This window comes from Coregonus lavaretus (genome assembly GCF_964263955.1).
Source record: "Coregonus lavaretus genome assembly, chromosome: 22".
Classification (NCBI taxonomy): domain Eukaryota; kingdom Metazoa; phylum Chordata; class Actinopteri; order Salmoniformes; family Salmonidae; genus Coregonus; species Coregonus lavaretus.
In genome coordinates this window covers 45,126,467-45,177,780 of record NC_140009.1, presented here as the reverse complement: position 1 = coordinate 45,177,780, position 51,314 = coordinate 45,126,467, and the positions used below count along the sequence as shown (strand labels likewise).

The 51,314-nt window shown below is 43.2% G+C and overlaps 1 protein-coding gene across 2 annotated transcripts; it reads left to right on the top strand.

Annotated features, from left to right (window-relative positions):
* Nucleotides 1–30,724: 30,724 nt before the first annotated feature.
* Nucleotides 30,725–44,516, top strand: LOC311149997 (TAR DNA-binding protein 43-like). 2 transcript variants are annotated; one of them, XM_084187231.1, is made up of 6 exons: nt 30,748–31,489; nt 41,796–41,959; nt 42,234–42,374; nt 42,494–42,664; nt 42,788–42,872; nt 43,730–43,915. In XM_084187231.1, the coding sequence occupies exons 1-6, from the start codon at nt 31,249–31,251 to the stop codon at nt 43,822–43,824; spliced, it is 897 nt and encodes a 298-aa protein (XP_084043357.1). In that variant the 5' UTR covers nt 30,748–31,248; the 3' UTR covers nt 43,825–43,915. The 2 variants fall into 2 exon arrangements, with proteins under 2 accessions (XP_084043356.1, XP_084043357.1); XM_084187230.1 differs by having other exon boundaries at nt 30,725–31,489; nt 42,788–44,516.
* The last annotated feature ends 6,798 nt before the right edge of the window (nt 44,517–51,314 follow it).

Sequence of the window (51,314 nt, the reverse complement as noted above, 5' to 3'; positions counted from 1 at the left end):
TTTGTTGCCTTACAACCTGGAATTAAAATTGATTTTTAGGGTGTTTGTATCATTTGATTTACACAACATGCCTACCACTCTGAAGATGCAAAATATTTGTGACAGAAATGTGACAGTCCCTGGCTCCTCTGTCTCCACCTAATGTCTTGGCCAGTCTCCACACTACAGCTCTCACGACGATGTCATGAAAACATTACAGTAAAGAACATTCCCATTGCATGAAATAAAATTCAATTGTATATAACCCCAAACATGCTATCTCGCTGTGAAGGATGAGTGGTGTTTATGACTTATCCCTGAAACCCAGCAATAGTTAGGATATGGCTAAATAGGGTTTAAAGCATTTAAACCCTATTTATGGGTTATGAGTCTGGGTCTGGGTTTGGTCCTGATGCTTGATCTGGTGAACCCTGCCTGTGTGTGTGTGACACTGCACAATGTCAGGGAAGTCCCCACTTGGACATTGGCTAGGCATGCAGCCCAGATGAGAAATTGAGGAAGGGGCTACATTTCTGTGATATCCTTATGCTCACCATCTGATTAACGACACACAGGTTAACAAGATGCTCGAAAGGCCTTGAAACTCAAACTCAGGACTGTTTTGATAATGTGATAAACAAATGATTTGGCAGCCTCCGTTTGTGCCTCCGTTGCTTCTTTTCAACTGGAATACTCTCTGCCCTAACTCCCGCTCCCTAAGAACCCCCTCCACTCCGCACACACACAACCCTTTCTGTATGAAGCCTTCTGCCAACAGAGCGTGCCACTTCTTAATCTCTCTCTCTCTCTCTCTCTCTCTCTCTCTCTCTCTCTCTCTCTCTTCTCTCTCTCTCTCTCTCTCTCTCTCTCTCTCTCTCTCTCTTCTCTCTCTTCTCTCTCTCTCTCTCCTCTCTCTCTCTCTCTCTCTCTCTCTCGCTCTCTCTCTCTCTCTCTCTCTCTCTCTCTCTCATCTCTCTCTCTCTCTCTCTCTCTCTCTCTCTCTCTCTCTCTCTCTCTCTCTCTCTCTCTCTCTCTCTCTTCTCTCTCTCTCTCTCTCTCTCTACTATCAGATCCTCCAGATGACAAGCAATTAAACCAGATAATAAACATTCTCCATCAGTTCTTGTTTGTTGTTGATGTTGCTCATGTTGTTGTTGTCGAGCTGGGGGCTCCTCTCCTGCCACCTTAGCGTTAAATAGTACTTCAGTAAGGCACAGGGTAGTTATAGCGAGTCTCTCGTATCACTTCTTTACCAACACTAAAAAGGCCCCTTACTGTTCTGTGTATGGCAACAACAGGCAGGGGCACAGTGAATGTTAACAAGTAAATCAGACGCAGCTCGCTGAGGCTGCTCTTTTATCCCCAGGCTTCACAGAAAGGCAAACAAAGCACCGCAAACTGCCAAGATAAAATACTACTTGGAGCTTCATGGTGTCTCTTGCGTGAGTTCTAACGGGCATCTCCCTCAATGATGAGGAGATGACTCCGTGCTAGAGTGATGGAATGAGGGATGAGTGCGGGATGATTTTCTTTTTGTCCAGGTTTGCCCTGCTGTGTCCATGCATGCCTGGTTTTTACAGTGAAATCTGTGTAAAATCCAATTGGTCAATTGAAATGAACAGCACATGGCGATCTAGTTATTTGGGACTTGATATTGTAGCGAATTTGGGGGGTAGTCCGACTGGGAACCTGGGAACCTTTACTCTGTAAAGACACAAGAAACCATTTTCAATAGGGGAGAGTGGGGTATGTTGAGCCATTTTTTACATTCAGCATCACTACATTAAGTGAAATATAGTATTCATTCTAACAAAGATATCTACATATATTTCAGGATGTTATGTATCCCTGGAAATAATCAGAATTAATGTAAACATAACTTGTCCAAAGAATGTTGTCTCTTAGCACAACTTACCCCGGGTATGGGGTAAATTGAGCTTAGGGACAGGGTAAATTGAGGTCAGGGTAAGTTGTCTGTCATAGTTGACGTGTACCTATGATGAAAATTACAGGCCTCTCTCATCTTTTTAAGTGGGAGAACTTGCACAATTGGTGGCTGACTAAATACTTTTTTTCCCCACTGTATACTTGAATCACATTATAAATACACCTTCTTTGTAAAGAAAATACAGAAATTCTAATTCAAATACCATTTTAGTATATTTCTAATTCATGAGAAAAATACATACAATTTACTTAAGGTGTACTCAAAGTATTTTTGTTTTGCTCTTTATCTAATATTCTAAGAATATTCTTAAGTACAAAAAAGTGTCCCAATCTTGATGATTTTAAATGTATTTAATGTACTTACATGCTAATAAAATACAAATAAATTTGACATTAAATGAATTAAATGTATTTAATTTTTTCCCAATTTAGATTATTTTAAATATACTTAAGTATATTTATGGCAGATATACTTAAATATATTAAATTATATTAATGAAGTATGATTCAAGTATATTTAAATAAAAAAAAATTCTGCTTGGGTGCTTATTCTTCTTCATCTACTGTAAATTGTCAGTTTTTTCCATTATTGGCAGTTTATGGTCATAGAGCAAAGTACTGCATATACGGAGGCAACATTCATGAGAACATAATTGGGTGTCTAGCTCCTGCTTAGAAAGGGACAGCACTAGACAGCTAAAGTATACTACAGTACATGCCCAAGTCACAGGGATTTGCGAGGCATACACAGATGCCTTTACAGGGCATATTTTAGTCTGGAAAATAACTAACAAATTTAGGCTAGTGGAAAAATATAATTTATGTACAACAATATTTCATTCCATTCAAAGTTGAGCCACTATTTCTCCAGTGGTTGCTGGCGCAGTACATACGGATTTATTCAACACGCAATTTGAAATCCTCTATTCCCCATTGTGTCATTGTCGCAGGCTGTAGTACCCAATGCAAGTTAAGTTCAGACAAAATTCGTTTTTTTTACATATCCTGGTATGCTACAAAGTCACAGCAGTAAAATAATAACTTGATAAAAATACCTAAATTTGATTTCTTTGGTCAGTGATGTAAGTAGCTACTTAATAGTGAGCAGGGTTAGCCCCAGATCCCTTTAGGATGCAATACAATTGTGCACCACTTGGTTTCCATATTCCTGGGAAATGGGAGAAAAGTCACAGCCCTGGACTTGTGATGGAACCAGGGCTGTGTTTGTAAGGCACCAAATAGACTAAAACAGACTGAAACAGGGAGGGACTCCCTGGACTTGTCCAATAAGAAGCACACATTTTCGCATTATGTTGAACAAAAGTTTTAAATGTTTGATGTTGCGTGCTCAAATGAATAACCATCTCCTCTTAGATCACCAGGTGCAACAGTGGAGTAGTACACCGCTATCTACAGAGAAGAGAAATGTGACAGTCCCTGGCTCCTCTGTCTCCACCTAATGTCTTGGCCAGTCTCCACACTACAGCTCTCACAACGATGTCATGAAAACATTACAGTAAAGAACATTCCCATTGCATGAAACAAAATTCAATTGTATATAACCCCAAACATGCTATCTCGCTGTGAAGGATGAGTGGTGTTTTTGACTTATCCCTGAAACCCAGCAATAGTTAGGATATGGCTAAATAGGGTTTAAAGCATTTAAACCCTATTTATGGGTTATGAGTCTGGGTCTGGGTTTGGTCCTGATGCTTGATCTGGTGAACCCTGCCTGTGTGTGTGTGACACTGCACAATGTCAGGGAAGTCCCCACTTGGACATTGGCCAGGCATGCAGCCCAGATGAGAAATTGAGGAAGGGGCTACATTTCTGTGATATCCTTATGCTAACCATCTGATTAACGACATACAGGTTAACAAGATGCTCGAAAGGCCCTTGAAACTCAAACTCAGGACTGTTTTGATAATGTGATAAACAAATGATTTGGCAGCCTCTGTTTGTGCCTCCGTTGCTTCTGTTGAACTGGAATACTCTCTGCCCTCCCTCCCGCTCCCTAAGAACCCCCTCCACTCCGCACACACACAACCCTTTCTGTATGAAGCCTTCTGCCAACAGAGCGTGCCACTTCTTTATCTATCTATCTATTTCTCTCTCTATCTATCTATCTATCTCTCTCTCTCTCTCTCTCTCTCTCTACTATCAGATCCTCCAGATTACGAGCAATTAAACCAGATAATAAACATTCTCCATCAGTTCTTGTTTGTTGTTGATGTTGCTCTTGTTGTTGTTGTCGAGCTGGGGGCTCCTCTCCTGCCACCTTAGCGTTAAATAGTACTTCAGTAACGCACAGGGTAGTTATAGCGAGTCTCTCGTATCACTTCTTTACCAACGCTAAAAAGGCCCCTTACTGTTCTGTGTATGGCAACAACATTACAGTGAATGTTAACAAGTAAATCAGACGCAGCTCGCCGAGGCTGCTCTTTTATCCCCAGGCTTCACAGAAAGGCAAACAAAGCGCCGCAAACTGCCAAGATAAAATACTACTTGGAGCTTCATGGTGTCTCTTGCGTGAGTTCTAACGGGCATCTCCCTCAATGATGAGGAGATGACTCCGTGCTAGATTGATGGAATGAGGGATGAGTGCGGGATGATTTTCTTTTTGTCCAGGTTTGCCCTGCTGTGTCCATGCATGACTGGTTTTTACAGTGAAAGCTGTGTAAAATCCAATTGGTCAATTGAAATGAACAGCACATGGCGATCTAGTTATTTGGGACTTGATATTGTAGCGAATTTGGGGGGTAGTCCGACTGGGAACCTGGGAACCTTTACTCTGTAAAGACACAAGAAACCATTTTCAATAGGGGAGAGTGGGGTATGTTGAGCCATTTTTTACATTCAGCATCACTACATTAAGTGAAATATAGTATTAATTCTAACAAAGATATCTACATATATTTCAGGATGGTATGTATCCCTAGAAATAATCAGAATTCATGTAAACTTAACTTGTCCAAAGAAAGTTGTCTCTTAGCACAACTTACCCCGGGTATGGGGTAAATTGAGCTTAGGGACAGGGTAAGTTGAGTCACCTACAAATTTCTACTTTTTTTAAACCATGTCAGTCTTAATTTGGCAAACATAATTCAACACAATCACAATCACTTTTTTGTCTTTTAATCATTTTAAGCATCTTTTAACACAGGCTTAACACCTAACAAAAACTTACAGTGAGGGAAATAAGTATTTGATCCCCTGCTGATTTTGTACGTTTGCCCACTGACAAAGACAGGATCAGTCTATAATTTTAATGGTAGGTTTATTTGAACAGCGAGAGAAAGAATAACTACAAAAAAATCCAGAAAAACGCATGTCAAAAATGTTATAAATTGATTTGCATTTTAATTAGGGAAATAAGTATTTGACCCCTCTGCAAAACATGACCTTATACTTGGTGGCAAAACCCTTGTTGGCAATCACAGAGGTCAGACGTTTCTTGTAGTTGGCCACCAGGTTTGCACACATCTCAGGAGGGATTTTGTTCCACTCCTCTTTGCAGATCTTCTCCAAGTCATTAAGGTTTCGAGGCTGACGTTTGGCAACTCGAACCTTCAGCTCCCTCCACAGATTTTCTATGGGATTAAGGTCTGGAGACTGGCTAGGCCACTCCAGGACCTTAATGTGCTTCTTCTTGAGCTACTCCTTAGTTGCCTTGGCTGTGTGTTTTGGGTCATTGTCATGCTGGAATACCCATCCACGACCCATTTTCAATGCCCTGGCTGAAGGACACCCAAGATTTGACGGTACATGGCCCCGTCCATTGTCCCTTTGATGCGGTGAAGTTGTCCTGTCCCCTTAGCAGAAAAACACCCCCAAAGCATAATGTTTCCACCTCCATGTTTGACGTGTGGGATGGTGTTCTTGGGGTCATAGGCAGCATTCCTCCTCCTCCAAACACGGCGAGTTGAGTTGATGCCAAAGAGCTTGATTTTGGTCTCATCTGACCACAACACCCAGTTCTCCTCTGAAACATTCAGATGTTCATTGGCAAACTTCAGACAGCCCTGTATATGTGCTTTCTTGAGCAGGGGGACCTTGCGGGCGCTGCAGGATTTCAGTCCTTCACGGCGTAGTGTGGGCTGATTCCTCACCGTTCTCATGATCATTGCAACTCCACGAGGTGAGATCTTGCATGGAGCCCCAGGCAGAGGGAGATTGACAGTTCTTTTGTGTTCCTTCCATTTGCGAATAATCGCACCAACTGTTGTCACCTTCTCACCAAGCTGCTTGGCGATGGTCTTGTAGCCCATTCCAGCCTTGTGTAGGTCTACAATCTTGTCCCTGACATCCTTGGAGAGCTCTTTGGTCTTGGCCATGGTGGAGAGTTTGGTATCTGATTAATTGATTGCTTCTGTGGACAGGTGTCTTTTATACAGGTAACAAGCTGAGATTAGGAGCACTCCCTTTAAGAGTGTGCTACTAATCTCAGCTCGTTACCTGTATAAAAGACACCTGGGAGCCAGACATCTTTCTGATTGAGAGGGGGTCAAATACTTATTTCCCTCATTAAAATGCAAATCAATTTATAACATTTTTGACATGCGTTTTTCTGGATTCTCACTGTTCAAATAAACCTACCATTAAAATTATAGACTGATAATTTCTTTGTCAGTGGGCAAACGTACAAAATCAGCAGGGGATCAAATACTTTTTTCCCTCACTGTACCTCATATCCCAGCGATAATGCCTTGTATTACGCCTGAGAAGAAGACACTTCAATTTGCTCAATTTGCCATTGGCTCAACCATTGGCTCAACTTGCCCCTGGGCAAATGGCTCAATTTACCCCACATAAACCATTATGAATATATTAGGATGCACTTTCATGCTAGGTTCAGGACCTCATATTGAAGCTTATAGAAACCCCAACTGATGTATAGAAACAGTTTTAAAACGATCTACTTTGGTTTAGATACAAGCATCATGAAACTTATAACACAATACATTAATTTGACTTTGGCTTGACTTACCCCACTATCCCCTACTGCCCTTTCTGAAACCTGGCTTAACTTGGTTTCATGTGCAGCTTTACAATTAATCTTAAAAATACTGTACAAGCAAGCCTGGGTCCCTGCAATTGTCAGTCCAACACCTTAGCCATTACACAAAAAGGCTTGAATCTCTTGACGAGGTCCATAGCTTTTGCAGGCCAACTAAGGTTGCTATAATATCCTCTCAGACCAAAATCTAACCTCAACTCATCGGTCATTTAAGTGAACCCACAACCAAACATTGCCCTCAAATACAACTTGCAGTTTCAACAATCCTTTACTTTCAGGTGTTGAAGTGTAGAACAAAGCTTTTATATTAGAAACACATACAGTGGCTTGCGAAAGTATTCACCCCCCCTTGGCATTTTTCCTATTTTGTTGCCTTACAACCTGGAATTAAAATTGATTTTTAGGGTGTTTGTATCATTTGATTTACACAACATGCCTACCACTCTGAAGATGCAAAATATTTTTTCTGTGAAACCAAAAAACTGAAAACTTGAGCGTGCATAACTATTCATTCCCCCAAAGTTAATACTTTGTAGAGCCACCTTTTGCAGCAATTACAGCTGCAAGTCTTTTGGGGTATGTCTCTATAAGCTTGGCACATCTAGCCACTGGGATTTTTGCCCATTCTTCAAGGCAAAACTTTACCAGCTCCTTCAAGTTGGATGGGTTCCGCTGGTGTACAGCAATCTTTAAGTCATACCACAGATTCTCAATTGGATTGAGGTCTGGGCTTTGACTAGGCCATTCCAAGACATTTAAATGTTTCCCCTTAAACCACTCAAGTGTTGCTTTAGCAGTGTGCTTAGGGTCATTGTCCTGCTGGAAGGTGAACCTCCGTCCCAGTCTCAAATCTCTGGAAGACTGAAACAGGTTTCCCTCAAGAATTTCCCTGTATTTAGCGCCATCCATCATTCCTTCAATTCTGACCAGTTTCCAAGTCCCTACCGATGAAAAACATCCCCACAGCACGATGCTGCCACCACCATGCTTCACTATGGGGATGGTGTTCTCAGGGTGATGAGAGCTGTTGTGTTTGCGCCAGACATAGCGTTTTCCTTGATGGCCAAAAAGCTCAATTTTAGTCTCATCTGACCAGAGTACCTTCTTCCATATGTTTGGGGAGTCTCCCACATGCCTTTTGGCGAACACCAAACGTGTTTGCTTATTTTTGTCTTCAAGCAATGGCTTTTTTCTGGCCTCTCTTCCGTAAAGCCCAGCTCTGTGGAGTGTACGGCTTAAAGTGGTCCTATGGACAGATACTCCAATCTCCGCTGTGGAGCTTTGCAGCTCCTTCAGGGTTATCTTTGGTCTCTTTGTTGCCTCTCTGATTAATGCCCTCCTTGCCTGGTCCGTGAGTTTTGGTGGGCAGCCCTCTCTTGGCAGGTTTGTTGTGGTGCCATATTCTTTCAATTTTTTTATAATGGATTTAATGGTGCTCCGTGGGATGTTCAAAGTTTCTGATATTTTTTTATAACCCATCCCTGATCTGTAGTTCTCCACAACTTTGTCCCTGACCTGTTTGGAGAGCTCCTTGGTCTTCATGGTGCCACTTGCTTGGTGGTGCCCCTTGCTGAGTGGTGTTGCAGACTCTGGGGCCTTTCAGAACAGGTGTATATATACTGAGATCATGTGACACTTAGATTGCACACGGGTGGACTTTATTTAACTAATTATGTGACTTCTGAAGGTAATTGGTTGCACCAGATCTTATTTAGGGGCTTCATAGCAAAGGGGGTAATACATATGCATGCACCACTTTTCCATTATTAATTTTTTAGAATTTTTTTAACAAGTTATATTTTTCATTTCACTTCACCAATTTGGACTATTTTGTGTATTACATGAAATCCAAATAAAAGTCAATTTCAATTACAGGTTGTAATGCAACAAAATTGGAAAAACGCCAAGGGGGATGAATACTTTTGCAAGGCACTGTAGGCCAAATAGATTATGACCCTATGCTCACCCATAATGCATTGTTTATTACCCATGGTGCATTGTTATAAAAGGCATGGCTGGAAAGATCTTTGGTTGGTGTGCTTGATTTTGAAGGTTGGACAAGCTTCAATAAAGTGTCTGCTCTTTGGTACTTTGAGGCAATGCCCTTTCTTTCAACAGCTATAAAAATAATTATACAATTGTAGAAGGAGTTTCCTGACCCAATGGTAAAAAAATAAGGTATCAGATATTCCCATTACTAATCAGGGCAGAGTGGCCTGGAAAATATACAAGATGAAACTGGCCTGTTTAAAAAAAGGTGGAAAAGTGGACATGGACTCTTGTTTTGAAACCATATTTCCCTCGAAAACACTCTGAAAACTAAACAAAATTGACAGTGGTTGGATTTATTGTCTTCTAGTGTTTTGTTTTCAGCGCTCAATGTTTGTGATTTTGCCATGGAAACTGGAGGATTATTTATCCTTACGGTACTTTTACAATAACGTCCCTTTCCTGACCAAACAGTCACACCCAATTATCAATGGAATCCTCAAATGTATGACTTACTAAAAGGGTGTGATTAGCTAATTATTTTCTTTAATTACAATATATAGACCCCTCCCCGGTAACAGTTTGCCTCTGAAGAGAATGCTCAAGGTCCTTGTATATCTTGGTAATGAGTGATTTTCAAAGTGGTAACACCAATAACATTACACTTAGGGGCACATTTATTAAAAAATATATATCTTGCAATACCCTTCTTTGTTTTTATTGATCTACACAATATACAATAAGTACTTTGTTTTTACTTTCTAGTTATCAAAATAATAGATCACTTTAAATCCCCAAAACATTTCACTACAACTCTGCTCATCACTATTGGGACAAGGCAATTTGCTTGCCATAAGTAACGGTAGCTAACTCTGTTCCGTACATATGTGGGCAACCGCGGCATTCAAACAAGGTTGCAAGGAAAACTAATGGGACTGTAGCGACTGTGTTGGCATCAAAATCCAGGGTGTGAACTAAGTTTCGATTCAGCGTTGATTGACATGGTAATGGCCAATAGTATTGGAGAAAAGTTAAAAAATCTGACCCCGCTGACGCTTTATGTTAAAGTGTGACATGTCACGACGTAACATACGGCACACATAATTCAACTCATTCTGTGCCGTACAGCCTCTTCCCACCAGGTGTAGCGCTTCTCTCGCAGATAAAAAACAAGAAATGATCAATGGTGAGTGTAATGGTGAGTGTAAAGTTAATTACTCGTGAGTTCATCAATAGTTAATTCAATCAATTGTTAATTTTTCGCGTAATCACTGCGAGCCATCATGACTCTCAAAAACCGTGACACCCACAGTTTAATTGTGAAGATAAATTTAGCGGCGCCCTAAAAACCCTATTCAAATTCGACACAAACCTTCAAATAGGTACAGTATGTAATGACACATTATATAAACTCTTTATAGCGTTTTATTTACATTTTAGAGGTGATAAGTTGGACAAATCGGGCTAAAAAAGCCGGTTCCCCACACGACATATCTCCCCATTTCAATATGACACAGTAGCTTTCATTTCCCCACCCGCCATTTTTAAAAAGACCCGGCAGAGCTCCATTGCTTTCTTCAATCATGCCAAGACAGGCAGCATGAAGGTCTCGTCATTGATTTTGCTGGAAAGGGCGAGAAATTGTGCTTTACAATGTTATTCATATTACAGTTGACCTGGAAGTATTACGTTTTTGGGGCGCTAAAATAAGGTCAAATGTACGGAACAGCGCGATGCACAAAAGTGCGTAAGCTACCGTTACTTGCCACTGCAATTCAAGAATGGCCCATGTCCCATTCACAAAATGTTCCCATTGTGCTCCAGCTCTGCAGTCCCCACATGTGAACACTTAGGCTATGTAAGTTTGGCGAGGGTTCGTAGCAACCAGCTGCATCTGTTTTTGTTTACCTTTTCACTCACACACGATAATGGCACAAGCACATCTGCTACTGTGCAACGTAACCGTGGTTACATGCTTGGTTGACCCGTGATTTCGTAATTACCCTCCAAGCAAGATGAAGAGGCCCCGTGAAACCACTGAAAACCCCCACATCTCCTTCCTCCCCTCTCCCTCCTTCTCCCCCATGGCACGGCTCCCCATCCACCCCTCCAAAATATGTGAGGCAGTGGCACTACAAACTGCTCCACTGAGCTGAGAGCTGCTGAACACGTTCTCCGATCAACCTTGACTCAACATTGTGATACCCCACTGACTTTAGGCCTGGCATGAGAAGATGCAAATGGGCAGTAAGTTACACAGCAATCTCGAGACATTCCACTTCAGTTCTTTAAATTACAAGCACATCTCCAGTTTGAAAAAAGTAAGACACAGAAGTGCAATAGGTTATGTAAGCGCACCCAGATTAGTCACAGGTGCCTGGCAAATGTAATTGCACACTAATCTAAAGAAAGACGCCTCTGCATTGTTTCAACGCTCTCAAATCCAAAGGCTAAAGTTTAGAAGTCTATGTTGCAGTGCACCAACAACAACAGTACAACAGTAAAAGCTTTGGCCCTTCTTTGAGGCTGGAGTTTTGACGTTTAACTTTTTCAGGTCATTACTGTAACTCTTCATACACCTAATGCATTAAGAACCCTCTGTGAACATAGCCCATCAAAGAAGGGATTGTTTATGATGATAATAGAATAATGGCCAAGAGACGCCACATGAAAGAATTGGGATGTTGGTGTACTTTGCGGCACTATTATGTTTCCTGCTCACAAGTTCATACACCAGATCAGGACCAAAGGCACAAGTAAGTTTAGATTTTCTGCTTCACAGCCCATTGTAGATGATGCATTGTACTGTGCAACAGTGCTTTGTTATAATGGACGAAGCCTCCAGTGTTTATGAAGAGGGAAAAATAACAAAGGTGTACAAAATGGATGGGGATGTTTTACTTAAATGCATCATGACAAAGACCTGTTTGATTATTATCAGGATTTGGTTCACTATGAATGGTCAGGAAATGTTACGACCTATTATTTATTTAAGTAATTATTTATTCATTTGGATACTTTCATGAAAAATCTGGATAATAGGCCTACTGGGGGGTTTGAAGAAAAAAAGAAAAAAATGTTAGGTCAAAATTACACTAAAATGTTAAATACCTTGTACACGTTTCAGTTTTAGCTGAACCTCTGGACATGCAACCCATTCATCTTGAAAATCAAGAGAAAACATGAACAACAGCGCCCTCTTTTGTCAAATAGACTGCAACTACTACAAAATCATGAATACGCTTCACACTACTGTCCTGCACTGTACAGTACTTCAAATGTTAAATGTAGACCAGATGGTTTTGTGGTGGCAGAATTTGGGGTGAGCTGTTGTAACTTCTCAAGGGATATGTTCTGTGTTGGACTGTGATGTTATACGTTTCATAAACTCCTGGTATGTCTACACCCTAAAACAAGGCCATTGTGTTCTGGAACGGTTGCTTGTATAAATAACTGTTGTGTAAACAATATGATTGTATTATCACCTTCCACTATATAAGGGACATGTAACCGTTCACTCTTCGAGTTCTTCCCTGTGAAATCAGAGATAGATCTCCCCTTCACCTGCTTGTTTTCAAGATTGTTCTATTATACAATTAAATAGTCTCTGCCTTAATCTTTGGATCTAATTTTCCACAACATTTGGTGCCTTGACCCGGATGAGAGCGACCTGACTTCTTGATCCGTTTCGTTTGGCTTGGACCCAGACACATCCCTCTGGCTACAATTTTTTTTTAAAGGTAAGAGACCTTATTCAAACATCTCTGGGAGGGCCTTAATGGTGAGAGATCTCTTGTCCTCCAAATCCACCACATTTTGGGGTTCAATTTGGCAGATCTATTTCCCTATAATAGTGAATTCGGTAGGTTAACATTGATCAATGTGAGCACAGGGGTGTCTCTAATAGTAGGGATTGTTTTTCCTACAATCACGTGAAAATACCATTGGATCAGTCTAAAATACTTTTTCGGGTTATTACTGTAACTGTATATGTAAATAATTGTGTATATTTCTTCATTCACCTAACGCATTAAAAACCCTCTGTGAACATAGCCAATCAAGAAAGGGATCGTTTATGATGATAATGATGAGTAATTATGAGCAATAGCAGTGAAGACCAAGTATGGATCACTTCACAGCAGCAATGTCGGGGCTGGGTGCCATGTAAAACTGTTGGGTCAGTGTAAAATACTGTTGGATCAGTGTAAAATACTGTTGGGTCAGTATAAATACTGTTGGGTCAGTATAATACTGCTGGGTCAGCGTGTACGTAGGGATTGGATTCTGTACAATTAAATACAAATATATGGTTAAAGTAAGTGAAAAGTTTGAAAGTAATTACATAAGTTTGACTGTAATTGTTTGGTTGGTAATAGGACGGGTAGAGTATAGCGAGGAAGTGATAGACCAGTGGTCAGATAGAATTGAGTCGGTTGAGAGACATACTGACCACGAACACAAAACCTATGACCACAACCACACAACCACTGACCACAGCCACATAACTTTTGACCACAACCACACTGCTGCTATCCACATCCAGACTACTGACCAGAACCACACAATTTCTGACAACAACCACACAACTTCTGACCGCAACCACACAACTGCTAACATCATCTAGTGACCACAACCACACAACTTCTGACCACAACCACACAATTTCAAAGCGCAACCACACAACTGGTTACCACATCTTGTGACCACAACCACACAACTTCTGACCACAACCACACAACTTTTGACCAGAACCACACAACCACGACCACATCTAGTGACCACAACCACACAACTTCTGACCACAACCACACAACTACTGACCACAAACACACATCTTTCGACCACAACAACTGACCAACTGCAGAACTTCTATCAACAACCACACAACTACTGACTAACACCATACAACTTGTGAACACATCTAGTGACCACAACCACACAGCTACTGACCCCAACCACACAACTTCTGACCACAACCACACAACTACTGACCACAACCACATAACTTCTGACCACAACCACACTGCTGCAACCACATCTAGTGACCAAAAAATCACAACTACTGACCACACCCACACAATTTCTGACAACAACCACAAAATCTGACTGTAACCACACAACTGCTTACCACATCTAGTGACCACAACCACACAACGTCTGAGCGCAACCACACAACTGGTTACCACATCTTGTGACTATAACCACCCAACTTCTGACCACAACCACACAACTTTTGACCACGACTACACAACTTCTGAGCGCAACGGCACAACTGGTTACCACATCTTGTGACCACAACCACACAACTTCTGACCAGAACCACACAACTTTTGACCACAACCACACAACTATTGACTACATCTAGTGACCACAACCACACAACTACTGACAAAAACCATACAACTTCTGAACACAACCACATAACTGCTTACCACATCTAGTGACCATAACCACACAACCTCTGACCACAACCACACAAGTTAGCATCTAGTTATTATTATTATTATTATGAAGCACGTTACTCCTCCTACACCGTTTAAGCTAGAAACACCGTTAAAACTGTAAAACGTGCGGAATGGTGTCACTCGAGTTGCTTGTATACAACTTTCATATATTTTATACTTTTGACGTTATTCCACACAACTACTGACCACAACCACACAAATTATTGACCACCACGACAAAACATCTGACTACAACCTCAAAACTACTGACAACAACCACACAACTACTGACCACAACCACACAACTTATGACCACAACTACACAACTGCTGACCACAATCACACAACTACTGACTGCAGCCACACAACTTCTGACCACACAAGTACTGACCACTCAGCTGCTGACCACAATTACTGACCACAACCACACAACTTCTGACCACAACAACACAACTTCTGACCACAACCACACAACTGCTTACCACATATATTGACAACAACCACACAACTTCTGACCACAATCACAAAACTGCTGACCATAACCACATAACTACTGACCACAATCACACAACTTTTGACCAGACAAGTACTGACGACTCAACTGCTGACCACAATTACTGACCACAACGACACAACTTCTGACCACAACCACACAACCTCTGACCACAACCATATAACTTCTGACCACATCTAGTGACCACAACCACACAACTGCTGACCACAACACCACAATGTCTGACCACAACCACACACTTCTGACCACACAAGTACTGACCACTCATCTTCTAACAAAATCCACTGACCACAACCACACAGCTACTGACAACAACCACACAACTAATGACCACAGCCACACAACTTCTGACAACAACCACACAACTGGATGCCACATCTATTGACCACAACAACACTTCTACTGTCTACAACCACAAAACCTCTGACCATATTTAGTGACCACAACCACACAACTACTGACAGCAACCATACAACTTCTGACCACAACCACACAACTGCTTACCACAACTACTGACCACACCACACAACTTCTGACCACACAACTCCTAACCTCTCATCTACTGACCACAACTACTGACCACGACCACACAACTACTGACCAACAACCACACGGCCAATGACCACAACCACACAACTGCTGACCACAACCACACAACTTACTTCTGTCCACAACCAAACAACTACTGATCAAAACCACACAACTTCTGACCACATCTAGTGACCACAACCACACAACTACTGACAACAACCTCACAACTTCTGACCACAACCACACAACTGCTTACCACATCTATTGACCACAACCACACAACTTCTGACCACAACCACACAAGTTACCATCTAGTTATTATTATTAATAATATTATTATGAAGCACGTTACTCCTCCTACACCGTTTAAGCTAGAACCACACAACTTCTGACCACAACCTCAAAACTGCTGACCACAAACATGCAACTACTGACCAAAACCACACAATTTCTGACCACAACCACACAACTACTGACTACAACAATACCACTTCTGAACAGAACCACACAACTATTGACCACTCAACTGCTTACCACAATTAGTGACCACAGCCACACATCTTCAGACCACAACCACACAACTTCTGACACACAATTACATAACTTCTGACCACATCTAGTTACCACAACCACACAACTACTGACTACAACCATACAACTTCTGAACAGAACCACATAACTATTGACCACAACCACACAACTTCTGACCTCATCAAGGGACCACAACCACACAACTACTGACCACAACCACATCACTTCTGACCACACAACTACTGACCACAACTACTGACCCAATCTACTGACTATCGATGGGAATTTAAAATGATTTCACTATTTGAATAATATAATGAAAGTACACTTTTTTTACTTCTTTCACTACCATTTTTTTAAAGAGCTTTAGCAAGCCCCACAACTTTACTTGTAAAGTTACCATCTAGTTATTATTTTGATTATTATTATTTAGCACGCTACTCCTCCTACACCTTTTAAGCTAGAAACACCATTCAAACTTTAAAATGTGTGGAATGGTGTCACTTGAGTTGCTTCTATAGAACTTTTTAATATCTTTTATACTTAAAAAACAAAAATCTCCATATTTTTGTCCTCCATCCACTTGTATGGTATTTCCTCAAGATTCTAAAATGCCCCATTGTGACATCATCACTTCCAGCTGCCATTTTCTGTAAATGCCATAATTCAACTTTTGACACAAATCAGCTACTTTTACCACTTTGCAACAACTTACACAAAAGGTTAGAGCGTTTACATCTTCGTCTACTTCTCTGGTAGACAAATCTGGCATTTGAACAAAAAAAATATTCTGATAAAAAGTTACAGCTGTTTTACTAACCGCATCAACAACATTTTATTTAACTTTTTTACAAACAACTGCTGTTTTGACCACTAACCCAACCAGTTAGACAAAAACATATGAAGGTATTAAATCCTTGCCTATGTCACGCCCTGGCTCTGGGACTCTGTTATGTTGAGCCAGGGTGTGTAGTTTCTATGTATTTGTGTTCTAGGTTCTTTATCTAGCTCATGTGTTTCTGTGTTGGCCGGGGTGGTTCTCAATCAGAGGCAACGAGTGTCAGCTGTTGCTTGTTGTCTCTGATTGGGAACCATACTTAGGCAGCCTGTTTTCCACAGTGTTTTGTGGGATCTTGTTCCGTGTTGGTTTTGTGTTGTAAACCAAGGACTTCACATATCATTTTGTTGTTTTGTCCGTGTGTGGTACATCAAATAAAAGTATGTTCGCATATCACGCTGCGCCTTGGTCCACTGTGTTTGACGATCGTGACAGCCTACTTCTCTGCCTGTCAAATCAGAAAACGGATTGGGAATAGCGTCTAACAATCTGTAGATAGAGCTGTTTTAGTAACCCATCAACTGCTCTCTTTCTAGCTGCAGTAAATCATGTCAGAAGCTAGCAGATTCATTATTTACCAACAACAGCTGCAAATTCCAATAAAACTGCATCACATTTTGAAGTTCACTTTCCTTGATTTGTCTAAAAACACTATCATGAATCTAGCAAATATATTTTGTGGGTCAGAGTGCAGTATTTAGTTAATATTAAAGCACAAACTTACTGTATGTTAACATTTATTTCACACTTGCTTTAGCCAAAAGGCTACTATTGCCAAGGCTACTGTTGCCTAGCAATGCTAGTTTGGATGTCTCTAAAGAGAAGGGTGGGCTGTACCCCTCTGATTGGAAAAAGCAGATTAGGAATAGCTTCAACCAATAAAACGTTCAGCTGTTAGTCGGAGTTTAGAGTGGCAAAAAGTGGCATGCTAACGTGTACTAACAGCTCTCTGTGTCATCATTGAGCAGCCCAAACGGAGCTGTTGCTATGGATACTCATAGACATAGAGGGGAAAAAATATGATGAGGGTGAAGAGAGGGACCACAATTATGGTCAATGCTATCTGGGATCTTTGGAACGTCCCTACCTTAAACCATAACCCTAACCTTAACCCTTACCCTTACACATAATGAAATCCCTTACCTAACCTTAACCATTTTAAATGTCAACATCAATGTCAACTGACCGATAAACATTAATGTGGGCGTGGTCTGGCACATAAATGCATATTAATGCCAGTTCTGGTGCCATCTACGGGAGGACGTCCGACTGGAGCTAGCCTGCCGTGACACCAGTTTGTCTTTTACCGAATTGGTGGACATGGCCATTTGTCTGGATAACCTGCTGGCAACCAGAGGACGTCCTGGAGGAGGTCTGCCCATGATCACACAGGAGACGCATTGTGAGCAGGTCACTTTTTCCATCATTGAGTCTCCTGCTTTTCCTATGGTGTAGGTATTCCATGGCTAGTACTCCACAACCCCACTTTCTCATGGCCGCAGAGGGTTCTCACGGGGTGGTCGCGAGAGTGTCAGGGTAGGTGTCTGGGTGTTTCCGTTGGTGCAACCATGGTGGAAAGTCCAGACGGTGCCTCCACCGTGCGCATTCCCCCCGAATACCATGATCTGGCACAAGTTTTCTCCAAGAATAAAGCCATTAAATTGCCACCTCATTGGGCGGGGGATTGCACAATAAACCTTCGGGTAGACGCTGTACCTCCCAGGAGTCATGTGTATCCCCTGTCGCAGGCGGAGACGGAGGCTATGGAAACATACGTTACTGAGTCCCTGTGCCAGGGGTACATACAGTGGGGAAAAAAGTATTTAGTCAGCCACCAATTGTGCAGGTTCTCCCACTTAAAAAGATGAGAGAGGCCTGTAATTTGCATCATAGGTACACGTCAACTATAACAGACAAATTGAGAGAGAAAAAATCCAGAAAATCATATTGTAGGATTTTTAATGAATTTATTTGCAAATTATGGTGGGAAATAAGTATTTGGTCACCTACAAACAAGCAAGATTTCTGGCTCTCACAGACCTGTAACTTCTTCTTTAAGAGGCTCCTCTGTCCTCCACTCGTTACCTGTATTAATGGCACCTGTTTGAACTTGTTATCAGTATAAAAGACACCTGTCCACAACCTCAAACAGTCACACTCCAAACTCCACTATGGCCAAGACCAAAGAGCTGTCAAAGGACACCAGAAACAAAATTGTAGACCTGCACCAGGCTGGGAAGATTGAATCTGCAATAGGTAAGCAGCTTGGTTTGAAGAAATCAACTGTGGGAGCAATTATTAGGAAATGGAAGACATACAAGACCACTGATAATCTCCCTCGATCTGGGGCTCCACGCAAGATCTCACCCCGTGGGGTCAAAATGATCACAAGAACGGTGAGCAAAAATCCCAGAACCACACGGGGGGACCTAGTGAATGATCTGCAGAGAGCTGGGACCAAAGTAACAAAGCCTACCATCAGTAACACACTACGCTGCCAGGGACTCAAATCCTGCAGTGCCAGATGTGTCCCCCTGCTTAAGCCAGTACATGTCCAGGCCCGTCTGAAGTTTGCTAGAGTGCATTTGGATGATCCAGAAGAGGATTGGGAGAATGTCAGTTGAAACCAAAATAGAACTTTTTGGTAAAAACTCAACTCGTCGTGTTTGAAGGACAAAGAATGCTGAGTTGCATCCAAAGAACACCATACCTACTGTGAAGCATGGGGGTGGAAACATCATGCTTTGGGGCTGTTTTTCTGCAAAGGGACCAGGACGACTGATCCGTGTAAAGGAAAGAATGAATGGGGCCATGTATCGTGAGATTTTGAGTGAGAACCTCCTTCCATCAGCAAGGGCATTGAAGATGAAACGTGGCTGGGTCTTTCAGCATGACAATGATCCCAAACACACCGCCCAGGCAACGAAGGAGTGGCTTCGTAAGAAGCATTTCAAGGTCCTGGAGTGGCCTAGCCAGTCTCCAGATCTCAACCCCATAGAACATCTTTGGAGGGAGTTGAATGTCCGTGTTGCCCAGCGACAGCCCCAAAACATCACTGCTCTAGAGGAGATCTGCATGGAGGAATGGACCAAAATACCAGCAACAGTGTGTGAAAACCTTGTGAAGACTTACATAAAACGTTTGACCTGTGTCATTGCCAACCAAGTGTATATAACAAAGTATTGAGAAACTTTTGTTATTGACCAAATACTTATTTTCCACCATAATTTGCTAATAAATTCATTAAAAATCCTACAATGTGATTTTCTGGATTTCTTTTTCTCATTTTGTCTGTCATAGTTGACATGTACCTATGATGAAAATTACAGGCCTCTCTCATCTTTTTAAGTGGGAGAACTTGCACAATTGGTGGCTGACTAAATACTTTTTTTCCCCACTGTACGTCCCTCCACTTCACCCGCCTCCTCAAGTTTATTTTTTGTGAAGAAGAAAGACGGTGGTCTGCGCCCATGCATTGATTATCGACCACTGAACAAGGAGATTATTAGATTTAGTTATCCTCTCCCCCACATTCCGTCAGTGGTTGAGTCATTGCATGGAGTGCGCTTCTTCACTAAATTAGATCTCAGGAGTGCGTACAACCTGGTGCGTATCCAAGAGGGAGATGAGTGGAAGAGAGCATTCAGCACAACCACAGGGCATTATGAATACCTGGTGATGCCCTATGGTTTGATGAATGCTCCCTTAGTCTTCCAGTCCTTTGTGAACGAGGTGTTTCGGGACATGCTTGGTCGCGGTGTAGTGGTCTACATCGATGACATCTTGGTGTATTCCACTACGCGCGCCGAGCATGTGTCTCTGGTTCGCAAAGTACTGGCCCGACTGTTGGAAAATGACCTTTATGCTAAGGCAGAAAAGTGTATGTTTTTCCAGCAGTCCGTCTCCTTCCTCAGATACCGAATTTCTACCACAGGTGTGGAGATGGAGGGCGACCGCATTGCAGCCGTGCGTAATTGGCCGACTCCAACCACGGTGAAGGAGGTGCAGCGCTTCCTTGGCTTCGCCAACTATTATCGGAGGTTTATCCGGGGCTTTGGCAAGGTCGCAGCTCCCATTACATATCTGTTGAAGGGTGGGCCATCCCGGCTCTGCTGGTCTGCTGAGGCTGACAGGGCCTTCAGTAACCTGAAGGAACTGTTCACCTCGGCCCCGGTACTGGCCCACCCCGATCCATCACTACCGTTCGTAGTGGAGGTCGATATGTCCGAGGTTGGGATGGGAGCAGTCCTGTCTCAACGCTCGGGCACGCCACCCAAGCTCCGCCCCTGTGCGTTCTTCTCAAAGAAGCTCAGACCGGCGGAGCAGAACTACGGCGTTGGTGATCGTGAGCTGTTGGCTATTGTCCGAGCTCTGACCGTGTGGAGACATTGGCTCGAGGGGGCGAAACACCCTTTCCTCGACTGGACGGACCACCGTAACTTGGAGTACATCCGGGCAGCGAGGAGGCTGAACCCTCGCCAGGCCAGGTGGGCCCTATTCTTCACCCGGTTTGATTTCACACTGTCATACATTCCGGGTACGAAGAACGTGAAGGCAGACACACTGTCCCTGTATGACACAGAGGAGAGGCCCAGAGACAATACCCCCATACTGCCAGACTCATGCATTGTGGCGCTGGTAGTATGGGCGATGGATGCGGATATAGCGCAGGCATTACGCACAGATCCATCTCCACCGCAGTGTCCAACTGGGCTGCAGTACGTGCCTGCGCTTATCCGTGATCGTCTGATCTACTGGGCACACACATCACCCTCCTCTGGTCACCCAGGTATCGGTCGTACAGTGTGCTGCCTGACCGAAAAGTACTGGTGGCCTACCTTGGTTAAGGACGTGAGGGTGTATGTTTCCTCCTGCTCAGTGTGCGCCCAGAGTAAGGCACCTAGGCACTTCCCAGCGGGTAAGTTAAAACCTTTATCAGTTCCACAACGACCGTGGTCTCATTTGAGTGTTGATTTTTAACTGATCTGCCTCTCTCTCAATGCAACACAAACATCCTGGTCATTGTGGACCGCTTTTCGAAGGCCTGCCACTTTCTTCCTCTGCCCCACGGCTCTGCAAACTGCAGAGGCCCTGTTTACACACGTCTTCCGGCACTACGGGGTACCAGAGGATATAGTGTCTGACCGAGGTCCACAGTTCACGTAAAAAGTCTGGAAGGCGTTCATGGAACGTCTGAGAGTCTCGGTCAGCCTGACCTCTGGGTTCCACCCTGAGAGTAATGGGCAGGTGGAACGGGTAAATCAGGATGTGGGTAGGTTCCTAAGGTCCTATTGCCAGGACCGGCAGGGGGAGTGGTCGGTGTTCCTGCCATGGGCAGAATATGCCCAGAACTCTCTCCGCCACTCTTCTACGAACCTAAAGCCATTTAAGTGTGTTTTAGGTTATCAACCGGTTCTGGCACCGTGGCACCAGAGCCAGACCGAAGCTCCTGCGGTGGATGACGGGTTTCGGTGCGTGGAGGAGATGTGGAACACTACCCATGTTCACCTCCAACTCGCCGTGCGTCGTCAGAAGGCCAACGCTGACCGTCACTGCAGTGAGGCCCCCGTCTTTGTACCGGGGGATCGGGTCTGGCTCTCGACCCAAAATCTACCCCTCTGCCTGCCCTGCCAGAAGCTGAGCCCGCGGTTTGTAGGGCCGTTCAAAGTCCTGAGGAGAATCAACGAGGTCACATATAGGTTATTACTCCCCCCTGATTACTGTATTAACCTCTTGTTTCATGTGTCTCTCCTCAGGCCGGTGGTGGCTGGTTCGCTCCAGGAGTCTGAGGTGCGGGAGTTCCCTCCACCTCCTTTGGACATCAAGGGGGCGCCGGCGCACTCAGTCCGAATTCAGCCGAGGCTGCCCCTCCTTGCTCGGGCAGGTTTCGGCGTTCGTCGTCACCGGCTTACTAGCCACTACCGCTCCATTTATCATCACTCCATTTGTCTTGTCTTGTCAATCACACACACCTGGTACTCATTCCCTCATTAGTCTGTGTATAAGTGTTCCCTCTGCCCCCTTGTCCTTTGTGAGTGATTGTTCATTGTGAGAGTGAGCTACTCTTTCCTTGTATGTAGCCAAGGTGGATTTTTCCCTTGTGCTAGTTTCGTTTTGACGCTTGCTGCGCATTATTCATGTTACTGAATAAACTCTGGATTTCTGTGTTTTACCTCCTGCGCCTGACTCCGTCATTCACACCTCATCACAGATGCTCTGTACATTATCTGGAAATAATGGACGACTTGGTACTGCCCGAGTTGATTAGTTCCAGATAATGTACAGAGCGGAGGCGTTTATCCCACTCATACCACAGTTGCCAAAGAAAACAAGCACAAATTTACTGGTAAAAATGACGTTTTCATAGAGATTTTAATTTTGATATGTAAATTCACACTATTTTATCCTTCCACTAAACCTGGTTGTTAGTTCTATCTGTTAGGTTGCTAGGGAAGCAGACTTATTGTTCATTCTATTTGATTGTTTGATTGCAGGCTAGCAATGTTCATATTCCTTGCTTGCTAGCTAGCCAACTATGGCTAACACATTCACGTCAACTCTGCAGATAGAATAACATCAAAGTAGCTGCATTTGCGATTGTTTAAGCTGTTTTCTAGTGACATTTATTTGGATACATCTATGATTTAGATTATTTATTTCCTGTGCTGTTGGTAACAACCCTGGTAGGTTCACATACTGTTGAAGTCGGAAGTTTACATACACCTTAGCCATATACATTTAAACTCAGTTTTTCACAATTCCTGACATTTAATCCTAGTAAAAAGTCCCTGTCTTAGGTCAGTTAGGATCACCACTTTATTTTAAGAATGTGAAATGTCAGAATAATAGTAGAGAGAATGATTTATTTCAGCTTTATTTCTTTCATCACATTCCCAGTGGGTCAGCAGTTTACATACACTCAATTAGTAATTGGTAGCATTGCCTTTAAATTGTTTAACTTGGGTCAAACGTTTCGAGTAGCCTTCCAGAAGCTTCCCACAATAAGTTGGGTGAATTTTGGCCCATTCCTCCTGACAGAGCTGGTGTAACTGAGTCAGGTTTGTAGACCTCCTTGCTCGCACACGTTTTTTCAGTTCTGCCCACAAATGTTCTATAGGATGGAGGTCAGGGCTTTGTGATGGCCACACCAATACCTTGACTTTGTTGTTCTTAAGCCATTTTGCCACAACTTTGGAAGGACCCTAGTGGCGCAGCGGTCTAAGGCACTGCATCTCAGTGCTTGAGGCGTCACTACAGACCCCCTGGTTTGATTCCAGGCTGTATCACAACCGGCCGTGATTGGGAGTCCCATAGGGCGGCGCACAATTGGCCCAGCGTCGTTCGGGTTTGGCCGGTGTAGGCCGTCATTGTAAATAAGAATTTGTTCTTAACTGACTTGCCTAGTTAAATACAGGTAAAAAAAATATATATATAAAAAAAAAATTTTATTGGAAGACCCATTTGCGACCAAGCTTTAACTTCCTGACTGATGTCTTGAGATGTTGCTTCAATATATCCACATAATTTTCCTTCCTCATGATGCCATACATTTTGTGAAGTGCACCAGTCCCTCCTGCAGCAAAGCACCCCCGCAGCATGATGCTGCCACCCCGTGCTTCAAGGTTGGGATGGTGTTCTTCGGCTTGCAAGCATTCCCCCTTTTCCTCCAAACATAACGATGGTCATTATGGCCAAAAAGTTATATTTTTGTTTAATCAGACCAGAGGATATTTCTCCAAAATGTACGATCTTTGTCCCCATGTGCAGTTGCAAACCGTAGTCTGGCTTGTTTATGGCAGTTTTGGAGCAGTGGCTTCTTCCTTGCTGAGCAGCCTTTCAGGTTATGTTGATATAGGACTTGTTTTACTGTGGATATAGATACTTTTGTACCTGTTTCCCCCAGCATCTTCACAAGGTCCTTTGCTGTTGTTCTGGGATTGATTTGCACTTTTCGCACCAAAGTACGTCCTTCCTGAGCGGTATGACGGCTGCGTGGTCCCATGGTGTTTATCCTTGTGTACTATTGTTTTTACAGATGAACTTGGTAGGCCTTGAAATACATCCACAGGTACACCTCCAATTGACTCAAATGATGTCAAGAAGCTTCTAAAGCCATGACATCATTTCCTGGAATTTTCCAAGCTGTTTAAAGGCACCGTCAACTTAGTGTATGTAAACTTCTGACCCACTGGAATTGTGATACAGTGAATTATAAGTGAAATAATCTGTCTGTAAACAATTGTTGGAAAAATTACTTGTGTCATTCACAAAGTAGATGTCCTAACCGACTTGCCAAAACTATAGTTTGTTAACAAGAAATGTGTGTAGTGGTTGAAAAATGAGTTTTAAAGACTCCAACCTAAGTTTATGTAAACTTCCGACTTCAACTGTACGTAGTGCCTATTGAGGGATGACACCCACAAAAAGTCAATTTCATCTATTTAAACGATTTGAACCATTTCCATGTTTGACTGCTGGGTTTTTGGGGTATTATGACTCATCCACTGTATGGCTGAATTCAATTGCCGGTACAAACTTTAATTGAGGAAATTATCATATTATTTACATAGTTTTTTTGCACTTCCTCACCTACAAAATAATAGCACTGAACCACTGGCAGTCTGTATGGATATTTTTACCCCCACCCACAATGTTCCTTTTTGGGGATATTTTTGTTTTCATACAGCACAGTAGGTAGCGGCAAGCCATTTTAGCAGACGCTCTTATCCAGAGCGACTTACATTATTTCAATTTTATTTTTCATACTGGCCCCCCGTGGGAAACGAACCCACAACCCTGGCATTGCAAACGCCATGCTCTACCAACTGAGCTACATCCCTGCCGGCCATTCCCTCCCCTACCCTGGACGACACTGGGCCAATTGTGTGCCGACCCATGGGTCTCCCGGTCGCGGCTGGCTACGACAGAGCCTGGATACAATACACCTTCTTGGGTGTAGTCTGCCAATAAACCTTAAAGAAGAAGAAGGCAAGCAAATTTTACCTGCTTTATGATGTACTACAAACCCATGGCAGGATTAGACAGATGGGTATACAGATAAGATTTGTGGCGGTGGAGGGGAAGGTGCAGGGGAACGAGGCAGTTGATGGAGGGCACTGGGTTGATGTAACTAGCCCCCCCTCCCCCACATATAATTCACATTAAGACCACAAGATGTCACCAAATTATTTCCCCAACACTTTCCTTGGCTGCCACTGCTCTTGCTCAGTAAAAAATGTCGTCTGTGTCATCACAACTTTTGGAGATATTTCAACAAAACGATTTTGTGGCAAGTTGATCTAATTTTTAGAAATGTTTTAAAAGTTGTAGATATATTCCAATGAAGTTAGATCAATAATAGTTTTATAAATATACAAGTAGGAAAGTCTTAAGATAAATAATTGTTTAGAGAGAAACATTTAGATAATTTTTGAGTAAAGTAGTAATATGTTGGATGAGTGTGTTGGGGCAACTCGCCCCCCATACTAGGGGGTAACTGGCCCCTGGGGGCTAGTTACCCCTTTAAGGTTATGAATGTGTTTCTACCAGTTAGCACTAGTTTATGCTAACTTGCTAGCTAGCAACTTCACTAGCAGTAAATGCTAGCCAGCTAGCTAGTTAGCGTAAACTGCTAGGAGTGCTAGCTAGCAACCTTACTACCAGATCGTCTGAGGTAAAATACATTAAAAAGATAACTTAATTTCAGTTGTAAATGTTTTCAGTAGTGACTGATAACTTTACAGTTAATGTTACTTTATAGCCTTTTAGCTATTTTACACAACATTTTATGTTAATTTCAGTTGTAAATGTTTTCAGTAGTGACTGATAACTTTACAGTTAATGTTACTTTATAGCCTTTTAGCTATTTCACACAACATTTTATGTCATATAGCTAGAAATGTTTTTAAGTGAAAGCTTTTCAATTGGTATCTCTCCCACTGTTTTCAGTCACAGGTGGGGACTGGATTAGGTGTGAGCAGTGCAGGAGGTGGGCTCATGAGTTGTGCTCCAATTTTACTGGGGATAGCTTTATTTGTGACCTATGTACATTTACATTACATTTTACATTTTAGTCATTTAGCAGACACTCTTATCCAGAGCGACTCACAAATTGGTGCATTCACCCTATAGCCAGTGGGATAACCACTTTACAATTTTTTTTTGGGGGGGGGGTATTCCTTAGAGAGGTGGGGTTTCAAATGTCTCCGGAAGGTGGTGAGCGACTCCGCTGTCCTGGCGTCGTGAGGGAGCTTGTTCCACCATTGGGGTGCCAGAGCAGCGAACAGTTTTGACTGGGCTGAGCGGGAACTATGCTTCCGCAGAGGAAGGGGAGCCAGCAGGCCAGAGGTGGATGAACGCAATGCCCTCGTTTGGGTGTAGGGACTGATCAGAGCCCGAAGGTACAGAGGTGCCGTTCCCCTCACTGCTCCATAGGCAAGCACCATGGTCTTGTAACGGATGCGAGCTTCAACTGGAAGCCAGTGGAGTGTGCGGAGGAGGGGGGTGACGTGAGAGAACTTGGGAAGGTTGAACACCAGACGGGCTGCGGCATTCTGGATGAGTTGTAGGGGTTTAATGGCACAGGCAGGGAGGCCAGCCAACAGCGAGTTGCAGTAATCCAGACGGGAGATGACAAGTGCCTGGATTAGGACCTGTGCCGCTTCCTGTGTAAGGCAGGGTCGTACTCTCCGAATGTTGTAGAGCATGAACCTGCAGGAGCGGGTCACCGCCTTGATGTTAGCGGAGAACGACAGGGTGTTGTCCAGGGTCACGCCAAGGCTCTTCGCACTCTGGGAGGAGGACACAACGGAGTTGTCAACCGTGATGGCGAGATCATGGAACGGGCAGTCCTTCCCCGGGTGGAAGAGCAGCTCCGTCTTGCCAGGGTTCAGCTTGAGGTGGTGATCCGTCATCCATACTGATATGTCTGCCAGACATGCAGAGATGCGATTCGCCACCTGGTTATCAGAAGGGGGAAAGGAGAAGATTAGTTGTGTATCGTCAGCGCAGCAATGATAGGAGAGGCCATGTGAGGATATGACAGAGCCAAGTGACTTGGTGTATAGGGAGAAAAGGAGAGGGCCTAGAACTGAGCCCTGGGGGACACCAGTGGTGAGAGCACGTGGTGCGGAGACAGCTTCTCGCCACGCCACTTGGTAGGAGCGACCGGTCAGGTAGGACGCAATCCAGGAGTGAGCCGCGCCAGAGATGCCCAGCTCGGAGAGGGTGGAGAGGAGGATCTGATGGTTCACAGTATCAAAGGCAGCAGACAGGTCTAGAAGGACAAGAGCAGAGGAGAGAGAGTTAGCTTTAGCAGTGCGGAGAGCCTCCATGACACAGAGAAGAGCAGTCTCAGTTGAATGACCAGTCCTGAAACCTGACTGGTTTGGATCAAGAAGGTCATTCTGAGAGAGATAGCAAGAGAGTTGGCTAAAGACGGCACGCTCAATAGTTTTGGAAAGAAAAGAAAGAAGGGATACTGGTCTGTAGTTGTTGACATCAGTGGGATCGAGTGTTGGTTTTTTGAGAAGGGGAGCAACTCTCGCTCTCTTGAAGATGGAAGGGACATGGCCAGCGGTCAAGGATGAGTTGATCAGCGAGGTGAGGTAGGGGAGAAGGTCACCGGAGATGGTCTGGAGAAGAGAGGAGGGGATGGGGTCAAGCGGGCAGGTTGTTGGGCGGCCTGCAGTCACAAGTCGCAGGATTTTATCTGGAGAGAGAGGGGAGAAAGAAGTCAAAGCATAGGGTAGGGCAGTGTGAGTAGGACCAGCAGTGTCATTAGACTTAACAAACGAGGATCGGCAAAGAGCTTCCTAGGGTTAGAGGCAGATGCTTGGAATTTAGAGTGGTAGAAAGTGGCCTTAGCAGTAGAAACAGATGAAGAAAATGTAGAGAGGAGGGAGTGAAAAGATGCCAGGTCGGCAGGGAGTTTAGTTTTCTTCCATTTCCGCTCCGCTGCCCGGAGCTCTGTTCTGTGAGCTCGCAATGAGTCATCAAGCCACGGAGCTGGAGGGGAGGACCGAGCCGGCCGGGAGGATAGGGGACACAGAGAGTCAAAGGATGCAGAAAGGGAGGAGAGGAGGGTTGAGGAGGCAGAATCAGGAGATTGGAGGGAGAAGGATTGAGCAGAGGGAAGATATGATAGGATGGAAGAGGAGAGAGTAGTGGGAGAGAGAGAGCGAAGGTTGCGGCGGCGCATTACCATCTGTGTAGGGGCAGAGTGAGTAGTGTTGGAGGAGAGCGAGAGAGAAAAGGAAACAAAGTAGTGGTCGGAGACATGGAGGGGAGTTGCAGTGAGATTAGTAGAAGAGCAGCATCTAGTAAAGATGAGGTCAAGCGTATTGCCTGCCTTGTGAGTAGGGGGGGACGGTGAGAGGGTGAGGTCAAAAGAGGAGAGGAGTGGAAAGAAGGAGGCAGAGAGAAATGAGTCAAATGTGGACATAGGGAGGTTGAAATCCCCCAAAACTGTGAGGGGTGAGCCATCCTCAGGAAAGGAACTTATCAAGGCAAATTACAAATTACAAAGTACAAATTAGAATCGTGCAATAGCAGAGCATTAGAGAGTTGCCACATCAATTTTACCCTGATTTAATTAGTTATTGTTATTAAATGTTATATTCAAATGTAATTTAATGTTATTAGTTATAATCCATTCCAATAGTATATTCCAATGATTTTTAAAAACAACTATTGAAAACCTTTTGCTCCTGAATATCATTTTAAAGAATGCTAGGATTTAAAATATTGCATTATTGAAATAATATTTAGTGCAATTGTACATAATGGATTGTATGGAAAAGGAGCAACAACAAAAATAACAAAGAAAATTAGAAGTAGAATCGGAGTGCAGGTGAGTTAAAAAGAGGGACTTTACATCAAATCTCCTCATAGTGCGGATATTAATGGTGACATGTGCAACACCATTTCCCTCACCATATTTTATTTAAATAATTAAAATAAGACAACTAGACTTATAAGTATTACTTACTAAAGAATTTCTAAATAAAACGGATTAAATGGATTTTAACACACTTATGTGAAACCCTATACCATAATCTTCTACCGGGGTAACTGGCACCCCTGGGGGCAGTTACCCCGGTACTTTAAAAAAATGCCCCTTTTCTAAAAACAACATTTCATGAAATAACTAAAAAACTGTCAACTGTAGTCATTTATTTCACTTTATAGTTTATTCGCTTAAGCATGACCTTCATCCACATACAATTATTTTCTTCAAATGTTGCTTTTTTTGTGTCAGCAATTAGACATTGTTCTTAGGGGGGTGGCTAGTTACCCCCTAGAACCCTCCTGGCTAAACAAGCACTTAGTAGTGGGGATGTTGATGAGTTTCAATGAGCAAGGCAGAGGCAAAAAGCCTGATATGGACAGTGATGGTACAGAGATGGCAGAAGCAGTGGAATAGAGATACTAAGGGCAGGCATTTATTTCAAGTACAGAGGAAAGTTGGGGAGGGGAGGATGGCAGGAAGGGACAGAAGAGAGGAGGCTATTTTTACAAAGTTAAGGGTGGGACACAGCCGGCTGAATAAGACTTTAAATGTGATAGGAAAGCATCCAACAGGAAAGTGTGACGATTGCCAGGAAACAGAGACCGTGGAGCAATACATTTACATTTACATCATTTAGCAGACGCTCTTATCCAGATCGACTTACAAATTGTATTGATACTGTGTGGGCAGTATGAGAGGGGAAAGAGAAAGGCTGAGATCATGAGGGAGAAGGAGATACAGGACATTAGTTTAAATAGTATATTGAGTAGAACGTCATTAGATACAGTCTCAAATATTTCATATTTTTTAAGAGAAAGGCTGGCAGACAGGATTTAGTTTCTCCCTGTCTCTGGCCTACACTCCAGTACAGTAGGGCGCGGTAATGCACCATAACGTTGGATACCAACCGCCGATAAACCCCACCGAAGAAGAAGCGGCCATTTTGTTAGACGTTTGAAGGCAAGGGAGATTAGCGTACGCCATTCATATATTTTTTTTACCCTCACAAATTGGAGGTGTGATTACACCGGTTCTTATACTTTATCAAGGATAATTTATTTCGCTAACAGGGTCGACCTCGTTTTTAAAGCAGTAAAGAAGATAGGCCAATATTTGTTTATCATATGCGTTTGAGCTCTTGCTAGCCATTCATGTTGCAAGCGTGTGCGGCGTTTATTAGCCAGCAACATAGGGCCCTTTCAGCTCTCATGGCCACCATCTATCGATTTTTTTTAAACAGACGTCTGTCCCGTGAACGCACAAATTAGCTATACTTGTTGCCGTTCAGTCAGCTTGTTTTACCTAAATTAGATTAGAAACTCATTGGAATATCGCTTTGGCTTTGTTGGCTGGCTTGCTAATAATCGACACAACCCCGCGTGCGCCATCAGCTTTCAACGTGAATTAGCCATTAGCTAGCTTGCTACGTCCTAATCTAACTCCGAGACCATGGCGGAGTTGTACATTCGCGTGGCAGAGGATGAAAACGAAGAGCCAATGGAGATTCCATCTGAGGATGATGGGACGGTTTTGCTGTCAACAGTAGCAGCTCAGTTTCCCGGAGCGTGCGGCCTACGTTACAGGAACCCTGTGTCTCAGTGCATGCGAGGCGTCCGTCTAGTTGAGGGTATCTTGCATGCACCTGAGAATGACTGGGGTAGTCTGGTGTACGTCGTCAACTACCCAAAAGGTAAGATGTGTTTTCGTTTATAGGCAACGTTAGTAGATAGCTCGCCAAATGAAGCTGCATGGTTGCTGTTACCTGTACTAGCTAGTTACTTGCTAACGTTAGCTACCTACTATACCAATATGTAAGTTGAGTCTAACGATACCCCCTTGGTCCAAGGACCTTAAGTTATTTTCAGAGGTAGACTCGCTCTGGCAGCCAAAACAGCCAAATACTCCATCTAAACTTGAATCGATTCTCAATTGTGATACGGTTCTATAAATACAAAGCCCTTTACTTTCACAACGCATCTAAATAATTATTCGCAAAATACAAACTCATAACTGGCTTTATTACAATTACAACCGACAGTATTTTTCAGTGACAACACGTTTATGGCGTCGTCCTTCCTTTACATACAGGTGTTCGGACCATGCTAGGTAAGTAATTAGCACAAGTGGTTCCTCTGTCTCCGGTCTGTCTTCCGTAAACACGCACTTTAATGGAACATTGCGATATGGCCGTGTGGGAACACTAACCCTATAAAGGTGTGTATCAATTTAACGTTTATTTTATTTTATTATTATTTCTGCTGATATGAAGGCTAATGGCCTTATCCTTCCAAAACCGTACCTCAGGCAATGCGTGTTAATGTTCAGACCGAGCATCAGGGCTCTTAACAAAATTCCCCAGACTCGGTCTGTACTGTAACTCAGTCATTATCAAGGGCTAACTAGCAACATAGCTATGATTGTGTAACGTTACAAAGTTGATGCACAAAAAGTTAAAGATATGGGCCTTAATTCCTCACACTTAATGCCTTCTTCCATTACACACAGACAAATATTTTGTATAACTAACCAAAGATCAGGGCCGGGCTGCACATTAGGCAGCTGCCTATGGCTGCAGATTGATGATGGCGGCATTTTTTGAGTTAAACTGACCAAGATGCACCTCCAACAACACATAAAACCTCACATTATTCAGCCCCAAAACAATGACAATTTCTCTCAACCAGTGGCATATGGGCTTTTTAGGTGAGCACTGATGCCGCCCTGTGATAAGCCTTGGCCACTTTGTCAAAGGCAGGGGCTCAAAATATTTTGCTTGTCCATTCCTAGTGCGCCTCTGTTGGAGAGATGCACAACTGCAGCACTCCACCAACGTTCCATTAAAATAATAATCTAACATACAGTGGGGGAAAAAAGTATTTAGTCAGCCACCAATTGTGCAAGTTCTCCCACTTAAAAAGATGAGAGGCCTGTAATTTTCATCATAGGTACACGTCAACTATGACAGACAAAATTAGAAGAAAAATAATCCAGAAAATCACATTGTAGGATTTTTTATGAATTTATTTGCAAATTATGGCTGGAAAATAAGTATTTGGTCAATAACAAGTTTCTCAATACTTTTATATACCATTTGTTGGCAATGACACAGGTCAAACGTTTTCTGTAAGTCTTCACAAGGTTTTCACACACTGTTGCTGGTATTTTGGCCCATTCCTCCATGCAGATCTCCTCTAGAGCAGTGATGTTTTGGGGCTGTCGCTGGGCAACACGGACTTTCAACTCCCTCCAAAGATTTTCTATGGGGTTGAGATCTGGAGACTGGCTAGGCCACTCCAGGACCTTGAAATGCTTCTTACGTAGCCACTCCTTCGTTGCCCGGGCGGTGTGTTTGGAATCATTGTCATGCTGAAAGACCCAGCCACGTTTCATCTTCAATGCCCTTGCTGATGGAAGGAGTTTTTCACTCAAAATCTCACAATACATGGCCCCATTCATTCTTTCCTTTACACAGATCAGTCGTCCTGGTCCCTTTGCAGAAAAACGGCCCCAAAGCATGATGTTTCCACCCCCATGCTTCACAGTAGGTATGGTGTTCTTTGGATGCAACTCAGCATTCTTTGTCCTCCAAACACGACGAGTTGAGTTTTTACCAAAAAGTTCTATTTTGGTTTCATCTGACCATATGACATTCTCCCAATCCTCTTCTGTATCATCCAAATGCACTCTAGCAAACTTCAGACGGGCCTGGACATGTACTGGCTTAAGCAGGGGGACACGTCTGGCACTGCAGGATTTGAGTCCCTGGCGGCGTAGTGTGTTACTGATGGTAGGCTTTGTTATTTTGGTCCCAGCTCTCTGCAGGTCATTCACTAGGTCCCCCCGTGTGGTTCTGGGATTTTTGCTCACCGTTCTTGTGATCATTTTGACCCCACGGGGTGAGATCTTGCATGGAGCCCCAGATCGAGGGAGATTTTCAGTGGTCATGTCTTCCATTTCCTAATAATTGCTCCCACAGTTGATTTCTTCAAACCAAGCTGCTTACCTATTGCAGATTCAGTCTTCCCAGCCTGGTGCAGGTCTACAATTTTGTTTCTGGTGTCCTTTGACAGCTCTTTGGTCTTGGCCATAGTGGAGTTTGGAGTGTGACTGTTTGAGGTTGTGGACAGGTGTCTTTTATACTGATAACAAGTTCAAACAGGTGCCATTAATACAGGTAACGAGTGGAGGACAGAGGAGCCTCTTAAAGAAGAAGTTACAGGTCTGTGAGAGCCAGAAATCTTGCTTGTTTGTAGGTGACCAAATACTTATTTTCCACCATAATTTGCATATAAATTCATTAAAAATCCTACAATGTGATTTTCTGGATTTTTTTCCCTCAATTTGTCTGTCATAGTTGACGTGTACCTATGATGAAAATTACAGGCCTCTCTCATCTTTTTAAGTGGGAGAACTTGCACAATTGGTGGCTGACTAAATACTTTTTTCCCCCCACTGTAAATCATGTAGCAGATATAGCCAGGGTAAAACATGAGCCATTCACAATAATTAAAACAAAATGTCAAGGAAACTATGCTATTACACCACTTTTTATCATTACCGCATGTCAGAGGCATGACAAATGAGTGAATGGACTTAAACGGGAGGTATAGCCTACGCTGAAATGCGATGTGGTTCACTGAGAAGTGACATTTTGCCAAGGCAGAGATGAGTGGCCGATACAGAAACGCCCGCAGTCCACAGCGGACGCAGAAATTTGCCAAATTTGTCATAATACTTTTTGGTGTTTTGTGTAACATACGTCTCTTTCCATTCACTACTGTTTGGAGGCTGAAAATATGTTGGATGAACGTGTGCGGGTAGCCTATGAAGGAGCCCTTTGAAGTGATTGACAATCAGATGTAGGGTTGGGCGGTTTCCAGATTTTCATATTTTCATACCGTCCTTCTCTCATTCCGGGATTTGCGGTATTACTGGCTTAGTACACAAGGGGGTGCAAAAAAAACGCACAAAGTCCATTGGGCATCTGTTAACAGAATGCTAACAAAATTTGTGAATTTTGATGAAGGCTGCTAGCTAAATATGCTAGAGAGCGCAAACGAAAATAAATGAATTGCAAAAACAGGCAATCCAGCTCATAAAGTTATACAAGTACCGAATGACATTTTTGATGAGTTTGGACATTTACAAGCGAACATGAATGAGAGACATTGTGCAAAGTAACAAAGTTTTGACGCATGCTTGTCTGCTCTGAAGCATCATGTGTACACGCTGTGTCTGTCCGGAGTCGCTAGGACAACGGGGCTGCCTGCTCTGCATGGAGAAGAGGGGGGAAGAGCAAAACGGGTGGAGAATGGAGAAGAGAAAAAAGGCAAGGAAATCAAGATGGTGGTAGCTGTACAGATAACTCCTCCAATGGGCTTTGACTTCTCAAACACTGCAGAAAGCTTATACAATATGATGCCCCATCACCTTTTTACTTCAGTAACTTACTTAGATGACTAGCAAGTTAAACTTTATGCAAAAAGACCTTGCTTTTTCATTGTACTCTCATTTACTAATTTACTGTGGCTGCCAGCCAAATAGCGTTGCACTTCTGTTGTCATCTGATGAAAATTTATCTGCAGAATGTTGCACTAATGTGTTTTCTTTGAAGGAAAACTATAGTTGCACCTCCCTGATCACTCGATTGAAGCAAAAATAACCTGTTGACTTTCAATATAAAACGCGACCCCTGTCAATACACAGCTGGACTCAACTGCTCCCGCTTTCACCCGTTGTGCTATTTACAAACAAATACGTGACTCGCTCAAACATTCTGGGGAACTATGGTAAACTTCATGATGTTTGAGATCCTATTGGCACGCAAGAGCATTTATTTTCATATTTCCGTTATGGAACGCGTACTCTTAAGTGCTCGTATACAATAACTAAATTCACCCTTGAACTCCTAAACAACACAATTTTTAGAGACTTTGGCAAAGGGTAAAGTCTACAAAATGCAGTCAACTCTGTTACACATTCTAGTTTTGGAAACAGATCTGTATGAAGATCAAATGTTTCATTGACGAGAAGATTAGCACTGGGCTTCCTCTCATCACCATATTTGGTAGTGAGTGGAAACGCCAACCGATGCTTCAGATTTATACAGTGCATTAGGAAAGTATTCAGACCCCTTGACTTTTTCAAAATTGTTACATTACAGCCTTGTTCTAAAATGGATTAAAAACTGTTTTATCAATCTACACCCAATACCCAATAATGACGAAGCAAAAACAGGTTTTTAGAATATATATATATATATATACTGCTCAAAAAAATTAAGGGAACACTAAAATAACACATCCTAGATCTGAATGAATGAAATAATCTTATTAAATACTTTTTTCTTTACATAGTTGAATGTGCTGACAACAAAATCACACACATTATCAATGGAAATCAAATTTATCAACCCATGGAGGTCTGGATTTACATTTACATTTACATTTTAGTCATTTAGCAGACGCTCTTATCCAGAGCGACTTACAGGAGCAATTAGGGTTAAGTGCCTTGCTCAAGGGCACATCGACAGATCTTTCACCTAGTCGGCTCGGGGATTAGAACCAGCGACCTTTCGGTTACTGGCACAACGCTCTTAACCACTAAGCTACCTGCCGCCCCAGATTTGGAGTCACCCTCAAAATTAAAGTGGAAAACCACACTACAGGCTGATCCAGCTTTGATGTAATGTCCTTAAAACAAGTCAAAATGAGGCTCAGTAGTGTGTGTGGCATCCACGTGCCTGTATGACCTCCCTACAATGGCTGGGCATGCTCCTGATGAGGTGGCGGATGGTCTCCTGAGGGATCTCCTCCCAGACCTGGACTAAAGCATCCGCCAACTCCTGGACAGTCTGTGGTGCAACGTGGCGTTGGTGGATGGAGCGAGACATGATGTCCCAGATGTGCTCAATTGGATTCAGGTCTGGGGAACGGGCGGGCCAGTCCATAGCATCAATGCCTTCCTCTTGCAGGAACTGCTGACACTCCAGCCACATGAGGTCTAGCATTGTCTTGCATTAGGAGGAACCCAGGGCCAACCGCACCAGCATATGGTCTCACAAGGGGTCTGAGGATCTCATCTCGGTACCGAATGGCAGTCAGGCTACCTCTGGCGAGCACATGGAGGGCTGTGCGGCCCCCCAAAGAAATGCCACCCCACACCATGACTGACCCACTGCCAAACCAGTCATGCTGGAGGATGTTGCAGGCAGCAGAACGTTCTCCACGGCGTCTCCAGACTCTGTCATGTGCTCAGTGTGAACCTGCTTTTATCTGTGAAGAACACAGGGCGCCAGTGGCGAATTTGCCAATCTTGGTGTTCTCTGGCAAATGCCAAACATCCTGCACGGTGTTGGGCTGTAAGCACAACCCCCACCTGTGGACGTCGGGCCCTCATACCACCCTCATAGAGTCTGTTTGACTGTTTGAGCAGACATGCACATTTGTGGCCTGCTGGAGGTCATTTTACAGGGCACTGGCAGTGCTCCTCCTTGCACAAAGGCGGAGGTAGCAGTCCTGCTGCTGGGTTGTTGCCCTCCTACGGCCTCCTCCACGTCTCCTGATGTACTGGCCTGTCTCCTGGTAGCGCCTCCATGCTCTGGACACTACGCTGACAGACACAGCAAACCTTCTTGCCACAGCTCGCATTGATGTTCCATCCTGGATGAGCTGCACTACCTGAGCCACTTGTGTGGGTTGTAGACTCCGTCTCATGCTACCACTATAGTGAAAGCACCGCCAGCATTCAAAAGTGACCAAAACATCAGCCAGGAAGCATAGGAACTGAGAAGTGGTCTGTGGTCACCACCTGCAAAACCAGTCCTTTATTGGGGGTGTCTTGCTAATTGCCTATAATTTCCACCTGTTGTCTATTCCATTTGCACAACAGCATGTGACATGTATTGTCAATCAGTGTTGCTTCCTAATTGGACAGTTTGATTTCACAGAAGTGTGATTGACTTGGAGTTACATTGTGTTGTTTAAGTGTTCCCTTTATTTTTTTGAGCAGTGTATATACATGTACCAGTCAAATGTTTGGACACCTACTCATTCCAGGGTTTTTCTTTTCTTTTGACTATTTTCTACATTGTAGAATAATAGTGAAGACATCAAAACTATGAAATAAACATTTACATTTTCGTCATTTAGCAGACGCTCTTATCCAGAGCGACTTACAAATTGGTGCATTCACCTTATGATAGCCAGTGGGACAACCACTTTACAATTAGTATTCCTTAAAGAGGTGGGGTTTCAAGTGTCTCCGGAAGGTGGTGAGTGACTCCGCTGTCCTGGCGTGAGGGAGCTTGTTCCACCATTGGGGTGCCAGAGCAGCGAACAGTTTTGACTGGGCTGAGTGGGAACTGTGCTTCCGCAGAGGTAGGGGAGCCAGCAGGCCAGAGGTGGATGAACGTAGTGCCCTCGTTTTGGGTGTAGGGACTGATCAGAGCCTGAAGGTACGGAGGTGCCGTTCCCCTCACAGCTCCGTAGGCAAGCACCATGGTCTTGTAGCAGATGCGAGCTTCAACTGGAAGCCAGTGGGGTGACGTGAGAGAACTTGGGAAGGTTGAACACCAGACGGCTGCGGCGTTCTGGATGAGTTGTAGGGGTTTAATGGCACAGGCAGGGAGCCCAGCCAATAGCGAGTTGCAGTAATCCAGACGGGAGATGACAAGTACCTGGATTAGGAACTGTGCTGCTTTCTGTGTAAGGTAGGGTCGTACTCTGCGAATGTTGTAGAGCATGAACCTGCAGGATCGGGTCACCGCTTTGATGTTAGCGGAGAACGACAGGGTGTTGTCCAGGGTCACGCCAAGGCTCTTTGCACTCTGGGAGGAGGACACAACGGAGTTGTCAACCGTGATGGCGAAATCATGGAACGGGCAGTCCTTCCCCGGGAGGAAGAGCAGCTCTGTCTTGCCGAGGTTCAGCTTGAGGTGGTGATCCGTCATCCACACTGATATGTCTGCCAGACATGCAGAGATGCGATTCGCCACCTGGTTATCAGAAGGGGGAAAGGAGAAGATTAATTGTGTGTCGTCTGCGTAGCAATGATAGGAGAGGCCATGTGAGGATATGACAGAGCCAAGTGACTTGGTGTATAGGGAGAATAGGAGAGGGCCTAGAACTGAGCCCTGGGGGACACCAGTGGTGAGAGCACGTGGTGCGGAGACAGATTCTCGCCACGCCACCTGGTAGGAGCGACCTGTCAGGTAGGACGCAATCCAAGAGTGAGCCGAGATGCCTAACTCGGAGAGGGTGGAGAGGAGGATCTAATGGTTCACAGTATCAAAGGCAGCAGATAGGTCTAGAAGGACGAGAGCAGAGGAGAGAGAGTTAGCATTAGCAGTGCGGAGAGCCTCCATGACACAGAGAAGAGCAGTCTCAGTTGAATGACCAGTCTTGAAACCTGACTGGTTTGGATCAAGAAGGTCATTCTGAGAGAGATAGCAAGAGAGTTGGCTAAAGACGGCACGCTCAAGAGTTTTGGAGAGAAAAGAAAGAAGGGATACTGGTCTGTAGTTGTTGACATCGGCGGGATCGAGTGTAGGTTTTTTGAGGAGTGGTGCAACTCTCGCTCTCTTGAAGACAGAAGGGACATAGCCAGCGGTCAAGGATGAGTTGATGAGCGAGGTGAGGTAAGGGAGAAGGTCTCCGGGAAATGGTCTGGAGAAGAGAGGAGGGGGTAGGGTCAAGCGGGCAGGTTGTTGGGCGGCCGGCCGTCACAAGTCGCAAGATTTCATCTGGAGAGCGAGGGGAGAAAGAAGTGAAAGCATAGGGTAGGGCAGTGTGAGCAGGACCAGCTGTGTCATTTGACTTAACAAATGAGGATCGGATGTCATCAACCTTCTTTTCAAAATGGTTGACGAAGTCATCCACAGAGAGGGAGGAGGGGGTGGCAAAGAGCTTCCTAGGGTTAGAGGCAGATGCTTGGAATTTAGAGTGGTAGAAAGTGGCTTTAGCAGCAGAAACAGAGGAATAAAATGTAGAGAGGAGGGAGTGAAAAGATGCCAGGGAGACTAGACTCCGCAGGGAGTCTAGTTTTCCTCCATTTCTGCTCGGCTGCCCGGAGCCCTGTTCTGTGAGCTCGCAATGAGTCGTCAAGCCACGGAGCAGGAGGGAAGGACCTGTAGTAACCAAAAAAGTGTTAAACAAATCGAAATATATTTTATATTTGAGATTCTTCAAAGTAGCCACCCTTTTCCTTGATGACAGCTTTGCACACTCTTGGCATTCTCTCAACCAGCTTCATGAGGTAGTCACCTGGAATGGATTTCAATTAACAGGTTTGCCTTGTTAAAAGTTAATTTGTGAAATTTCTTTCCTCCTTAATGCGTTTGTGCCAATCAGTTGTGTTGTGACAAGGTAGGGGTGGTATACAGAAGATAGCCCAATTTGGTAAAAGACCAAGTCCATATTATGGCAAGATTAGCTCCAGGATCACAGTCAAACGTATATAGCAGATTCTGTAGAATTTTTTGGTATTTCCCATGCATGCTTGCGTTCAGTTCGTTCATTTTACCAAACATGTCTGTTACATTGGCAAGGAGACACTTTTTTTTATTTTCATTACACAGAAAGTCAAGTCAGTTTTTTACATCCATTGCAAGTTCCTCTCTCAATTAGAAAAATATTTCCAACACTCTCCCTCGATAACCACCAAGCCTCGGTGTGAAATAGAACATTGTCATGCTCTGATCATATACAGTGGGGGAAAAAAGTATTTAGTCAGCCACCAATTGTGCAAGTTCTCCCACTTAAAAAGATGAGAGAGGCCTGTAATTTTCATCATAGGTACACGTCAACTATGACAGACAAATTGAGAGAGAAAAATCCAGAAAATCACATTGTAGGACTTTTAATGAACACGGAAACATGGCTCTCTCGGGATATACTGTCTGAGTCGGTCCAGCCAGTTGGGTTCTCTGTTCATTGCGCAGACAGTAATAAGTCTAGCTGACGCAATGCTATTTTCTGGATTTTTGACCATTTTTGTTCTTTCTTTGGCCTCCCATCGATTTAGTCACCCTAATTGTGGCCATCCTACAAGGGTACAAATTCCAATAACTATTGAACAGATTACGACAGAGACATTAGATTTGGACCGTTGGTATCTACACAATTATCATATTTTACCTATTGGTCAAAATATGTTTTTGGGGCCTCCTGAGTGGCGCAGCGGTCTAAGGCACTGCATCGCAGAGCATGAGGCGTCCCTACAGACCCGGGTTTGATCCCAGGCTGTGTCACATCGCGCTCTAGCGACTGCGATTTATATACTTTATCAATGCCAAATAGGGTGCTTATTTAATGCCAAGCTAAACCGAGACAGCAATCTTGAAGTCGAAGTGATTTTGAAGTTGATTAGCTTCCCACATCGCCATTTGAAATATTCTGATTTATAATTAAATAATATGCCGTGGCAAATATTTGTATACTTGCCAATGTAACCTACAACATTATCCCAATTTGATATGCTGCTACAATGTATTCACACCCATATGAGATAAAATGGAATGTTCTCATGTTTTGGTTGCAGAGAAAAAGCACATCTCACAGCTGTTTTTACCAAAGCCTGGAATCAATAGTTATTACTTTTGGGGGGATTCTAATAAGGCTACAATGTTTGGTTTATTGTTTGAACAGTCGCTGAGATAAAATGTATTTATCAATGCAAAATAGGTTACTTTGATGCATAGCCTATAGACCAGATCAAGGAACCAAGCGAGCTGCCATGGCTACGCAAGGAATGATATGCCGCGTTACAATTTTCATGTGGTACGGGAGTACGTAGAAGGTCGGAGCGCAGGACAACGACATTGCTACACTCAATAGGGTCCGTCTCTATAGGGTATACTAGCTAGATCTACCAAACATTTATATTTCTTAGCTAGTTTGTTTAGGCCAATGACCAAGTATTTTAACATTGTTCATCCTCTTGATTTTGTCTTAACACTGTATCATAATGTCATACAACATTTTGCATTCCTGTGTCAGATAACAAAAGGAAAATGGATGAAATGGATGCTGCCTCTGCGGTTAAAATGAAGCGGGGTATCGAGAAAACATCAGACCTCATTATCCTTGGGTTGCCTTGGAAAACATCTGAGCAAGATTTGAAAGACTACTTCGCCACTTTTGGAGAAGTCATCATGGTGCAGGTAACCCAACCTAATCAACATTTTGTTTAATGTGGTCCTCTGTAGCTCAGCTGGTAGAGCACGGCGCTTGTAACGCCAAGGTAGTGGGTTCGATCCCCGGGACCACCCATACACAAAAATGTATGCACGAATGACTGTAAGTCGCTTTGGATAAAAGCGTCTGCTAAATGGCATATTATTATTATTATTATTATTATTAATGGTTGATGTACTTCATGGAGGTAGCATGCATGTCAATAATCATACCTCTCTCGCTCTCTCTCTGCGCGCGCAGGTCAAAAGAGATGTTAAGACTGGGAACTCAAAGGGTTTTGGCTTTGTTCGGTTCACTGAGTACGAGACTCAATCCAAAGTGATTTCTCAGCGACACATGATTGACGGAAGATGGTGTGACTGCAAACTACCCAACTCTAAGGTATTTAATCAATGTTTGAGTACCCGCTTATTTGAATCCTTTCCTCTAAAGTCTCGATTTTGTTAGATTCACAGTTCAGGTAAAATACTTAAGGGCTTTCACTCTTATTGTCATGATAGGCAGGTCCCGATGAGCCCATGCGCAGCCGTAAAATATTTGTTGGCCGCTGCACAGAGGACATAACCACTGATGAGCTCCGGCAGTTCTTCATGCAGTATGGTGAGGTCACCGACGTCTTCATTCCCAAACCCTTCCGAGCGTTCGCCTTTGTCACTTTCGCAGACGACCAGGTATGTTTTCCTATGGCCGTTGATCAACCTGTTGGGTCAAGACTTTTGAAGTGGTGCGCAGATTATACTCTGTTTGGTTTGCTTGTTGAATCATCTCCTCCACCCGCCCCCCTCTCTGTCTAGGTTGCCTCAGCCCTGTGTGGAGAGGACCTGATCATCAAGGGCGTCAGTGTGCATATCTCCAACGCCGAGCCTAAGCACAATAATAGTAGGCAAATGATGGATCGTGGTGCCGGTGGGTTCGGGGGCCAGGGCTATGGCGGTGGTCGTGGAGGGCTAGGGAGCAGTGGCAGTAGCGGGGTGAATTTCGGGGGGCTTAGCCTTAACCCAGCCATGATGGCCGCCGCTCTGCAGAGCAGCTGGGGCATGATGGGTATGCTGGCTAACCAGCAAGGTCAGACCAATGCGGCAGGCACCACCGCCGCCGGGCAGACCAGTGCCAACCGAGATCAGAGCCAGGCCTATAGCTCTAGCAGCACCAGTTACAGCAGCCCCAGCTCAGCTAGTCTAGGGTGGGCTGCAGGCACCAACTCTGCCTCCAGCAGTGGGTTCAGCTCTGGCTTTGGGACCTCTATGGAGTCAAAGTCATCAGGTTGGGGAATGTAGAAAGCTTTGATTTAAAGTCCTATTTCTAGATTAATCTGGTAAGTATTTTGAGGGGCAAGAAAGAGTTAGTCATATCTTATCTCCCTGCTATTTAAAACTATATTGCCTTTCATTTTGTTAAAGACATTTGAATATTCATATGTTTGTGTGTGTGACTAATTATGTAGGAAATGAGTGCACAGAGTGGTTGAAGTGTATAGTTCTTTAGTGGTAAACTGCTACACTACCTGTCATTTTTTGTTTTTCTTGAGAAAAAGTTATTTTGTATTAGACATGAGATGACTCTGCATGCTAAGTAGGTATTTCTGAGATGCACGAGTATCACGAAAGCCCCCCTCAACCACCTGTATGTGATTAAATGGTCTTGAATTGGGCTTGAGGTTTAATCTCAATGCAGTTGATGGTATCTTTTTTGTTTGCCGTTTTATGGAAACGCCTTCATGAAAATCTCTTCAACAGTTAACCAACTCTTTTCGAATTTCCCGGGAAGAAGCCCCTCGTTGGCAGTAATGTTCGACCGAACTCAGTATCAGTACCCCTCTTCCCATGTGTAAATGCTTTGCCATCAAAAGACACAGCTTCACTCTGCATATACTGTGTTAGACGGTGGGTGTTGTCTTTTTTCTCCCCTTTTCATGGATCTAAAAATCTTGTCAGCTTCATCACTTGAGAACAATGCGATTGGTAGTGGCCAAAGAGTGAGAGACTGAGTGCGCGAACGGGGGAAAAGAAGTGTGAAAAGGACTGGTTGTGCGATGCTAAAGAGCCAGTTGTCTGCGAGAGTTGTGAAGAACCTGTGGCTTTGTGCGAGTGTGAAAGGAAGAAGTGTGTTCCATATGACCATCAAAAGGACATTCATCGCATCTTGAGATCCCTAAGGTCTCCTTTCTCTATTTCTATCAAGCTTAATCTTAAGCACAGTGGAATGTTTAGCGCTAAGAATATTTGTATCCTTTCTTGCTGTCTGATTTGATGTGAATGCTGTAGGGTGTGTGTGCTTTATTTTCTCCTTGTTCCTACACCTGTGTGAAAATGTGACCTGCTGTTGGTGGTTGTCTGTGTTGAGAGCACTGGGGGAGATTGGAGGATTGTGTGACGTTGCACGTGAACTCAGTGTGTCTTAAGAGGGTGAAGTGGCGAGCGTTTGACGAGTCCCTATTGACATTTTGTGTTAAGTGTTTTTGAATGCATTTTATATGTTTTGTGAATCAAAGGGAATTCTCAAATAAAACTAAATTTGACTAGGTATGTTGCGTACCTGACAGTGATCTTTTTTTTTGGGGGGGGGGCTGTTACTATTAATTGAACTGCCAACACTCTAATTTGCATGTATAGGGACCTGGACACTGCCTGCCCAGGTTTACATCAGAACCCCAGAGTGAAGTCAGTTATCGGGAAGCTGAAGACTGGAGTTTGATGCACTGTTGGTTGGGGGCAGGCAACAAGCCAACAGTGGAGATGCTGCAGAATGCCTTATGCCTGAAAAGGGACTTCTTCACCTCACTAACAAGACCCCTTGGACCACCCCCATTTGAAATTTAAAACTGACCATTCTCAATTGGGCAGAGGTATTCGGTTTATACCTTCAAATGAGAATCTTAAAAGCAGGGCAAAATGTCATTTATTTAACTAATCGCCTGCAATTAAGTGGTGTTTTATTTGTATGTTTTTTTAAGACATTACCTTATTTTAAATCTTGCTTTCGAAAGATTTAATTTTGTCGTTAAATTATGCTTTGTCACAATACAGCCATTGGTTATTGTAATTGGAAATGCAAAGAAAAGGCTTTTATTTTAAATATTCTGTAGATCCCTCTTTGATTTGGGGAATGACTTGAGTCAATTTTACAGGGTTTTGGATCATTTATGATTGAACTCGCCAGCAGGAATTGTATTGCTTGTGTACTGATATTGAACTCTTTATTTTTAGTTATTTAAAGTGTAAAATAGTGTAACATTTTGAATCATTTGTTGTAATTCTCCATTTAGACAAGCTTCTATCGTCTATCAGCAGCCAGCACCATATTTGGTGCCTGGTCAGAAATTACTGTTGCCAAGTTCGCATTCTCATTTGAGGCAGTGTGGCAATATTAGATCAATATCTTTTATAGATCAACTCAATTTGTTGAATTTAGATTTAGGGCTCGACTCAATCCGTATCGTGGGAGTTCAGCACGATTGAAATTGAAAGGCAATGTTCCCGCGTTCGCAGAAACTGCGTTCATGGTAAAACACTGCATAAGTCAGCTTAATCAGAAATTACCTTTACATTTCAATTGTGCTTGAATCCAGCCCTTAGCCAGGCTCACACTCCTGATCTCCTAACCCCTCCCCTCCCCCTCTTCATGGACTAAAGAGCAATGGATTTGTACAATTGGTTAGTCTAGTTCAGTGTTCCTCGTTCTTGGGTAACAGTGAACATTGTCATCCCTACCTGTGCTATAACACCTCATTGAACTACTCAATAAAACCGCACTTGGGTAAATGGGTAACAGTGAACATTGTCATCCCTACCTGTGCTATAACACCTCATTGAACTACTCAATAAAACCGCACTTGGGTAAATTGAGTGAAGGAATGATTGGTTATGACAACATGCACTAAATCAGAGCATAGTTATTGTGAACAATAAAAACAGAAGGATATGTGAATTGAATTGTGACTAGTGCACTTAGCATGAATTGTACATTGATAATGTGTTTGAGGTTTCCATCCATGCTAACATTTTTGCATAATTTGTGCTCCTTCACAGGCGGTTCTGGCTGATGAACGGTCTCCATAGCTGATAGAAATGTTAGTAGCATCATTGTGGATGATATTCCTTCTCGATTTCTAACTGTACTAATAAGGAAGAGGAGGGCAGGCTTATTCATTGTCCCTGAACTGCTTGAAGTGTTCACAGGCGGTTCTGCGATAGACTAGCCAGAAATGTCTGGGAACGTCCTGTTGTGGTTCAAAACGTTTTGACAAATTTTGCATTGTCCTGCTCACTACGACGAGAGTTTGCGTCTTACACAGCATCGAGTTCTACAGCAGACTGGACTTGATTTCCACAGAATCACTTGCTAGCTAGCGGAACCATTGGGGAAAAGCTAGCTACAATTCGCCAATAAATATACTTTCTACTGAGCACTACATTACGTGATGTAAATACAAACATGAATTGTTATCAACTAGTAATTTTGCCCTTGTAGAACTTGGAAGACAGCGGCTAGAGGTCCGTGTATGGAGGTTCTGAGTACTGCTGTTTTTCTTATTGCACCCACCTGGTGTCTCAGCTCTACCAGTCCGTGATGGGAAGAATGGAAATATATGTTCCTTTTTATCTGATAATTGTATTTTTAATATAAACCAATCAGGGTTTAGGCCTGGGCATAGTACTACCACAGCAACCACGCTAGTTGTTAATGATCTTGTCAATGCCTTGGATGCTAAAAGAGCTGTGCTGCCTTGTTTATTGATCTGTCAAAGGAGTTCAACACTGTTGATCATTCTGTTTTGCTGAAGAAGTTATCAAGAATAGGCCTGGGATATACATCCTGTTTATGGTTTCAGAATTATCTTAGCGACAGAACTCAGGCCATCTTGACAGATGCTGTCGCTAAGATCATGCTAGGTCACGAAATGTTGACCCTGAGGACCTGCATATTTGCGCTACAAATGGAGCCCAAATTGAGCTTGTTTCTCAATATAAGTACCTGGGTGTCTGGATTGATGACAAGTTGTCCTTCGTAACGCATATAGAAAATCTGACTAAGAAGCTAAGAGAGTTTTTTTAAATATTGAAATAAATCATGCCTCAGTATTGAAAATAGGAGAAAGATTGTTCAAACAATGCTTCTCACTGTATTGGATTTTGATGATATTGTTTACATGCATGCGGGAACCTCTGTTTTGAAACCCTTGGGGATGCAGTCTAGCATTCCGCAATACGTTTTATCACAGGGGACAATTTTAGGACTGTTCAACACTGTATACAAATGTGGGATGGACCTCTCTGTCTGTAAGAAGAGAGCTGCATTCTCTTTTATTACAGAAACTCCCTTCATTAATTAAGTTAAGAATCATAAGTTACCAAACCCGTTCTCAGGAATGGATAACACTAGAGATCCCTTCAGTCTCCACAGATTTGGGAAAATCTGCGTTTTGTTCTTTTGTCCCTAATTTGTGGAATAATCTGCAGAGTTCACTGCAGTTGGGTGTGCTGGTGCCACGCAGGCAGTTCAAACTATTGACTGAGGACCTCTATGTAGTTGAATGTGATTGCTTTTATTAAATATGTTTATTTTGGTTTATTGTGTATACAGGGCTCTCTTGTAAAATAGATTTTTAATCTCAATGTGACTCCCTGTTTAAATAAAGGTTAAATAAAATAAGTAAATAAAATTACAATGGTAGCAGGCCAATCCTTCTCCTGGAGGTATGCTGGCTTCTGTTCCAGCCCAGCACTAACACACCCAATTCATCTTATCAAACCTAATGAGTTGATCATGTGTATTATTGCTGGGCTGGAATAGAATGCACACCCAGTAGATCAGGGAGTGGAGCAAGGTTGGCCACCTCTGGTAATGCTTTAGTAATAACAGCTTACTTACTAAGATGTCTAACATTTACAAACAAGTTAGAATAAAATGAACAAAATCTATTTTCATTAAACTTGTATTAATTGTTAACTTAAAAACATTGAAGATGAATGAACATTGACACTAGTTCATCACAGATCACAATTCTGCAATAAAAAGGTGTGAAGGGGATCTGCCACTTATTTGTCTTTTTCCGTGTTGCTTCCTCAAATTAACATTACCTTTTTATCCAGTTGTGAGCTCTCCAATGGGTTTTATTTGATTGTCACAGTCTCAGGATATCGGCCTTGTGAACCCATTTTGCAGCTTCACATAATGGCATGCATCGCCAATGCAGCCATAGGCCTACAGTATGATGGCAGAACTGGCCTAATGGGCATGTACAATCAATGTCCCCTTGTCAATGTACATCTGAAGCAGAGTATAGCTAAACTCACAAATTAGCATATTGATGAGCTAGAAAAATGTTCTCAATTTAAAATGATACCAGTAGATAATGTACAGTGCATTCGGAAAGTATTCAGACCCTTTTTTTTTGCATTTTGTTACATTACAGCCTTACTCTAAAATGTATAAAAATAAACTCAATGCACTGTACAAGTTGAGAATGACACATACTAATTTTCACAAAGTCTGCTGCCTCAGTTTTGATGATGGCAATTTGCATATACTCCAGAATGTCATGAGTGATCAGATGAATTGCAATTAATTGCAAAGTCCCTCTTTGCCATGAAAATGAACTTAATCCCCAAAAAACATTTCCACTGCATCTCAGCCCTGCCACAAAAGGACCAGCTGCCATCATGTCAGTGATTCTCTCGTTAACACAGGTGAGATTGTTGACGAGGACAAGGCTGGAGATCACTCTGTCATGCTGATTGAGTAAGAATAACAGACTGGAAGCTTTAAAAGGAGGGTGGTGCTTGAAATCATTGTTCTTCCTCTGTTAACCATGATTACCTGCAAGGAAACACGTGCCGTCATCATTGCTTTGCACAAAAGGGGCTTCACAGGCAAGGATATTGCTGCTAGTAAGATTGCACCTAAATCAACCATTTATCGGATCATCAAGAACTTCAAGGAGAGAGGTTCAATTGTTGTGAAGAAGGCTTCAGGGCTCCCAAGAAAGTCCAGCAAGCGCCAGGACCGTCTCCTAAAGTTGATTCAGCTGCGGGATCGGGGCACCACCAGTGCAGAGCTTGCTCAGGAATGGCAGCAGGCAGGTGAGAGTGCATCTGCATGCACAGTGAGGCGAAGAGTTTTAGAGGATGGCCTGGTGTCAAGAAAGGGCAGCAAAGAAGCCACTTCTCTCCAGGAAAAACATCAGGGACAGACTGATATTCTGCAAAAGGTACAGGGATTGGACTGCTGAGGACTGGGGTAAAGTCATTTTCTCTAATGAATCCCCTTTCTGATTGTTTGGGGCATCCGGAAAACACCTTGTCTGGAGAAGACAAGGTGAGCGCTACCATCAGTCCTGTGTCATGCCAACAGTAAAGCATCCTGAGACCATTCATGTGTGGGGTTGCTTCTCAGCCAAGGGAGTGGGCTCACTCACAATTTTGCTTAAGAACACTGCCATGAATAAAGAATGGTACCAACACATCCTCCGAGAGCAACTTCTCCCAACCATCCAAGAACAGTTTGGTGACGACCAATGCCTTTTCCAGCATGATGATGGAGCACCTTGCCGTAAGGCAAAAGTGATAACTAAGTGGCTCGGGGAACAAAACATCGACATTTTGGGTCCATGGCCAGGAAACTCCCCAGACATTAATCCCATTGAGAACTTGTGGTCAATCCTCAAGAGGCGGGTGGACAAACAAAAACCCACAAATTCGGACAAACTCGAAGCATTGATTACGCAAGAATGGGCTGCCATCAGTCAGGATGTGGCCCAGAAGTTAATTGACAGCATGCCAGGGCGGATTGCAGAGGTTTTGAAAAAGATATGTCAACACTGCAAATATTGACTCTTTGCATAAACTTTGTAATTGTCAATAAAAGGCTTTGACAGTTATGGAATGCTTGTAATTATACTACAGTATACCATAGTAACATCTGACAAAAATCTCTCATAACACTGAAGCAGCGAACTTTGTGAAGACCAATACTTGTGTTATTCTCAAAACTTTTGACCACGACTGTTACACACAATACCCCATAATGACAAAGCGAAAAAAGGTTTTTATACCTTTTTGCGTTTTTATATACACTACTGGTCAAAAGTTTTAGAACACATACTCATTCAAGTGTTTTTCTTTATTTTTTTTACTATTTTCTACATTGTAGAATAATAGTGAAGACATCAAAACTATGAAATAACACATATGGAATCATGTAGTAACCAAAAAAAGTGTTAAACAAATCGAAATATATTTTATATTTGAGATTCTTCAAATAGCCACCCTTTGCCTTGATGACAACTTTTTTTCAGCGGCAGGGAGACTCATCAGGATCGAGGGAAAGATGAACGAGCAAAGTACAGAGATCGTTGATGAAAACCTGCTCCAGAGCGCTCAGACTGGGGCGAAGGTTCACCTTCCAACAGGACAATGACCCTAAGCACACAGCCAAAAAAAATGCAGGAGTGGCTTTGGGACAAGTCTCTGAATGTGCTTGAGTGGCCCTGCCAGAGCCCAGACTTGAAGCCAAACAAACATCTCTGGACACCTGAAAATAGTTGTGCAGCGACGCTCCCCATCCAACCTGAGCTTGAGAGGATCTGCAGAGAGGAATGGGGAAAAACTCCCCAAATACAGGTGTGCCAAGCTTGTAGCGTCATACCAAAGAAAACTTGAGGCTGTAATCACTTCCAAAGGTGCTTCAACAAAGTACTGAGTAAATGGTCTGAATACTTATGTAAATCTGATATTTCAGTGTTTGTATTTTTAATACATTTGCAAAAGTTTGTATAAACCTGTTTTTGTTTTGTCATTATGGGGTATTGTGGGTAGATTGATGAGGGAAAAAAACAATTGAATCCATTTTAGAATAAGGCTCTAACGTAACAATCTGGAAAAAGTAAAGGGGTCTGAATACTTTCCAAATGCACTGTATATGAGGCTAACCATAAGCAATATTTTCTACATTATTTTTCTGACATGAAATTGTTTATTGCAAATCCAACCCTTGTATTCTAGGTACAGAACTGTAAATAAAAATAAGGAGCTGGCAATTTGCAGGCTAATTAAAAATGTCAAAAAGGAAAATAATGTGGCGTGGGGAATATTGTAATTCTACTTGTTTATTTGCTAAGAATGATTTTAGAATACAGAGAAAATCAGAAGGTCAATGGCATGGAGGAGGATTCCAGAGATGATGGTGGGTAAAGAGAGATTTGCACAACGTTTGCAAGTCAAAGCCACTATTTCCAAAGTACCCATTTATGTCCAAGTAGGCCTATGTACTTTACAGGAAGTGAGCAAAATTATCAATGTCATGACACAAGTATAATGAGTC

Excerpts from the sequence above, each read along its gene's own strand:
- LOC311149997 (XM_084187230.1), top strand. The coding sequence starts at position 31,249 with ATGGCGGAGTTGTACATTCGCGTGGCAGAGGATGAAAACGAAGAGCCA. Across the intron at positions 42,375-42,493 it reads GCAAACTACCCAACTCTAAG|GCAGGTCCCGATGAGCCCAT; the intron begins GTATTTAATCAA and ends TTGTCATGATAG. Across the intron at positions 42,665-42,787 it reads TCACTTTCGCAGACGACCAG|GTTGCCTCAGCCCTGTGTGG; the intron begins GTATGTTTTCCT and ends CTCTCTGTCTAG.